This window comes from Typopeltis vanoorti, chromosome 8 (genome assembly GCF_054136105.1).
Source record: "Typopeltis vanoorti isolate ZY-2024b chromosome 8, IOZ_Tvanoo_1.0, whole genome shotgun sequence".
NCBI classification, from domain to species: domain Eukaryota; kingdom Metazoa; phylum Arthropoda; class Arachnida; order Uropygi; family Thelyphonidae; genus Typopeltis; species Typopeltis vanoorti.
In genome coordinates, this window is record NC_143556.1 from 108,528,084 (window position 1) to 108,599,406 (window position 71,323).

General features: G+C 33.4%; 2 protein-coding genes across 8 annotated transcripts; one reads left to right on the top strand and one right to left on the bottom strand.

Annotated features, from left to right (window-relative positions):
* The first annotated feature begins 2,251 nt into the window (after nucleotides 1–2,251).
* Nucleotides 2,252–35,133, top strand: LOC150104267 (acyl-CoA desaturase 1-like). 7 transcript variants are annotated; one of them, XM_090396874.1, is made up of 8 exons: nucleotides 2,252–2,484; nucleotides 7,699–7,788; nucleotides 19,640–19,780; nucleotides 21,369–21,436; nucleotides 26,298–26,493; nucleotides 30,771–30,901; nucleotides 31,431–31,636; nucleotides 34,642–35,133. In XM_090396874.1, exons 5-8 carry the CDS (start codon nucleotides 26,313–26,315, stop codon nucleotides 35,081–35,083), a joined length of 960 nt encoding a protein of 319 aa, XP_090253000.1. In that variant the 5' UTR covers nucleotides 2,252–2,484; nucleotides 7,699–7,788; nucleotides 19,640–19,780; nucleotides 21,369–21,436; nucleotides 26,298–26,312; the 3' UTR covers nucleotides 35,084–35,133. The 7 variants fall into 7 exon arrangements, with proteins under 7 accessions (XP_090253000.1, XP_090252998.1, XP_090252999.1 ...); XM_090396872.1 differs by lacking the exon at nucleotides 19,640–19,780; XM_090396873.1 differs by lacking the exons at nucleotides 19,640–19,780; nucleotides 21,369–21,436.
* A 9,795-nt stretch (nucleotides 35,134–44,928) lies between these two features.
* LOC150104268 (stearoyl-CoA desaturase 5-like) lies at nucleotides 44,929–53,747 on the bottom strand. Its single transcript, XM_090396445.1, has 4 exons — nucleotides 53,564–53,747; nucleotides 50,913–51,043; nucleotides 49,310–49,515; nucleotides 44,929–45,352 (listed from the first exon to the last, which is right to left on the bottom strand). Exons 1-4 carry the CDS (start codon nucleotides 53,745–53,747, stop codon nucleotides 44,929–44,931), a joined length of 945 nt encoding a protein of 314 aa, XP_090252571.1.
* Between the last annotated feature and the right edge of the window lie 17,576 nt (nucleotides 53,748–71,323).

Here is a 71,323-nt window from a genome sequence, read left to right on the forward strand (position 1 = left end):
ATCAAGGCGATAATGACCTATGTCACAATGCTGCAGCTATTACGTATGAAAAGATGGGTGTTAAACGACTGCCCTGGGCAGTGCAGAGTTCTGACCTCAACCCTATCGAACACATGTCGGACGAACCGAAGGGTGATTGAGTTTAAGAGCAACACGTCCTCGATCTGTCGCTGAACTCAGTGCTGCTTTGATAGGGAAATGGTCAAATTCCTCCTGATGTCTGCCACACAAGGGTGCAGGAGGTGTTCAAAGCCAAATATCTTGTAACGAATATGTTGAGTAAATGCTTCCTGATCCTGATATCCCTAAAGATGTTTAAGATTTGTTAATGACATTTATAAATTCCTCTGTTTGTCGATTACAATTTTGAAATTCATCCTTTTTATTACAAGCGTTACAATTTCCTTGTTTCATTTAAGTTTTCAACAAAAAAAAAAAGTTTTCTCTGATACCCAAAATACTTTAAAAGTGCTGGATATCTTGAAAAATGGAAGTTATTTCATTCGCGAATCATACGACAATTTGATTTTTCTCCCTTTTACATGTCTGCTGAAAAGTGGGGAAGACTGTTTTACAGAACACAGAGTAGAAGGTATGAAAGAAGATGGAGCAAAGTTGGTTCAGCATGTGTGGAGCTAAACAGTGAATGGATATTTACAGGTATCAGTTGGACCAGAACCAGTGAAAATACCTGTAGAAGAGACACACAAAGTGGAAACAGTAAATCTAAGGGATTTACTGTCTCCACTGTTTCGTACAATTAATCAAGCAGTTCATTCGTGGAACAGCAGCATCATTCAGATAGCGAACCATAGTAAGACGGCTCGCCACTTGAAAAATGCTGGGGGAGGATATCAAGATGTATAATGTCAAGATGGTAAGGATTTCAAGACATCATTTAACAGACGAATTTAACATTCATCTGTTAAATGATATCTTGCATCTTACACAAATTATGTCATTTTTATACGATATCCATATGCTCCCCCCACGAATTATGGTGATTTTTTTCTTTCTTCTATAATTTATGAAAACCAACATATTTATAATATTTCATTGATATTCTTATAAATATAGACTAAACATTAAAATAATTATTAATAGTATACCTAGAGAATATAGTATAAATTATTACATTTCTAAATGAAGAAAAAAATACGATGGGAAACATTGTCTATGTGTCCAGTTATTTAAACCTAGCTTACACTACCTGTTCGACGAAAGTTCGCATGTCAATTATTAAAAGCTTAAATTTCGATCATAATATGATATAATTGTTATTAATATAACGAAACGAAAGTGTAATAAATAAATAAATAATCATAATTCAGTTACTTTTCAGTTACTTCCGGTATCACAGAATTTATTTAATGTGTTCCATATGCTGAAATGTTTTCAGTGAAAGCAATCGTAACAATTTTATGCGTAACAATAAATGTCTGGTTCAAAGAAAAAAATATTGTACTTCAGATTGAAGGCAATGAAATAAGTCAAAAAAAACAAAGAAAAAAGAAAAAAAAACGAATGAATAATTAAAAAAATCGTAAAGGTAATTCATATATAAACAATGGATGAATGATTGAATGAATGAATAAGTAAATAAATAAATAAATAACAATCATAAACTTAAAATAAAGAGTGGTAATTGAAATAATAGAGGTATGCTGAAAATTATCACTGTTGAAAATATCACTTCAAAACAAGTAAATAGTTGCAAAATCCTAATAGCAAAAAAGAAGAAATAAAAAATAAAGAAGAAAATTGAAGAAACGAACAAAATGGATATTCAGAGAAGATAGGCTTTTATTAATCTTCGAGAGAAGTGAAATATTCACAATCTCTTTGACTGGCAAGTTTTCGTAGAAGGAGCAAATCATTCCCTAGGTAGCTTGGAAAGGTCTGAATGATTTTCAGTTTTCTCTGACGCCAAAAATGTTGAGAAGATTCATGGAGTACGGGATTAATTTAATTGCTAGAGACTTACTGCTTAAACGCCTGAGTAAAGTCTGTTGCTTTTCTACGATCTTCATGAAAAGTAGAACAATGATTTCGATGAGTGATTTTACGAGTTTTGAGTTTTGAATAATGAATTCATACATTCCAGTTTCCTCGAGTAGCAAACAAAAATGTTGGTACTCTTACGTTGTTCGCTTCAAAGATCTCCTCATAATACCAACCAAACAAACAAACTGAATGCCAAAGCACGTACTTCGAAGCTTAAAAACGAACAGCGTGTGGAGCTCATGACCTCGAAAATAAACATAACAACGGTTTCCTTCCTTTCTTAGTAATCAGGATTATGCTTTTCACTAAAGTTTTCCCTGTCTGTCTCTACTAGAATAATTTTTTGGCTCTCTCTCCTAAGAATAATGAAATCGTCGTTATACTATAGTGTGATTTATAGATAACTAGTTTCTTGTAAACAGTTATCTACAACTTGTTTTAAAAATCTCAACAGGGAAAATAGTTCGCTTTAACAACCAGGTAAAATAAGTTTATAATTGCGAGGTATCATAAGATATGACATTTGAGGAAGTATTAAGGAAAAGCTTGAAACATTATTCATGCACACAACTGTGTGCGTTAATAATTATGAATTGTGAATTGTGTGCGTGTAAGTAAGCTTTCACGCACACAACGTTTTGTTGTGTGCATGAAAGCTTACTTTAAATTATATTATTTTTGACGTTTATTATGAAAAGAGGGTTGACAGAAAGAACGGAATCCTCATTGCAGAAACAATTTTTTTGATTACTTTGGAACAATCTAATTTTCGAAAAAATTAATTATAATTAATTAAAAACTTATTAAAGTTCATATTGTTTTCTTTATTGTCAATTAATATCAATGTAACTTCTACGAAGAATAATCATAAGGAAACTATCCGTACTCTAGTACTCGAATTTTGGTTTCATTATAGACCTATTTTCTGTATCCATTTATTTACGTCTTTGGAATAACCCTTACATTATCATTATTTTAAAATAATGTCAAGTGAAACAATGTCTACAAGTGAAGTACTCGGTTTCATAACACGTATTTCCCATTGGGTGGAGATTGAAGGGCATAGTTAGCCAAGTGGATAGCGTGTATATTCTTCCAGGGTCGAATTCCATTGTGGTATGCACATTTGTAGATGTCTTTTTCATAAAGGATGATTTTCATCTCCCAGTGCGTCCTCACTATTTTGTTTGTTAGAAGTCTGAGGAAGGTTGAAAGGAGAAATATCTTATTATTAATCTACCTGCGGTTCTAGTATAGGAAAGGCTTTTAACGGTTCTGGGGTGTGATTATTATTAAAATATCTTAAATATGTATTTCTTTTAATATGCACTTTTTTCTGGAAGAAACTGAACAGTTTGATCTGTTAATTTAGAAAATAAAAAAATATTTAGAAGTATATTTTAAATTTAAATTAGATATTCTTCTCGAAAATACAATTGAAAATGGTATCCATCCAACCATACATTCAATTATAGTTAAAAGGGAACTTTTTTTTTAAATCAAAAAATCATGTTTATTTGTAAGCTTCCTATAATAGTACAAAATGTTGAGCAATCATATGTGTAACCTAAGAGCAACAGCTCATCCAGGGTACGATATGCATAAAGTTACAAAAATTTATGTAATGCATTTGCATTATATACACATATGTACATTCATATAATATAAACTCTTAATTAATTTTGAGAATATCTTTCATGTACAATGCAAGAAAACGTGTGCATATCTGTACAAGTACCTTTTTAACATTAGGTATTACTGTTATCTTTTCATTGTTGTCTCCAGATACATCATTTTATTCTCTCTGCAGAGACTATAAATATTTCGTTGGTGGATGAATACGGTTTGAGCCTATTGTCTAGTCACTAGACAATAGATGTCTAGTCACTAGACTCTAGTGGTAACGAGAAATATATTGATATTTCATTTTAACTAATACTTTGCAATTTATGATATTTAATGTGGTGCTGGGATCCTGGATACATATAAAAAGTTCCAATAACCTCTAAGGATCAATTTATAAAGACTTTAAAATAAATAAAAACATCTTCATATAAGTAAAGTACATTAATTTTGAAGATATGTCATATATGTGTGTAGAGATATGTATAGAGATCTAGTAAAATTCAACATATTATTGAAAATTTTCAGAATATTTGTAGACACTCTGGAAATATAATAAAGGATATTTAATATTATATGAAGAATACTTCTGAAGAATTTTATCATTATATCCAAGGACGAAATATGAGTAATTTCAATTGCCATTTTTCTTGAGCCTCTGCATTCCTTATCTTCATATAGATAAGTTGATTACCTCATTGTATTTAAAAAAAAACTATTTCATCCTATTCGACTTTTTTTTACAGCAGACGTAAAAAAAGAACTGATTCGGCCAAAAATGTAAATACCATAAATAATATCTGGATTTTGACACAAAGTTCAGATTAAGGTTTGCAGAAAAACAGAGTAGGCTAAAATATTAAATGTTGTGTAGCATTTATTATTTTAGCTTGCTAAATGTGATACAAAAATCGACTAAACTGTTTAAATTATAATTGTGGGGGAAAACTTCACTTGATATGAATTACAATTTTCAATGTGAATAGAATTAACATAGTTAATTCTGATAACTTTAATTAAGAAATAGCACATTTAAAAGACAATTTGAAAAATTAATTGAAAGAATTATACTTGTGGTGATGCAGTTGAAGCAAATAAATTATATTTGATAATTGTGTGTGTGTGTGTGTGTGTGTGTGTGTGTGTGTGTGTGTGTGTGTGTGTGTGTGTGTGTGTGTGTGTGTGTGTGTGTTTATCTATTCAGTCTGCCTGTTTTGTGGGAGGAAATACTCGAATTTTAATTTTAAAAATCGTGCCACTCTCTTTATGCACTATTCCAAAATTTTAAGCCAAACTCTAAAAAGAATAAAATTAAAACTTAATGCCATAAAGATGCTAATTTCTGTGTAATTAGCAAACATGATAAACTAAATCCAGCTTCCAGTCAATAATTTTTTTATCAACATGTGCTTACCAGTATGGATAATATAGAGATTTGGCAAATGCAGTAGAAAGTGTTTAAATTTAAAAAAAATTCCCGATGGTATGCGAAATATCTAGTCCTTATCTAGTCCTTATATAAAACGATAAGCCATTTTATGTCGAGTTTGTATGTTACGTCTGTATGTCACATTTTTTGAAACGTTTTGAAACTCAGGGGCTACCCTGAGTGGGTAGCCCCTGAGTTCCTTCCCTAGTTCCTTCCCTAGTCCGGAACTAGGGAAGGAACCCCTTTCTAGTCTTCAAAATTCGTGTCATCGGAATTCAAGGAGAACCGTCCTATCATTCCGGAACTCGGGGGTTGGGTGCCAGGGGCGGGGGGGGACCCTTTCGAGTCTTCAAAATTCGATCATCAGAATTCAAGGAGAACAGGCCTACCAGTCCGGAACTCGGGGGGCGTGACCCCCTTTCGAGTCTTCAAAATTCGAGTCATCGGAATTCAAGGAGAACAGGCCTATCAGTCCGGAACTCGGGGGTTGGGTGCCAGGGGCGGGGGGAACCTTTCGAGTCTTCAAAATTCGAGTCATCAGAATTCAAGTAGAACAGGCCTACCAGTCCGGAACTAGGGGTGGGGAGAACCCTTTTCGAGTCTTCAAAATTCGAGTCATCAGAATTCAAGGAGAACCGTCCTACTAGTCCGGAACTCGGAGAACCGGCCTACCAGTCAGGAACTCGGGGGGCGTGACCCCCTTTCTAGTCTTCAAAATTCGAGTCATCGGAATTCAAGGAGAACCGTCCTATCAGTCCGGAACTCGGGGGTTGGGTGTCAGGGGCGGGGGATTGGCCCTTTCGAGTCTTCAAAATTCGAGTCATCAGAATTCAAGGAGAACAGGCCTACTAGTCCGGAACTGGGGGGGGGGAACCCCTTTCGAGTCTTCAAAATTCGAGTCATCAGAATTCAAGGAAAACCGGCCTACCAGTCTGGAACATGGGGAGGGGGCGTAGGCCCCTCCAGGGTGACGTAGCCCCCACAAGTATATATATATATATATATATATATATATATATATAGAGAGAGAGAGAGAGAGAGAGAGAGAGAGAGAGAAGGTTTTTACCTTGGACGTATTATACGTTAAAGATACCAAGAAATGTATATACTTAGTTTTAATGCTTTTCCCAAGTAAGAAAACAAAGCTTTGTGCGTGAAATATATTCACGTCTAAGGTACTTGTATATAGAGGGTTATGTCTTTACATCATTTGCCTTAGTATATATATCCCATAATGAAAAGCATACCCCCCCCCCCCCCCCATCTAAGGCATGTATAATGCAATGCATAATGGAAAGGGGCACCAGCCAGACCAGTTTTGACCTTTATTGAGGACTCATTAGTGGGAACCAGACCCGGGAGAGATACCAAGTTTGAAGTAATGCAGAATTCGTATATATCTCATATACAAGTAGACAAAAAGTGCTTGACCTTATTAATAAAAATCTTATATACTTGGTTTTAATCATTTTCCAAAGTAAGCAAAATAAAGTCTTGCGCGTGAAATATTCCCGTCTAAGCTACTTGTATACAGAGATTAATGGCTTCTAATATTATTTGCTTTAGTATGGGATACATAATAAGGCAAGTGATATGAAGTCATTAGCCTCTATATACAATGACCTTTTGCTTTCTTTCCTTGCAAAATACCATTACAGTCATCCCTCGACTTACGTCCGTTCAATTTACGTCCTCTCGAAGATACATTCGTGATCCCATAAGGCAGGGATGTCAAATAAGCGGCCCGCGGCCGCATGAGGCCCACCAACAAGTAACATGCGGCCCGCCAAACTTTGTAACCAATATGGTTATTTAACTTTTTACAACGCCGAATTAAATAAACATATTTAAAAATTTAACATTTCCACTTAAGAATATTGTATACGCAAAACTACTCTGCAATTTCTAAAGGACATAATGTTCTCTTTGTCATTTCAAAAAATCTTGTTACACCACTGCATAAATATCGAATGTTATGAATTTTAACGAGCAAATCTAAGTACGCGGCTACATCCGCTGACCACAGCAATCGGAGGCTAGGTGTTAGCAATTTTCAAATCGTAAGAAAGTGTAGTGTTTTCTTTATAATTAATAAAGAATTTATAAAAATAATGTCAAAATCTTCAACCAGTATGAGTAAAAAAACCGTTCAATTGAAGAAGAATGTCGTAGTTTTCAAGAAAAATAGGAATTACAAATTTGTATTCAAGGAAAAAAATTATGCCTGATATGTAGAAACTCTATTGCAGTTTGCAAAAAATATAATATTGAAAGGCATTACGACACAAATCATAAAGGAAACTATGAGAAATATGTTGCGAAACTTTGTGAAGATAAATTGTCAGAATTAAAGCTGACACTTCAAAATCAACAAAGTGTATTTACCAAATATATTGGAGGTAATAGAGCTACGGTAAAAACCGGTTATTTGTTAACACATTTAATTTGCAAGCAAGTCGAAACCATTCACTGAATAGGAATTTATTCGCGAATGTATTATTAAAGCAGTTGAAGTGTTGTGTCCTGATCAATTAAAGAAATTTAAAAATATAAGCTTATCTCGAAATACCATTGCTAGCAGAATTGATGATATAGCCGAGAACATAAGGAGTCAACTAAAATCAATAATTCCAACATTTCAGATCTATTTCCTTGGAATTGACGAAAGCACAGATGTACGGGATGTCGCTCAGCTGACTGTCGTTATTCGTGGATGTGATATGAACTTAAAAGTAAGTGAAAAACTTCTAGAAATTATTCCTATGCACAATACAACCACTGGAGTTAATATGTTTGACGTCCTTATGGAAGTTTTGAATTAATACAATTTAGCGTTAAAAAAAGCTAGTTTGTCTTGAAATTGATGGTGCTCCTGCTATGACTGGGGTTGTTAAAGGAGTTTATTTATTTTTTATAATGTTGAGCCCATACACGGGAGGTTGGTAGATCAACCTATAGTACAACGGTACCGTGTATGGGTTAGATGTTACAAATTTAAAAGAAAAATGCAAAGAAAAAGAACAAAGTAATAGTAATTTTCAACATTAAATAAATAAATCAGCTAACTCCTTTAATTTCCTTATAGGGAGTAGACGAGGCCTTTATACCCTACTAGCTTTTGGAGACAGAGTGGGCAGTTCAATCTCTACCGGTAGTCAATCAGAGATAGCTGTTCCATGTCTATCGCTAATTGTAGCAGCCACGATGAAGAGGCCGGCAAACAAGTGCGGACATCTGTTGGTACCTAACCCTAACAAGATATGCAACTGTATGAAATAATGTGGGTACTACTGTCGATTTTCTTCAGTTTATGGGATAAAACAAAACCGAGTTTCCGGGAGGAAAAACCCGTCTGCCGTGCCAGAAATCGAGTAACTCAGAAATCAGTTGAAGAAAGGCTTAGAAAAAGTTCCTCCGGTCGGCAACTAGACTTGAACTTACTTCGAGCGACTAACGCAGAGGACGCAAGCGCCACTTCCACTGAGCTACACATGCCTCAATTTTCAACTTTTTCATTGCATTGTTCATCAGCAAACACTATGCTCCAAAGTTTTAAATATTGGACATGTCCTAAAAATGTCATTAAAATTGTAAATTATATTTGTGTACGTGGGGTTAATCATCACCAATTTAGTAAATTTCTAGAAGATATAGAAAGTGAATATAGCGATCTATCTTATTATACACAATTAGATGGCTTTCCAGTTTTAAAGCGATTCTTCGAATTTCTGGACGAAATTACCATTTTTTTAGAATCAAAAAATTATGAATATGAAATATTGGAAAAATGATCAATGGATAGAGGAGTTGGCTTTTTTCAGTTGACATTACAAGTCACCTTAGTCAACTTAATCTTACGCGCTACAAGGCAAACATCAAGTAGCTACTATTAATATTGCCAAATGTTAATATTTGACAATATTAACATTTTGAAACAGAAATTATTACTTTGGCAAAAACAAATTCAAAAAGAAAATCTATCCCATTTTGAATGTTGTCAATCATTATTACATAAATCACCGAAATTGAAATTTTCAGAATATGCTAATCAAATTAAGTTATTATAAAATGAATTCGAAAGAAGATTTTTAGATTTTAAGAAATGTGAAAATCAAGTTCACCTATTTACTTCTCCTCTATCGATTGATGTTGAAACTGATGATGACAATTTACAGTTGGAATTAATCGAAATTCAATGTGATTCCGTATTGAAACAAAAATATATATTGATGTTGGAATTCCAAAGTTCTATAATTATTTATCAGTCGATCGATACCCCAATGTGTTATGTGCAATTAGGCGTATTTCATCTATGTTCGGTAGCACATATTTATGAGAACAACTATTTTCAACTTTAAAGAATAATAAAACTGTGGAAAGATCGAAATTAACAGACCAGTATGTTCAAGCAATATTGAAAATAACTACAGCTGAAAAAATTCAACCAAATTTTGAAGATTTCGTTAATGAAAAACGTTGTCAAGTTTCTTCAAAAAAATTATATATATATAATTTTATTTAAATATGTAAACTTTATATTTTTTATGTATTTTTGTAACACGTTGTATTTTGTACTTATATACGCTAACGTTAATATTAAAGAATCTGTTTCCTCTTTATTTCGAGATTTTTTTTTTTTTTGTTACGGCCCGCGGCTTGATATATAATTCTTAATTTGGCCCTTAGAGGTAAACGATTTTGACATGCTTGCCATTAGGGAATAAATAACATTTTCGACCATACTTTCGAACAAGACGCAAGCGAGCGTGAGGTAAAGCATGTAGTGGCAATAGCGCTTTCAGCAGCAACCTCTCTCGGCAGTCGTCACGTGTCTTCAACATATCCTCTGTTGATTTTGTGTTTGAGAAATAGGTTATTTGTGTATTTATCGTTAAATATTTCGCGATGTTTTGTGCAACATGTCCCTACACGCACAATCAAAAAACATACTCAAGAATCACAGTAAAAGAGGCGAACAATTTATCTTGAAACGAACGTGATATGGAAAAGCTACTTACATTATGGATAGAGGACTTGAACCAAAAACGCATACCCCCTTAGCACTTTGACCATAACCGCTAAGGCACTAAGTCTCTTAAACATGTTGAAGGAGAAAGCAGAACCCGATTATGACTACGAATTCAACCCTTCTTCCTGTTGGTTCATGAGATTCAAGCAGAGTTTTGCGCTGCTAATGTGAAAATGTATGGGAATCTGCAAGTGCTGAGAAGGCTGCCAAGGAGTTTGTGGAAAAATGGGATAAAATTATTACGGAGGAAAATTATTTGCCACAGCAAATATTTAATATGGATGCGACGTCCTTGTTTCGAAAAAAAATGCCTGAGCGGATATTTATCCACAAAAAGCTAAAATCTATACCTAGTTTCAAAGCTCTTAATTCCCGCATTTCGATTCTGTTACAGGTAATGTGGCTGGATATAAACTGAAACCATTCGTCATTGGTACAGTGAGAATCCACGAATCTTCAAAAACATTAGGAAGCATACTCCCAGTTCATTATCGGAGCAATAAATAGTGAATGACTCAAAACGTGTTTTAGGATGCCTTAATCAACTCTTATGCGAGGGAAATAAAAGGCTCCTGTGTGAAAGAAAATGTTAGAATTTAAAATTTTATTAATTCTTGATAATGCTCCGAGTCAACTGTCTTATATGTCTTATAGTAGTGATCTTCACCAAGTTTAAGGTCATGTTTCTCCCTCCAAACACTACTTCATTGATCCAACCGACAGATCAGGGATCTTTCAGTGTTAAAGGCTTATTATCTACAGAGACCATTTCGCAAACCATTTCTGCTACTGAATGAAATGACCAGACTCTCATGCTATTCTGGAAGACATTCGATATTTATTATGCTATTAAAAATATTTCTGTGGCTTGGGACGAAGTGACCTCTCAATGTATGAGTGGCATATGGAAAAAGACATTAAAAAGTCTCGAATATCGAAGTGAATGATGACGACATAATTCAACTCATGGAAAGTTCCCCTGACAAATTGACTAACAAAGAATTGGTCGAACAGGTAAATGAACAGGAAAAAGAGAAACAGGAAGAGGTAGTTAAACAATTTATAGTGAACGGGCTTGCAGAAATGTTTTTTGAAGTTAGCGATGTTCTCAAAATGGCTGAAGACATAGACCCCAATGTTGAACCCTACTTAATAATAGAGATGAAAGTACATGATGAGTCTGCTTGCTATGAACAAATTTATGATGAAAAGAAGAAGAGGAATAAGCAAAGCGCATTCGACATTTTCATCAAAAAAATAATGGTTACACCAGAAGAGTCACAGCCATCAAGCTATAGCTCACAGCCTGATCGTTCACACAGAAGGTAATGAAGATGTGATTGTGGAGGAAGATTTGGGTGACTAGTCTTCTGTTTTATAGTGGCAGTAACACAGTACAGTTTTATAATAAGGTTTAAAAATTAAAATGACAGTATACTTATTACGGCTAATTCCCTAACCTTTATAACTCTGTTCATTTAATGTACGACTTACCTCCTACTCGACTTACGTCCTGCCGGATGGAACGGAACCCGGACGTAAGTCGAGGGATGATTGTATATGGATCGTGACATTTCAGGTTTAGAAAAGAATTTTTTATGACAAACAAATGATGTTAAACTGCTTTACTGGGTTTCCGATTCTGGTTTAGTATCAAAAATTTATATCCAATGATATTTTATCAGGGACCCTTCGCCTATGTCTTTTGCTTACAGTGGATTTTTTGGGATGCATATTACTACAATATCCAGTGCGCAACCACTGTAGATATATTGAAAATATAATATGAAGGATGTATACGGAATGGTTCGAAATTTATGCTCATTTCGAAGATTTTCTACTGCCTTCCCCCTCTCCTCTTCTCTCCTGGAACTCAATTACATAACTACTCTAAATTTCTACTCGTTTGAAAACTTTCACAGACAGTATTCAAAATCTATTGCTTTATTTTACCATTTTGACAAAAGAAATAAAGCAATAATGTTGTTGTACCGTGAAGTTCCTAATTCTGTACTGTTTCTTTGCAATCTAAAATCAGCTGTCTGCTGAAATCATTCTAAGTTTTAGAAACAAAATTCTATATTATTTAAATTAAGGGTATATTAAATCCCACATTGTTTTAAAACCGAATAAGAAACTCAAAGATTGGAATCAGAGAGTTTCATGCCGAATATAGTAAACTATAAAAGTATCGACGATCACTAGCGTGAGCTAATGCAAGTAGTCCTAGTACGTAGTACAATACCGGGCAACTCGCAGCAAAGGTGGTAAAGTTCTGATCGCTATTCTTAGGTATTTTCCATAATGTAAAAACACATTTGCTAGGAAATGTATGCTGTTATTACATTATGATGAGAGGTCACTACCCAGACCGGTTTCAGCCTTTTTTGAGGCTTCATCAGCGAGTAGTTAGACCAAATTAATACCAAAGGGTATAGCAAAAAGAACATATATACTCTGCTATACGAGTTGTCAAACAGGTGTACCCATTAAGTTACTTAAACATAAAGAACCAATAGGCTTCGTTTCGGCGATATAAACATTATTTAAATTAAGGGGATATTAAATTCCACATTGTTTTAAAACCGAATATGAAACGTGGGGTTTTAATATCCCCTTAATTTAAATAATGTTTATATCTCCGAAATGAAGCCTATTGGCTCTTTATATTTAAGCAAAATTCTATATTTTCAATGTTTTCAATATGTAAAACTGTTTATACGTATACCACACAAAATAAAGTTCAGTAGTGCTATTTTTATTTCTATTTCTTAAAAAAAGTCTAAATATTATTACTTCTACTGCTGCTGGTTACTATTTCTGAAATAATGTACTCTTAGAAACACCCGAGATAATCCTCTTAGCTGAAGAAGAAACTAAAGGCTTAGATTACTCTCACTGCTATTGTGAAAGAACAGAAAGAACATTTCTCCAAAAGTCACACTAAAGTGCCTCAAGCTGTAGTGCGAGATACATCAAGAATGTCTCTTTTCGTTTTCAATTGTTGATAAGCAGACATACTAAACACAGAAATACTGACATTCCTTTTACAGGCTGATTAAGTATTTATGCCAAAATTATTTCTTAATTTAAAATGATCAGTTTCACTTTTATTATCTAAAAATTATAAATTATTTGATACACTTGTCTTGAAAAAATGATTTGAATTATTTAAAAGGAATAGCGTATGTATTATGTTATAATTTTGTTTTGTTTTGTTTTTCGGGGTGGGATTACAGATCTATTCAATCGGCAGATATTTTATAAAGAATTGATTTTAAAAATCACTTGCAACATTCTCGTGCATTTTAGTGTAAAATAATAGCGAAAGTTCAGTTACTTCAACAATGCCACGTATCTAAACTAGAAGAAAATGTTGTTTATATCTGCTGATGTTAGAACTCTTACATAAATAATTTTTTTCTGGCATTTCTCTATTAGTTATAATGAAATAAAATTTACAGATTTTTGCCCTCTTCTATTCTCCCATCTTAAGTGGAGTGATTTCGTCTTTGTACTAAGAAAACAAAAACCCAGATAATAACAAAAGAAAAATATATGGTATTTGTTTTTTCATCGGGTGAATTTACAATGTTCTTTCTTTGTGTTTTGAAATGATTATTTGCTTACTATTTTTGGCAACAGAACATCCGGTATATTATAAGAGTAACATCTTACGTTTTTCTCCCATGCGAGAAAAAGAAATAAGGCAATAATATTGTCGAATCTGTCGAATTTTGTTGTAGTGGAAATTTTTATTACAAAACTTTTCGGCAAACTGTATTCTTATTTACTAAAAACAATCTTATAATAGGTAAATTTCAAAAACACTTGCATTACTAGTATAAATAGTAGGAGTTTCCTACTATTCAGAATTGTTAGAGAATATAATTAAGGTGTATATATATATATATATATATATATATATATATATATATATATATATATATATATATATATATATATATATATATATATATATATATATCCCACAAAAATTTGGAACTCATATCACATCAATGCCGTGTCTTGGCAAGGAGAAAATGTTCACGTTATCATTGTATTATTTATTATTATATTATATTATATTATTTATTTATTTATTGGTCAAATAATTTACTTTTCAATTGTAACACGTTTTCTCGATTGATAAAAATTGATATTTCATGAAAAACAGAATTTGAGTATTATGAAATAACTTGAGCATCTTTGTTGACGATTACTGTATAGGTATTCGATAAACTAATGTTCTAATAGTAACTGTTTTTCTTTCTTTGCCATTAGAAATAAAAATTTCATAATAACATTAATAGTTAATCTTATTTTATTCGTCCTTCCTGAGTGAATGAGAATAATAGAATATTATATTATTCTTATGTAACTATTATTACTATCACTATGTTGTTATTATAGAATACAGTTTACGTTATGATAACACAATAAGTTTTATCATATGAATTGATACGTACATGAACTAAGTCCCTTTATCCAACATTTAATAAAACATTACTATTACTACTAACAATAATAATGATAATAATAATAATAACGCTATTTGCTATGTTCTGTATTCTGTAAGCAGCCATATTTCTTGTTTCCGTTTAAAATAATGTAAAACTTGAATCCTGGTGTGATCTAGGACGAAAAGTGAAAACTCTTCCAAGTATTACTTTTGTATTTACTTGTTCTGGAAAACTGAGGATTTCATACCTCACCCAGAAAACTTTGCTCTGTAAGAACTGTGACCATGAGATTTCTGAAGCAACAGAAAAATTATCCCAGTTTCATTCCTTTTTAGAAATTAGGGCTCTTTCTCCATGAAAAACAAACAAATTTGCCGGCGAACATCCGTTTCGGAGATATGAGATATGTCGTCTATAGTGTATGCCTCTAACTCAGATGCGAGGAGAGTGCAACAGTTTTCTTCGGTTAAAAAACCTGGGTTTGAAACCTATGTAGTACTATGAGAACGTTCATCAGGACTGTCTAACTGAAAATAAGTTAGACAGTCTCATACTGAGATGATGGTTTCCCTGCCAGGAAGTCATGTTTTTCAGCAAGCAGCCAAACATTGTGTATTTCAATAAACACACAATGTTTGGCATTAACATAACGCACTTGCCTCATAGGTGCTTCTGCCACAATTGCAATGAAAAGAAAATCACGGCCTTATTCTACTCAATCATTTTCCTGGTTGAGACAACTAAGCTTGTGTAGCCAACTGGAGAGGTCGCTGCTTTTTTTAACTAAGTGGCTGCGGATTAGAATTTCAATACTTGCACGAATGCTTATAAAAATATTTAGGTGGATAGATGAATTTGGTTCTGTAAATAGCACAGAGCAAGGCTATCACCCAGTTTATTGGAAGCTTGAGAAAAACATGTTTAGTCTTATCTCTGATGTTAATTACATATAGCATTAACATGTTATAGATTTTAAAACTTTCGTGGTTGTGGACATAAAAAAAAGAAAAGTGTTTGTACCTAGAGGGCATGTGTCCCGATGAACCTCCTTATTTTTTATTTTATTCCTTCAAAGAAAGGTGCTATTAGCCACTTCAAGAGGAACAGTATATTAATCTGTGTGTTATAAAAACAACTTAAACAGATTCCTCTTCAAGAGGAACTGGAATCATTACACTCAGCCATCTCTCTCTCTATCAATAATCGTAATCCGGAAAAGAACTGTCTTGATGGCGCTAAAAGGGAATTTCTGTTTTCATACTGTCCAAAATTTATATATCTTGAACAGTATGGAACGATCTAAAATAAAGATGAACGAACAAAACAGTTTTACATTCTAGACACCAGATTATTGTCTCCTTTCTAATGATTTTTAAGTAGATCTGACATTTGCGTGCAGTGTTTATTTATTTTTTATTTTTGGGGTGGTAAAGGTTCCGAGAAATAGTAAGAGTTAGCAGCGTTCATCTGCAGAAGTCTGGAAGGACTGGCTATTTTCCTGCCTGCTGAAGGACCATAATCTTGTAGCAATGTTTTGGAGATTTCTACTCTATAATCTAGATATGTTATGGTAGACATGTCTTTTCTTGTACAGGAGGAAACTGTTCTAAATAACAAAATCCCATACATGTCCAAACACTTTTTGTAATATATGTATGCTGTTTCATGATTACAGAGTAAAATGATAGCTACTGATCACAACCGTAGACTCCTCCCGTAGTGTCGCATATATGCGCACACATATCAATGGGTTTGCCTTTCTTGAATGCTTCTCAACGGATTCCATTGATGGGTTGTGCAGGGAAGACAGCAGAAAAACATCAGACTTTGGGCCTCTACGTATCTAGAGGTATAGGCTTCATTCATACCAACCATGCAATCCTGCAAACAAGCGTATTAAACGTATTTCACATGTTTTACAAACTCCCATTTAAAGACGTTATAATAAGTAAATTGAGAAGGAGAAGACATGTTTTGATGTCTACAGGTAGCTCGCTCAGATTGCTAAACACCGTCATGTCAGATCACTTCATTATCCAAGGCAAATGCTCAGAATTAACACAATTAAAAACAGAGGCACCCATGAGGGATAATATTCATAAAAAGAAGAAAGACTGCATGTAGTCTTATATCCAATAATTTCCTTTTCAAAAGGTTATCCAAAAGTATTTTATATCATAAAGCCAACATCATGCATTACTTTGGTATGATAAACGCAAAATATAGGGTGGCCATAAATTAACTTTCCCTCTTTGGAGGTATCTGTAACTAAAACTAATGCACGGAATGAGACCATTTTATTTATATTGAGACTTTTGAAGGCATGGGGAGATGAATTCCGCGAAAAAAAGATTTAGTACCAAAAAGTCGCAGATAGGAGAAATTTTAGCGCTGGCGGAGCCGAAAGCAGTCAAATATTTGCAGTAAACGCAGCTAAAAAGGATTATGCATATTTTATTGTGTGTACAGTACGTGGCAGCAGCGCTACCAATTCCACTTAAAAAGGGATTGGAAACGTTCAGGCAATTATTCGAATTACTGACGAATTGTTCTCAATATGCGTACTACCTTGCCTCAGCGTGCTTTACTTGTTAAGTTGTTTTACCTTAAACAGTGCAATGCCGTAGCGGCCCTTCGGGAATTTAGAAGGCTTCATAACCTGCGTACAGGTCCTATGTCAGCTCTAGCACTGAGAACTATGATTAAGATGTTTGAAGAAACTGGATCACTAGGAGTTAGATCCGGCAGAGGACGGAAAGCAGTGCAAGAAGAGACAGTAACAGACGTTGCTACTGCGGTGTTCGACAACACAGAGACCAGTACTGGTCCAAGTGCTCGTGCCATAGCTCGCAAACTTGATATGGCTTATGGTGCAGTCTGGAAAATCTTAGGGAAAATGCTTCACTTCTATCCGTATATGTTCAGTCGTGTGCAAGCACTAACTTGTGCTTTCAATGTGCTGACTTTTCGTCAGCACATTGAAAATCGTGTATGTGGTCGATGGGACCCTGATTCTGTTGAATAAAACATTATTTCCTGTGCGTTCAATCACTACATTAATTTCTGTGTCTCTCGCAAGTTGTTGTTTTAGTTTATTTATTATTATTATTATTATAATCATTGTAATGTGCCGCATATCCAGCTGGAATGAGTGACATAACTGTCGCTTACACTATCGAAATGTTATTATTCCATTTTATCTGCCTGTAATGTGATTATCGCTTGTTTTCAGCTCCGCCAACGCCAAACTTATCCCTATCTGTGACTTTTGGTACTAAATATTTTTTTCGCGGAAATCATTTCCCCATGCCTTCAAAAGTCTCAATATAAAATTTGGTCTCATTCCGTTTATTGGTTTTAGCTACAGATACCTCCAAAGAGGGAAATATATTTTATGGCCGCCCTGTATTTACAATTTTACGGTAGAAATTCTTCATATACATTCTACTTATATTAAAAAGTATAAACTTCAGAAAAACCGTCAAGACAGCTTTCCTATTTCATTTCGAATCACAGTTCCTTTCCAAATATATCAATCATATGCATAAATTGTCTACAAAATCTCCTGTTCCTGTGAAAAGGCCAACATAAGTCAGTGGAGAATTCTAAAATCCAGGAAGATCCAATCAATAAGCAAATAACATGTACTTTTACTCTCATGTACCACCTGAGGGTATCACTAGCATTTTTCCATCTATGGAAGGATATGCATTTATGGCGGCAATGGTTAAAGAATCTTGCTTTTTTCAGCCTATTTTTCAGAATGCGCTGATGTGTATGCTACATAATGCACCGCTGATCTCGGTCTTAAAGATAACATCACTGTGACAGACATAACGTTTGATATGAACGAGACTCTCTTTCTCTTATTTTCTTAGAGTAGAAAACTTCCTCTACTCTAAGAAAATAGAGGAAAACAGTTTTCCTCTACTCTCTTTATCACGAATTAGTGAAAAATATAATCAGAAAGAATGGAAAGTGCGATGTGGTACAAAGAAAGACCTGGATTCCATAATGATATGTGAGTAGTCCATTGAGCTTCTGAAAAATGCTGGTCCTATATTCGTTTCAACATAGTGTCATCCCTATTATTTGCTGCCAATGTTTCTGTTAATACCAATAACATTAATAATGATATGTTAGGTAACTAGAAGTAAAAGAGCAAGATAGATTCATTTTTACGTTATCTATAACTTACAAATGGGAAGAAATACCGGAGTGCAGTACTTACTAAAACTTAAGAACGATTCTATAAATATATTGCCGGAAAACAGAGAAAGATTTTCATTATACTCTGATCGAAGCCATTTCTAGAAGACAAAAACACCTCATCTCTTAGACAACCAATGATTCAGCACGAAACGCACAGGTATATAATGATGCAATTACAATGACTTCAGATGTTGAAACTATCACGTAAATAGAGGAATAGATATTCATGTAGATTTTTTTTAAATTAAATATTAATAGCTACGTTTTGCTATAATAAAACAATCACTCCTTTCTTCAGCTCATATCTTTTAACCTTGAATAGCTTCCTGGTGCCAATTACTGGCGCAATGAATTGTCACGTGTATTTTCATTTATATTAATCAAAGGCTTAAGGAGAATTTATAGTATAAAAGAGTTGCGAAGAGTAAACTCATATTTTGAATGTCTGGCTTACATAGCCTTTTAAAGTTGGAATATATGAAGGTAGGTTTTAAGAGTAATATGTTAAACTTTTTTCATAGGGTTTTGTATATATATATATACATACAAAAATTTTTGAGAATATATATATATATATATTCTCAAAAATTAAAATATTATTTGGGTTTAGCAGATTTTCATTTAAACGCTTTTCTTTTAAAGAGGCTAAATTTCACTTAATAAAACCTTCAAATATTAATTACTATTAAATATATAACTGCGATTCTTAAATAACATATTTATAAGTGTTATTTATATTATTCATATTATTCATATTTGAATAAAATGTTATTCCAATAACATTTGAATAACATTTTATATTATTCAAATGATTGAACTTATGTTATTCATATCTGAATAAAATCTGTTTTACAAGAAAATTGTTCAATTTTTATATAGCTTACTTCAGATTATTGATCCTCACCCGATGTCACTTGCTTACTCTTGATCATCGAAACTATCCCAACCATGCTTAGTATGAGACTACTAACTTTTCCCATTAACTCATCCTCTTGTCTTAATTGAGTTTCCACCTCAGTCGTAAGTCGGGATTTCATCAAATGTCGTATCTAATGAGAGATTCCTTTAATAAATAAAATATAATTTCTTAAATAGAATTAATTAAAAAATATTTCTTCACATTTTATTTCGCATATAATCGGATTTTTATAGAGAAGAAAGATATGATCTATTGACATACGCGCATAGGATAAAAGTATTACTTTGTAATACTTTTCTTTTGTTATTGAAAAGCGATAAGATCTTTTCTGTGATGCTTTTCACGCAATACTTGCTGGCTTGAGACATATGTTGCTTCATTGGTTATATTACTCAACAATTAATAATCTCTGTTTCATTTGAAAATAATCGTCCCGTGGAAACTCAATTGCAATCTTTGTTTAAAGATCATTAGCTATCAATGAAGAAATTTTCTAAAAAAATTACAAATATTCTTCACTATCATGTGAACATGAAGTATTAACAAACGTTCTGGCTTATGATTTTGTTTAAACTTATACAGTAAAGAATGCATTTTATACATTTAAACTAATGCCTTAGTACATTTTTATAAAGTGTATTCATTAGTGAATGAAGACTGCACTACAAATTTCTCTCGAATTTTTTAAGTTGATGCACATTCAATTAAGTGCTTCTTCAGGTATATGACTGGGAACCTAAAACCTCCTCAATCCTAGTATACACACCAAATAATTATTATATCTGTTCAACACTTCCGTAATGCATTCAGAATTACGATGCCGTATGTGCCATTTGTATAGAAAGTCCCCTGGCTTCATCTTCTCTGGAGACAAAGAATGTTTGTATTAATTTAACAACTAAAGGTGACTTAGTTAATCAACACAGGTTAAGTTTTGGTCAACACGGTAGATTAAGCGGAGAGAATAAGTTACACCTGTCATATAATTATGGCATGTAATGGAAAGATGAGTTAAGTATTTTTAAGTGATTTTTTAAAATATGCCATGAACAATAATAAATTACTTGCTCTTATGTGAAGATCGCTGGGTTGTATATGCAAGAGGATAGCTGTTCTATATTTTAAGGAACAAGTTCTGGGCTCGATGTTCACACTAGAATGAAAGTTTATGGTTAGATGCCAGATAATTTTGGTGAATTTGTTACCGTCCTGCTTCTTGGAAAGTTGAAGTTATTCGAAGAAAATACAATGTTTCGTCCAGATCAGTGTATTTGTATTATTTAACCCTTAGCCCATCCACTACATTTCAAAAAAACAGGGTTACAGACTTTTGCAATTTAGAATCGCAGAAAACAGAGAAAACACATATACATACACTCATTTACAAAACACGAGTTTAAAAAATATGTGCCTTAGTACTGTACGCTCACAGATGCGAGACCCTTCGACACTTCTGCGCAGTTCAAAAAAAGGAGAATCCATTCCGCTAATAGGGTAATCAATCCGTATTGTGGAATGAGTTGTTTATTATTACACGTCGAAAAATTAACTTCTCTTTTATGATCATGGTAGTTTTTAAAGTGGTAACTATTTACTTGTATAACAATTGGAAAACTTTACGTATAAAGCACATGATTTCGCGTGTTGGTGACCAATTCGTGCATCGCCTTATTTCTTTCTCCCCTTCAGCATGAACTGACTCTTCTTGGCAGTGTGTCGACGACAGCTCTCCCTTATGTGATCGGACAGTATATCAGGTAAGACCAGTTCAAACTACAAAACAATAAAGCTCAGTGATTCTCAAATTCATTATCTACTACAAGGAAGAATGCGGTTTCTTGAAATACGAAACATTAACTTTTTTCAGATTCTTGAAAGAGATATTGTAGATGAAGTATAGTATATTGTTTACAATATTTCTTTCAAAAATATTTACGTGAAGATTGCTTCACGTAGATATGCTCGGGATAGAGGTTCAAACGTCTGCCTTTTCGACCTAGTTTAGAAAATTTATTTTCAAATTCTGAGAATTCACTGGCACTGGAAGTCGCTATCGTTTCGCGAATCACTCTCGAAAACTAAGGGCAATGATAAGCGTATTTTCCTACCGGAACGCGCGCGCACGCACGCACGCGCACGCACGCACGCGCACGCACGCACGCACACACACGCACGCGCGCACACACACACACACACACACACACATTTACGGACGGACACATGTGTGGGCTAATTAGGTACACAAACTTTTATGGCGAAGAGTTTCTAATACATGTGTGTCGGAAATACAGCCTGACCAGTCGTAACAGACAGCTACTCTGCAACATGCATAGTTGTTGCTATGGGCATCAGGATGCTAAGAATTTCTCAAGGAAACTTCGATCTTACATAAAGCTTTCTTCCTTAAATGTTTATGCTGAATCACGACACTGGGGGTGATTCCTCTTCTCCCCAGATTTCCTGGATAACTTCCACCTATTCTCACCATTGGATAACTCGAAACCAGACTGAAGAATAAAGGCAATTTGCTTCTCCAGTGTACAAGGATCAAATTACTTCTCGTAAATATCAGACGTCTCTGGTCTCAGAAATACCGCATTCGTTTAATATTAAATTTTCAGATCTTCCCATTTCTTAACATTGGATTTGCATAAAGCGAGACAACGTTTGTTCATTACAGACATGGATGAGGAGTTATATGCGCACCACTCTAACGAAAGCCGCTCTGTCCAGTATTCTTCTAGTCTTGGAACACTTTCAGTGCAGCACTCATAAACAGCCTATAGCAGGGGTGGCCACGACGTTGCTCACGAGTCTCATGCGGTTCGCATCCACGCATCACGTGGCTCTTCACGATCTATCAGGAAAAAATAAACAAAAAGAGAAGAAGAGACAACAAAAAAGAGGAACAAAATTAGTGAGAGAGAGAGAGAGAGAGAGAGTATGAAGCGCCTGTGGCAAGTGTCTAATTTGCACCCCCCTAACCCAAAAATGACAAAAATTTAGAAAAATTTAAATGTAACAAGTTAAATTTTACTAAATGCAATATGTTAAATACTTACTATTAACCCCATCAAAATGAGTTGCAGTGTGTCCAAAGCGATGTATTGCCGAAATTTAAAAATGCAATAGCGGACTTTTATATCTATTCATCTATTTTAATTTTTTACGTTTTGCGCCCCAAATCTTGGTGCGCCCATGGTGAGCCCTCTTTCGCCACGCCCTCGCTACGGCACTGGAAAGTGTTAATAAAAATTACTGCAATTAAAAAGTTTAATTCGAAACATATTAAATGAAGTTTACTTTGAAAAATTAGAATTTTAAAGTCGAAACACGATAATTTTAGTCACTTACTAGTAGAGACCCTCCTTTGACACATTTTCTTAGTAAGCTCCTTAAAATTAGATGTGTAATTAGTCAAAGCAGTTCTTACGAGCTCGTTACAACCTTGCCATGCGCATGGTAGTAACCAGCCTAAACGCCAATGACACACGATTATAAAGGCAGAATATTCTACTACTACTACCTTATTTTAAAATTCCAATGTTTGGTACTCAGCACTGGTGCATTTAAATTTGTTATCCATTGATATCGTCAACAATTTTCTGATATGTACCCCTAAGGGTTGTTCAGTTTACTATGACAACATTGCATGATTAAGTTTACATTACTATTAATCACCTATCAACAATTTCTTATTTCTCACAATCTCTTATTTGTAAGCATTCCGATATTGTCATATCTAACATTTCGTGCCTTTAAGGCACTTCTGACCGAATCAATCAACCTAGACCTTGGCCTTCCTTTGGGTCTCTTTCCTGCCATCTTGGTATCAAACGCCTATTTTGCTATTAATATGTTGATATCGATATCGATCTTATCCGTATACAATTTTATAGAAAGTCCTGGAAAACTGTACTGTTGAACACAAGTAATATATTGCTTATTAACATATAGAATTTTTCCATCTACTTTATTTTTGTCACTTACTTTAATACCTATATCAAACGATTATAAGAATTTGTTCTAAGCACACCTTCGGGATTTTATATGCAATTTTAGCCGTTAATGCTTTCAAAAATAATACTTTTTTAAGTTATTTCTAACATCAGGATTCTGCTGGTATGTTTATTTTAATATTATATTTTCTTAAATCTACCAAAATGGCAGATCTCAGAATAGTCACCAATGTTGACATTTCTGATAGGAATCCCTTGCTGTCATGCAATTTACTTCAACAATCATTTTAGTTCCATCTAGCTTTGCTGTTCAGCACTGCAGAGCTTGAGTAGACTTCTAATATTAATGAACTTTTCTCTCTCTCCTCCTTCTGTCGTTGATTCTTTAAATGATGTAAGATTTTACATTTGATTTCCAGTATACCAGTCATTTCAAACCACCGATTCGTGGGTGACTTTTGTGAGTGCTTTATTTTCTTCTCCCATACTGTGCAGCAGAGAATATAATCAAGGAATCTAGAATTGATCATTTCTTTTTAGATCTTTACTTTTTTGAGGTGGTACATATCTTTCTTTCCTATGATAGTTTTCTATACTATAAATACAGTTGAGTGGCTTCAAATACGTTTTAATAGTTGGAGTAGCAGAGCGTTTGCCATTTTGTAGAGCGAATGCTTCTCCCCCTTCGATAGAAAGCAATATTCATCAGAGGATTGTTTTATACAAAAGATAATTAATTATTGCTTATTTCCAATCTCATGAATGAAATTTTTCAAATGAACAACTACAATTCCTTCACGACATATTTAAATATTAAATGTGCTTTTCGTCGATCATAATACACCATTTACTTTCATGAGTTACACTAATTATGATATGGCAGAGAATTCATGCAATACCTGATTTAAAATTCTCTACTTCACTTTTGGCTTAGGATTCATGTACAGCAAAACGTGTCCTTTACGTAACCCTTTTACAATTATATCCGCGAATAAAGTCTGGATCATCTGGATTTCAACAACATATTTGACTAGCTCCTAAATGACATGACTTAAAACCTATATGATGAGTGACAGGAAAAGCAGCCACCAGCTTTAATCTCCTCTTCTGGGAACAGTTATTGTATTTTTCCATCTTACCATATTAGAGTTTACAGGAAAGAAATCCAAAAGAAGGGGTATATACAGGAAGGATCCATTACCCTAAACGTAAACTAAGTATTATCGTAAACGAAAACTAAGTATTATCAAAACCTTATATATTAGAACTTTAAATATACTAAAATGATGAAATTAAAACGAAAGAACTTCTAATCCTGTTTAATGAGTTCCTCCAAAATGGCTGTTCAGAAAAAAGTGCCAAAGAAACTTTTATTTTCTTATGAACCTAACCCCTGATAACCCAGAAATTAATTACAAAGGCACGATATACTTAACATACGTTGGCATTGCTTCAAGAAAAATATTCCAAATATTAAAATCAGTCAACATTATAACAACTTTGAAACCAGTTAAAACCTTTCAAAGTTTCCTGCATTCCCCTAATGGAAAAGTTTCCTTTTATAAGTGTACATTTTTCATGTTCTTGTGGGAAGGTCTATGGACGTCAAACTGGAATATTTCCGAAATCCATAAAAAAAGAAAAAACATTTGAAAATCAATAATTACCATATGTGACAGTGAAGACCTCTCATAAGCCAGCGATATCGCAGACCGAATCTAAAAAAAAAATCTAAATTGAAACTGCACATAAAGCGCCCGATATATCTGATTAAACTATCATCCCAGCGTTTCTCAATTTATGAAAACAATGGCTGTTGTGAAACGTTTAGTTATTTTGTCTTTTTTCTTATGTTAAATAACTTCCTGAAGATGCTGTCAGCCATATAGACAGAAAAAGATGTCTAATATTTAATGTTAACAAAAAACGTCTGTGAATTAAATCCTGGTTGTTTATTAAGTTAACATAATTCTACTTATAGTGAATTACCTAAAATGGTATTATTTAGTTCATTCAAAAAAAAAGTTGGTCTTTTTTATATTATTTTTGATTGATTTTTTGGATTTAAATCTAGTCACCGACTAGAGGAACATTTTCTAAGCATTTTCTCGACCGGTTCCCGAGTTAGTCGTTCTCTGGCAATGGCAAGCGAGATTTTTCTCCCGGAAACTGGGTTTTTTCGTCCCCTAAACGTCAAGAAAATCGGCCGTCGAACATACTATTTTCAGACATTAAAAATTTTGTGTTAGGGTTAGGAACCACGAGATGGCGGCGCTTACTAGCAGCCTTCTTCACTGCGTACTGATTAATTAGTGATAACTAATTGGCTGCCAATGGAAATTGAACTGCTCACTCAGTCTCCAAAAGCAAGATTGGACTAAAACAGCCTCGCCGACTCCCTTTACAGGAAAAAAAAAGCGTTAGCTGATTTTTTATTCATTTATTTTTTAATGCTTATTTATGTATGCTACAGTTGAGCTAACGATATTTTTCTGTTACTGGAGTGACGCAAAAGTGTTTGGCTTTCATATTTCACTCTTGTTTTATATAATGAAATAGATTAATATTAATGTTGACTGACAATGACTGCGTTTCATTTATTTTCACTATTAAGTTAAATATTCATTTTACTCATCTTTTTTATTTTTATCTTTTTTAGTAACTGCAGTACATAATGTCTCTTCGTAAGTCATTCATTGAGCAAGAAGCAAAAAATGATTCTAAGGTTGAAGAAATTCCTCAGAGGATTCTCTGGATTCACGTCATAAAGTTTTTAGTCCTCCATCTTGTGGTACTTTATACTGTTTATGGGTTTTTATTCTGTAATTTTATCATGTGGAAGACATCTATATTCAGTAAATATATTTAGTTTTGTTTTTATAAAGAAATTAAGTTTGATTATTGTTTATATTGCTTATGTATAATATAAAAATGATATACCTAAATGACATAAAAAATATATATATCTTTTTTAAGTAAATAAAGTAAATATAAACATTATATAAATTTTGGATGTCATATATTAATGCTATCATTTTATCGGGAACATGATATTTTTACTAATAAGAAGATTTTCACCTTCAAATAAAGAAGGAAAAAAAAACGAATTAAAGGGGAAAATAGTACTGGAACGATCGCAACGAGCTAAAGCTTGTATTGTGAGCATTTTTGTTCTTGTAAGCTTTTAGGCTAACGAATTCTTTTCACTTAATGATTCTAAAAATGATTTTAATGAATGTACAGTAATTTATAAGGAGATTGTTCCTTTGGTTTAATTTATTTTTAATAAAAGCGCTAATAGTAAAATAATAACTATCGAATCGTAACCTCCTTGTAGTAGTCATTTACTGAGTTAACGCTGTTCAGTAAAGTCTCTGGCACTTTTTCAATATATCCACACTAACAAAGTAGAATAATTTCACTATATCCTTTGGAAATGCTTCTGAAATTAGATGTAGCGTATCTTCAAGTGGAATATTAGTGATAAGAGAGACTGTGTATCCAAGGTAACCATTTTTCTTTATCTAGAAAATCGGAAGAAATTTTATGGAATTTTTTATGAAAATTTTTATGAGCGGGAGTTTGCAATCTGAACTTTCGATATGAAGGTTAAAGATACTGTTCGATAAGTAGGTGAATCTATGCAGTCAAACATTGGACGAATAGGACAGTCTTTCTTATGGAAATTATAGAATCTACAGTTTCTAGCAAAATAAGTTTTTCTATTGTCCTCATCGAGGCTTTCAACATCATGTAGGATTGAGTTGTTTTCTGAGTTGTCTGTTAGTGTGATTGTAAACCGATTCTTGGCACTACGATCGATTCCGTGATAAAAGCGCGACTTGTCATTAATAGTTTGCAGTACACATAAAAAGTGTAACCTTCCCCTTGTCAGATTTAGTAATAATTAGATGACTTGCATATTAAGGATTGTAAAACTTTTATATCAGCTAAAGTGATGTTTGTAGGTGGAAGCTTGGATTTCAGTAGGACGGATGACATTTCCAAACGAAGTTTATTAGCATCCCCATTAGACAGAGTGAATAAGGTTCCGTTCAATGTAGAAAACGAAATCTAATTAAGGTATCCTTTTAGAAATTATGGAGAAATCATATCCTTGTGAAAGAATGAGGATTTCAATTTTAGAAAAAGGGCATCCTGTGATGTTAACTATCTATTTTCCGCGAAAAGAATGATGTGCACTTTGCTTAGCAACAAGGGCATTGAATTTAGGATCTAAATGTCGGTTGTGTTTAGCAAATGAGCCTACGTACCGAGTAGCCAAATTTTGAGCACTACTATTGAAAGCTGAGATTGGCAACTACCGCTTATTAATAAAATTAATAAAAAATCCTTTCTGTTTTACAGATAAAATTCAAAATACTTCCATACAACCCACTGATATAGAATAATATTCTATTCTATATTCAAAGATGCATATTTGTTTCTCAGTCGTTTACCCACCGAACTGGCCTTTAGACCTGTGTACAGGTGAATAATGATGTGCATGCAAAATGCCCATTTAACTAACATAACGTTTGGATACTATAGCAATATTATGGATATAATGCTTATCTTTTTTATATATTTTATCCGTGTGCCGTTTGGATGGTCAATATGTTCATTCCACTAAACATTTCTCCCGATCTGTTTTATTTATTGATGTGTATATTCTTCGGATAATTCTTTTTCCTATGACAATACACCATGCCATAGGTCTACGTTGCCAATGTATGAAGTAAGTACCAGGATAGTATTTTTACAACTTAAAAAAAACCCACTTAACTAGCTACCTAACACAGGTTTTACTTCCATCTGGTACATATTTATATTGTATATCGGATTTATCTGTATCTATTCCAAATTTTGCTATGATTATTTAGTGCATTTTTTCAGGTCACCCTTCTCATAATAAACTTTAGTCATTCCAGATGCTGTGTGATTAAAAGCTATTATTTGTATTTGTAACTTTTCATTTTTTCATTCAGGCCACCGTTTAGAAACTTCCACGAACAACCTTGATGCAGTCCTGCAACCTTGATTATAGTATAGGGACACTATACTTTACATTCAGCTTCCAACCATGCTATCAGTGGAATTCGGGTAGATTTTGTGACATTCGAACTCTGTTTTCTCAAACCATGTTGCTACAACCTTAACAGTATGACGTCTTGCGATTTCTTGATATTAAATAGGTTTGTTTCCCCAAAGTGTATTTGACACACAATTGCTCAGAATATCGAAAAATAGTCCACTTCACCGGAAATTACAAAACGGAAGACCTACTTCAGTATTCTTAGCAAATGGATGATGGTTTATAAGGAATAATATTCTCCCTCAATATGCATGGCTTCTACGTGATTTTGAAAACCATGTGCCATAATTCTTTTTTTCGTATAACAGATTTACAATGGTCTCAAGTAGTCGAATTACAGAAATCTCTACCTATACCCATTAATCATTCATTAGGGTAATGAATGGTATTGTACACAGCAAAAATTTCATATACAATACGGCTATGTGTGTACAGAATGTGATTTCTATGTTAGGGAGAAAAACTACACGCATACACACGTATGGAAACATCTCGACATTGTTGCTAAGAGTTCCACTGCGCTGCTGATTGGATGAATTCACTGTCGTTTTAAGATCTTTCCTTCAGTTTTTGTTGGTTTGTTTGTCTGACTATTTCTTGGACTTCTTTTCGTTATCTTATTTCTACCCTTTTCATGTCTTCAACCACAATAAATTTGGAGTTGGTTAAGTACGTGCCGTGATCAATTTCTGTTAGTTGCATGACCACAGCAGTTTAATGCTAGGTCTTTTGTATTTGTGCTGTACTGTTCCAGCCCGGCTTCGAAAGCCAGATAGTTTTAATAACTAGTTATGAATGGTCAGGCTATTATTATTATTATTATTATTATTATTATTATTATTATTATTATTATTATTATTATTATTATTATTATTATTATATCCTCAGGTTATAGTTTTCGATGAGCACACCACTGCATGTTGCATTCAATCAAGGAACGATATTTTCTTTGATCAGTTAGTAGTGGACAATAGATGTTGTTCAGAGTTTCGAATGCTGTTCGGAGATTAGAGTTCCGACATTAAACAAGGTTTCGTTATAACGAGAAATTGTTACTATAACAACTGGGATTGTTCATTTCATCCGAAAGCAAAGCTGAGAAATTGTCTATAATTGCTGACCGCTTGCGAATTTGAAATATAGTTTATGCTATGAACTCATTGGCTAAAAGATTAATACCTCGGAAAGGCGAATTTAAACAGAACCAATGCACAAGCTTACAACGTAACCAGGATTACAGAATAAGCTTGGTTACACTGAAAGCCAGTGTAAACATTAGTATGAGGAGTGGCTAATGGTTAGCTATTCCGAAAACTCCACTTTTATATACCAATGACTGAACATTTTCAAGTCATTTAATCCGCTAATCTACTACCTTAAGACATTCGCAATAACTCATCCCAGAGGAAGAAGCACCTGTTTTTATAACTGTAATTTTGGTCATAGATCGAAAATAAACCTAAGGATGAGGCAAGTATTAGCTTATTAAAGAACCTTGTATTGGGCAACATACTTTTTTTAATGGAAAGCTCATCCACGAGAGGTTGATCAACCTATAGTACATTAGTACCGTGGATGGGGAATAAGAAACTTATTCACATTAGATTTGAAAAGCTGTGGGTTGTATTCCTTGGGAAACATATGTGGTGGAAGATTGTTCCAGAGGGAAGAAATAGAATTATAAATGAAAAAAAGAGGAGAAATGTGTTCTGTGGGTTTGGATTTGAATTATGAGAGGCTGCTGGTTAGCTGTTGCATGCCTGAATAAGAACATGGCTTGAATCCTCTTACCGTCTAAAATTCACCTAGCCAGTAAATATTTTTTTTCTTATTTAATAATATCCTGTGCGTGGTTAGAATTAAATTCTTTATTGAATACCAGGTATCTTAATAATCGATTCATCTGGTAAGTTCCTGCTATTAATAAAAGACATCCAGGCCGATGAAATAGATTCTCATGAAGATTTAATTCCTTGAAAATTTAATTAAAACCTACTGATATAGAAGGACAGCATCCTTAATTTATATTTCTTTTAGATTCAATCTATGGTATCTGTACAGGCGTGTCAGTAACGGGTGGAAGTCATCGATTGTGGAGCCACCGTACCTACAAAGCAAGATGGCCACTTCGTCTATTCTTCGTATGCATGCAAAGTGGAGCATTGCAAGTAAGATCCAGCTGCCCTCATAATAGAAATTTAAACCGTTTTCTTTATGATTTTTTTATAAATTATGAAATACATTTTTTCCCAAAGTGAATTATTATATTATTCATTATTCTGAATATCTGAATAATTGATTATTAAATGAATTACTCATATATTTAATATATCTGAATAATTTAATATATCTGAATAATAACTTTTAATGTTCCTGCTACAGAGACAATTGATTTATTAATTTATTATTGTGCCAGTTCCATTACATAAATAATCAAAGTAAATATCAGCCAATCGATTTTTACTACTGATAAATTTATTTCGGCGAAACGTTTGATATCATTTTTTCTGAATTTTTTTTCAGAGAAGGCTTTTCTCCTTCTGTTTTTTATTTTTTTATTTTATAACTTATATCTTTTTACTCTGCTAACTGAAATACGAAATTTTTCTCAAGAGAGAGAAATATTTCACGTACTGTTCATATGAACACACATTAAGTTTGTAGTCTGAATTTGCTTTTTTTGTTTCTGATTTGTAGAGAGATATTTATGACTGGTGCAGAGATCATCGTGTTCATCACAAATACACTGAGACAGATGCTGATCCACACAACATTAACCGCGGATTCTTTTATGCTCACATTGGCTGGCTAATGATGAATAAACATCCGGAAGTGAAAAGCAAAGGCCAGAAGATTGATCTGAGTGATCTTCTAAATGACCCACTTATAAGATTTCAAAGAAGGTGAATAAATAGAATCATGACATCCTTGTTCTATTATTATTTTTATTTTTATAAATTTAAATTGATTTTAAGAAGTTTAAATAGTTATTATCGTCATATGTTTGTCATCAGTGCCACTTGTATATATAATATCAAATTCACTGTTCATATGTTATAGCGCGTTACTCAAAATTTGTAGTTAATAAACTGTAGAACAAATTTTGGATATTTTAAACATTAATGTTTGAGAGATAATAAATTACCTTAAATCTAGAAAAATTTGTTTTATGGTAAATAATATTAAGGAACCCCATAATGTCATTTTCATTGTATTTATTTCTCGTTCTTACGTATCAGATTAAGGAGGATTCAAAGACTTATGAATGCTGTTGTATAAATTGTCACTTATTTTTATGATTTTTTCATTTAAGACACACGCGCGTGTGTGCTTATCGCTCGATGCCAGTTACCATGACTGATTCTGATAGCGAGGTTTCACTAATGCCAACAGTCTTAGTCCAAACCGTATTCAATAAAGCAATGAACTCAATCCCTTCAGTTTATAATGGGACCATTGTCCCATTATAACATTGGATTGATGTTCCGATTATAACAGGCTACACAGCTGGAAATTATGGCCAACTTAGGAGATTACAACTTTTTTTGTCGTTTGTATTTTTATTTCAATATTGTATATGCATTCTGTATTTAATTTAATACATATATTTTGCAACATATAATTTGATAGTAATAATAAGTTGATATCAAAATCAAAGTTTGTTAGTATTCGGCGTATCTACATGTATACTATTAAAACATTCTTGTTACATTTTTATCACAACAAAAATTTAGTATACAAATTACTGAGTACATTCGTTTTTAATAAACTTATTTGTGTTTGGGTGGAATTTCTGCTGTCTTCCTCGAAGCTTCTGCTGAGCTTACCTGAGGAAGATAATAGATTGCGATCGTTTCGTGGTTTTGTTTCAGCACTTATCACGAGCGTGCCAATGGACAACCACTGCATGAGCACGGTTTTCTGAAGGGGGATTTGGATATGGCATGTTTGTGTCCTTGTGTTGGAATTTATTATAGTTTTTTTTTTTTGGGGGGGGGGGAGGTGCCTGCATAATTTCCTCTAATATATGTTATAGCAGTCTCGGTATAACATCTATATAGCAGCTGTTTCAGCTCTTTGCAGTTCCCTAGATTTCTCTCGTCGAATGACAATTTCTTGACCATGTCATGTACGTAGAAGATTCTGGTAGCTTTTCCGTAGTGATTATTATACTTATATATTATGTAGTTTGTTGACTGTTTTTTTCTGATATGTTCTGGTTACTCTGTAACCAGAACATATCAGAAATAGGTTAGATAGTAGGTAGTGGGCACTTACATACTCTTCTACACGCTCTGTCTTTATATATATCTGTGCGCATGCTTATGAATAGTTAAATCGGCAGCTAACTTGATGCGGGTACTGAAACAAAACCACAGCCATCTAATATCTTCTTTAGATGATCTCAACATAAGTTCTCGAGGGAGATAGCAGAAACCCTGCCTGAACAAACAAACTAAAAAAAGTTCTGAGTAAGAGTGACAAAAACAATCATGAGCATTTATCAAAATTGAACGTTCTTAGTTTTTCTTAGTTTCTTAGTTATAATATATATATGTGTGTGAAATTTTTTTTATTTACTTTTTGCCTTGGGGATAATATATATTACGGATACCAAGTAATTTTATAAACTTTTTTTTTTTTTTTACTCCTTCTCCCAAGTAAGCAAAACAGTTAAGTTTGCGCGCCTGAACGTAGTTCAAGTCTAAAGGTAGTGCAACACCAGGCAACTCGTTGTAAAGGTTAAAAAAAAGTTGAAACCGGTCTGGATACTGACCCCCCCACCCATAATGTATAACAGTATACATCTCTTAGTGAGATGTGTTTTACATTATGGGAAATACTAAGAATAGTGATCAGAGCTTTACCCTACTTTACAACGAGTTTCCCTGGTGTTACACTATCTTTAGACTTGAGCTACAGTCAGGCGCAAACTTAACTGTTTTGCCTACTTGGGAGAAGGAGTCAAAAAAAAATTACTTGGTATCCATAATATATATATATATATATATATATATATATATATATATATATATATATATATATATATATTATATATTTATATAGTTATAATATACGAAAGAATGATCATTAACTTGGTTGACATACATATTTTTTAAAAAGAATTGACTAGTTTCGGCTTGTAACCTTCATCAGGTGACATTATAAAAGAAAGAAAAAAGAAAAGACACTAAATATATATATATTATATATAATATATATATATATTATTATATAATATATATATATATATATATATATATTAGGATAACCAAGCAATTTTATATGCTTGGTTATTTATTCCCATATATATATATATATATATATGGATAACCAAGTTATTTTATCAACTTGGTTATTTTAACTCCTAATTCCAAGTATGCAAACAATTATGTTTGCGCCTGAAACAAAGTTCAAGTCTAATGATGGTACAACACCAGGGCAACTCATTGTAAAGGTGGTTAAAGCTCTGATCACTATTCTTAGTATTTTCCCATAATGTAAAGCACATCTCACTAGAAGATGTATACTGCAATGCATTATGGGTGGGGTCACTACCCAGACCGGTTTCAACCTTTTTTGAGGTCTCCTTAAGTGAGTAGCTAGACCCTAAATACCAAGGATATAGTAATACGGAGCCTTATCAACTTTACCTATAGAAGTTGCAACAAGGTGTTTTTATTTTTAATAAAAATCTCTGGAGGAGATATAGATGTAATAAGTTTTTTAACTTGGGGATATTGTATATTTGGATAACCAAGTTATCCTAATGTAATTAAAATAACCAATTACGTATAATATAATAATATTATTATTATGTAATACATGAAAATATAATGTGATAATAAAAAAATTATTATTTTTAAAATATTATTATTGCAAACTATAGATATTATTTTCATTGCAGGTATTATATTCCTTTGGCATTGCTATTCGGTATAATCGTGCCAGTTTTTATTCCTTATTGGTTCTGGGAAGAAAATATTGTGCACGCTGTTCTAATGAATGTGGGAAGAGTGGCAGCTATTTTGCATATGACCTGGCTTGTAAACAGTGCTGCTCATATGTTTGGATGGCAACCTTACGACAACAGTAACAACACCAAAGATGGAGCCATAGTAGCTTTTTGTTCCATTGGTGAAGGATTTCATAACTACCACCATACGTTTCCTTACGACTACGCTACCAGCGAATATGGCATGAAAATTAACTTGACAACAGCATTCATCAATCTCATGGCTCTTATAGGACTTGCGTATGACAGGAAGACAGCCTCTTCAGAAACAGTGGAAAGTGCGAAATGCAAAATGAAAAAAATAAATGGAGTACATAAGTCAAACTTCTTGTAATGCTTTCAATGAAATTCAGATTTTAGAAATAAATATGTTATTGTTACAAATTTGTTGGTATTAAATTAGGTGTCTAATAATAATCTATTATTTTGAATCACCATGGCTATCATTTACATATTAATTTTTAATAAATTATAATATTGGTTTGTAAAAACTACTTTATTAATACTTCAGTATTATCGTTATCATTCAGTTGTGACAAATTTACACATCCTGTGCAAAATGAAAGCATACCCATTTCAACCGAAGAATACAAAATACATATAAAAATATCCTTTTATGCTACTTTTTTTATTCATCCTGATGGATGAATGAAATTTAGATCACTGAAGTAGTATAGCTACTCTCAACAGCCTACTCTGTCTTAAGTAATTAATTAGTAGCTACTTCTTTGGATTCTTTATCTTCTTCTCTATAAGGTTAACAACTATATATTTAAAATTAAAAGAAACACACGTAATAACCACAGTGAAAATTATTTAATTGTAAATATTTCATCCTAAGTATCTTAGGACATCATCAGTACAGTAGTTTAAAACATTAATAGGAATAACATACAGTTAGGGCGCATGATTACAATAGAATCTTATTAAACGTGCGCAACGTGCTACAGAAGTAAAAATAAAAAATAAAAATAAAAATAAAAATAAAAATAAAAAAATATTTAACACAATTTTGTATGACAATTTCCCATATTTTAGGAATAGTAAGAACGTCGTTTCGGTTTAAGTTTGGTCTGTGTAGTAGGGCTTCAGAACTTTCTTTATATAAACGTTCATGTTTATATAAAGATCTATGTAAAATTTTAGACTTTTCCCAATGGATCCTATGGTTTGGATTTTCAATTCCGTTTTGAGAGAGGCCAGATTTCTGCGGTTTAAAAAGACGAATGTGGTCTTGATGTTCCGAGATGCGTTTCTGAACAGACCTACCTGTCTGTCCAAAGTAAGACGATTTGCATGAGCATGGAATCTCATAAACGCCAGGCAACATCAAAGGTGAGAGTTTGTCCTTAGGAGAAGGTAACAAGTTGTAAATTTGGTGATAGGTTTGTAAGTAGTGGCAAAATTGTATTTCTTCATAATTTTAGAAAGACGTTCAGAGATGCCTTTAATGTAAGGTATGGGAATCCTATGGACTTCTTCCTGTCTGGTTTGATGTGTGGAGAAGTGACTGATGATTTTTTGAGTTGTTTTAGGATTATATCCATTTAGGATGTCTATATTTTTGATTATTTCTAATTCCTGATTTAAAGATTCTTCAGAGAAGCAGAATTTGTGTGCTCTGGAAACTAGTGATTTAATAATGCCAGATTTCTGAGATGGATGATGAACGGAAGAATTATGAATGTAGCGACCTGAGAATGTAGGCTTGCGAAAGACAGACGTGGCAATGGAACCGTCTTCGTTTCTTTGGATGTGTCAATCCAAAAAGGAGATACCCTGTGGAGATTCTTTTTCTAATGTAAAGTTGATGCGATGATGAAGAATGTTAATTTTATCTAGAAACAGTTGTAATTCATGTTCGGGATGATCCCAGACTGCAAATACGTCGTCGACATATCTTAACCAAATTTTTGGTTTGGGTTCAATTCTCCACAGGGTATCTCCTTTTTGGATTTACACATCCAAAGAAAAGAAGACGGTTCCATCACCACGTCTGTCTTTCGCAAGCCTACATTCTCAGGTCGCTACATTCACAATTCTTCCGTTCATCATCCATCTTAGAAATCTGGCATTATTAAATCACTAGTTTCCAGAGCACACAAATTCTGCTCCTCTGAAGAATCTTTAAACCAGGAATTAGAAATAATCAAAAATATAGACATCCTAAATGGATATAATCCTAAAACAACTCAAAAAATCATCAGTCACTTCTCCACACATCAAACCAGACAGGAAGAAGTCCATAGGATTCCCATACCTTACGTTAAAGGCATCGCTGAACGTCTTTCTAAAATTATGAAGAAATACAATTTTGCCACTACTTACAAACGTATCAACCAAATTTACAACTTGTTACCTTCTCCTAAGGACAAACTCTCACCTTTGATGTTGCCTGGCGTTTATGAGATTCCATGCTCATGCAAATCGTCTTACTTTGGACAGACAGGTAGGTCTGTTCAGAAACGCATCTCGGAACATCAAGACCACATTCGTCTTTTTAAACCGCAGAAATCTGGCCTCTCTCAAAACGGAATTGAAAATCCAAACCATAGGATCCATTGGGAAAAGTCTAAAATTTTACATAGATCTTTATATAAACATGAACGTTTATATAAAGAAAGTTCTGAAGCCCTACTACACAGACCAAACTTAAACCGAAACGATGTTCTTACTATTCCTAAAGTATGGGAAATTGTCATACAAAATTGTGTTAAATATTTTTTTTACTTCTGTAGCACGTTGCGCACGTTTAATGAGATGCTATTGTAATCATGCGCCCTAAGTGTTATGTTATTCCTATTAATGTTTTAAACTACTGTACTGATGATGTCCTAAGATACTTAGGATGAAATATTTACAATTAAATAATTTTCACTGTGGTTATTACATGTTTCTTTTAAATATGATCGCACCGCAGGTTTCGTTATATATATTAAAAAAAACTATATATTTTTATACATCTTTTTCCTACACTTAAAAGATACTTCAGTGAGTAATTTTAACCATGGTTATGCTTATGATGCTGTACTACACTAAATTCTCCTACTCATTCGAGAATCTTACAATGTCAATCATTCCAATGTTGAAGATTTTCTACAAGTGTCTTAAAAACAGACTTTCATGCTATTTTTCGATGGGGATGAGAATACTCTGTGCACCTTTAGTGCTTGTAAAACACATTATTCTCTTCTTTCTCAAAGAAGAGAAGAATTTATTTATGACAAATAAATCTTGAGATGTATTTGTCATCAAATAAATTTCAAGACAAGATCAAATAGATTTTCTTCGCTTCCCAGAAACAAAAAAAGCATCAATGCCGTTATTATATCACTAGGGCTACTTTTCACCCAGCTACCAAACCTCCAAAAATACGAAACAAATCGGATATTCTCCCATGTAACCACTAAATACCTCCCGAAAATGTTTCATGCATAAAGAGGAGGAAATATGTTCGGAAAATCGATTATCTCTTTTTAACTCACTCACTTTTATATCTTTTTTTCAGGAACTCATATCAGCGCTGTTTAGCTGAATTTACATCCTCCATTTCTCTTCAACTACTAATAACATACATAAATGTATTATGTATTATATTATATATCTAATACATAAATGATAGTCAAAATGCTATTTTGACTATCATTTACGTATTAATTTTTATTAAATTATCATATTGGTTTGTAAAAACTACTTCATTAATACTTCAGTATTATTCAATTAAATTAAGCAGAATATATAAAGCATCCTTATAAACAGAAAACAATTACTTCACGATTGTAACATGTTTCTTGGATAAATAACCAGATTAATTTTGATTTACGAGACGTGACACAATTTTACCTTAAGGTAAAGGTTTCTCCGCAAATCAGTACAAATGGTGGTGGAGCTTCTTTCAGTTCTGGGACGCTACACATTACACTTTCATATTGTTTAATAACATGGTGAATTTCATGGATGAACTGAAACAATTTTTTTTCAATAACTTCTAAATTAAACTTTACGAAGAGGTTAATAAACAATTTACACGTCATATTTCTGAAGTGCAGAAATTCGGCTATCTTTGCATAGCATTCGTCGTTACTCGTGCTTAGTCGGTCAAATAAAGTACTTAATGGTGCAACGCAATAATTATCTTTTGGTGATTTCCAGATTTCAATCGAGTGATGATATCCTTGTCTCAAAGTCATACAAACTGGTCATAAGTTCTTAGACAATTAATAGATATAATACGCTGACCTTATAGCTTGAGTTGTTTCGGGGGCAAAACAAAACACTACAAAACAACCAAGTAGTCAAGGTCATTATTATTTTCTCTGTGAGACAGGTAACAAGTTAAATTTCCCTGTGTTACTTGCATTAGAATCGATGCTTCCGCATGGGCATTTGCTATTAACAAGTTATTATTAACAGTCATTGATGTCATGTATTGATAAGTGACATAAGGAATGTTTGTACTTAGCTTAAATGGTATGTGTTAACATATATCACGAATGCTTTAGCAGGAAAATGGATAATCACAATAGTACGACAATTTTCTTACATTTTAATTTTTTAACAGTTTCTTTCGGAGACTCTACTTATTTTTTTAATCCTGTCAGCTGAAAAACATCGATTTGAGTACTTACTTAAAAGTTTTCAACACACTGAAAAATGTTATGTAAAGACGTCAGACAATATGGATGCATAATAAAATAATAACATCCATTCGCATAGCACAATATTTTCGTAACTTCATTTAACAATCTGATATCATTACAATTTCAAGTTTATAGAAATCATACCATAAGTGTCATAAATCCAAGAAGTTCGGATGCTTTCGTTGGAAATGGAAAGCAAAGTAATGAGAGTTTTCGTTCATGTAAATTTTGAAAGAAAATTCTAAAATGCAATTTTCATCTAGGAAAACTGATTAAAAATGTGAAATAATATTTTAAACTGTCTGTGAACCATTTCCGAAATTCCTCATGATAATTTCAACTCTAATTATCATGGAAAACGCTTTATAAACTGTTTCGAAATTAAGCTGAAAATACATTAATAATTACAAAAATACAATACAATCATATATATATATATACATACATACATACAAACACACACACAGTGTTGATCTAATTATTGGCTCATCGCCTGTTTTGAATGAAAGATAGATACATTTGTATTTACGAGAAATACATACTGACGTCTATACTGAGTGAGCTACGTTAGGCTCGTAGGAGCTTCCATAGCTCAGTCAGTATAGATGGAGCCCTTTAGTCGGGAAAAGCTGAGTTCGATCCCCGTCAGTGACGTGAGGAACCTCTATCTGGTCTCTTTCGACGAAAGGTAAGTTAGCCGGTCTCATACGTAGTTTGATTTTTTTTCACCTTCTGGGGGACAAAAAACTCGTGTTTTTCGTCCCCCAGAATAAACAAACCGGCCCCGTCAACACACAAACGGATTATATTCACGAATACGTCCTAGCCATATACCGGTCCCGAGCCAGGAGAAAATTGGGTGTGGTGAAGCAATGGTGAATTACCCTGTAAAACATCTCACCAGAAATACGTTCTGGGCAAAGCCAACAAAATTACCTACAGTCAGAAACGACTGAAAAACGTAAAATGAGTCATTTAGATAGTACTAAATTATGCAAACAAATATTACCCTAATGATGCAAGGAAAAAAAGTTCTGGAATTCGAAGGTTATGTTAGCAGAATGTGATATGATTAAACAATGTGTTCTTGACATTCACAAACAACTGTATTTCCCACAGTTAATCTTTCGCCGTTATCAAACGAATAAAAAAATCGAACCTGTCCCTGAATCAAAGACGCACTACAGAACCCATTAGGAGATCATAAAATCTTCAGGCATTCACTTCACTTGTAGCCTACTACATAAAAAACATCACATTATCTGTGTTTTCTGGAAATCACCTGCGGATGAGCGAGTTCATGCTTGTGGAACGTATTGAATCGAAGTGCATTATCCTTTTTCCGAACTATAGTGGTCAACGTGTAATAGCCGTGCCCTGTCTCTTCGTATGGACGTGGATTATAGTGTCGGAAAGAATGAAAGTTGCGGATTATGCAACGCTTCTAGATAATGAGATGATTCCAAGATTGGTGCATCTTTATGGAACAGGCCTCTATCTCTTTCGACACAAGGATACCGTATCGATATCATGTCATACCTTCTTTATATTCTTTATAAGATATAAAGAAGAAAAAATGCTTACCTCAGAAAGCCACAATTGTAGAGATTAACTCTTTTGCAGAGTACGAAGAAAGAAAAAGCAGTTAAAATGACCATTTATGAATACTGAGTTACAAGTGGAAACTCTAGACAATACTTCTTCAAGGCTGATCCTTGGTGAATAGTGTTTATCGAGGACGATCATCTAGGATGTAATGATTTTCCTTATCACGTTTAATGAAAATCCATCGGTAATGACAAGTCTTGTTCAAAAGGGAAAAAAAAATAGATGTTCAATGAATTTAAGAATAATTTTTATCTATAACGAAACGATATATTCAAATGATTCTTAAAAATATTAGATTTGTTAACTGTGGTTGCAATATTTTCTTCCTTTTTTGTGTGTTCGAAGTATAACGGAAAGGAGTCACATTAAAAACTTTCGTACTTCCAGAAATTAATCTGACATTAATGGAATGTATTAATGAAATTGATCTGAAATTTGCAAAGTGTGAACCTCATTCAGACCATAAAAAAATTAGACGTCGTGATTTCTAACTATAATAGAAACAACAAATCTTGTTGGAATAGACCATAGTACAAACAAAGGTGAGCAAATCGGTGATATAATTCGCAAGTGCATTAATTTGTAGTAGCCTAATTAATACAAATTCAAAAATTGGTATTCTGATGGGAAGATGAAATTTTTGCTTCAGATCACGGAGCAAAATCTTAGCATCCCATCCAGTTTGCAAGAAGATAAGACCATTTGAGTTGTAGATATTGTAGTTTCTACGCAAAACAGTCTCATTATTAAGGTATCCCTGCAGAAGATTACAAACTTCTGTGACAATTAATCAAACAACTCCCTAGTTTTATCAGAATTTCGTAAAAGCTCTAAGTTCACAAATGAATTAACCGAATGGGGACAAGAAAAATTTAAACCCAATCAAAAAGAAAGGATTATGAATTTAGCACTCTCTTTTTCATGCGATTCCCACTCAAGAAAAGTTAAAACCATTAGTACAACAGTGCCGTTAGTGGACTATGGATTTTCTCTTCTATTTTTATTCATTTTGTGTATTTTGTATATTTTCAGTGGTCCTGCCTTTGAGACCGAATATGGGACATTTGCAACCACTTCAGTTGTCTGAAGTGGTCACAACACTCTTTTAAAGAGTGTTACATACCAGATATAAGCACTCGGCTAATCAGACAATGGGATATTGCCTCGATACAAGTACCATAGTAGAGACCGAAATCATTATATACAAAATAAAAAAGAAGTTGAGATTAATTTTGATATTTTCATGCAGTCGAAGTGAAATTACAACTGTGCTACATTCTTTGAAAAGCATGAAAAGAAGATTATTGTCAAAATAACTCATGGAGGAAGGTCTCACATATAACACAAATGCAACTGATGTCCTTCAACTAAAAACGATGGACATAATTTTAACCTCCACTTAGGTTTCCTAGAAGAAAGATAGGCTCATAGGAAATAGGAAATTATGATGTAATCTAAACATAATTGTTTTAATACCAGATAAAGGAATGATAGGTCAGTTGTAATGAAAATAGCGGCCCAAGACGCCAAAATTACTGCACATTTTCATATTTCCACTCACCTTCTCAAAATTTTAAAGGGATTATTTAATCGTCTTACGAGAAGACAAGGCAGAAATTATTATATCCCATATATATATATATATATATATATATATATATATATATGTTTGTATGAATATTTATAGATATAATTTTAAATATTCATACAAGCAACATACTCACCGCAACAATTCATACAATTTTTACCACACTTTTTCTTCTAGATTATATAGTTCAGTAAAATTTCATAAAGACGGTGTATCTTTAAGAGATATTGGACTGCACATGATTAGCAGGTTGCATATGAATCATTGCATTTCATATGATTCCTTTCGAAGTCTTAAAAAACTAAACATTGAAAAAATCTCCGACTTGAAAAACACCGTTCTTAGCTTTTTGCTAGTCCAGATTCCTTAAGGTTATTTACATATATACCAGTAAAGTCCACTTCTTATTTTGAACTGTTTACACTAGGCATAAAATATTTAAAAATATTTAAGCAACGCCTTTACTCCTCTTGCTTAAAATAGAACTACAAGATCTAAATATCATAACAAGTCTGAATAACGATTCTACTTTGTTAGGAACAGTCGCAAGAGCATACATATGGAAAATATTGCAAAATCCTCATTACACTTTATCAGAAATGAAATAAGGTGTTCTTTTCTGGTACAACTTGAAGATGATATCAGACATTGGGTCTCCACGTATACAGAGGCATACCAAAGATACAATCATATAGACGAGTGTATTAAACGTATTTCACATATCCTACAAACTCCCATTTAAAAACGTTGTAATCTGTAAAAAAAATCAAAAACATCCTTCGATGTCTACAAGTAGCTCGCTCAAATTATTAAACAACCTCATGTCAGATCATTGTCTAAGACGAACGCTCAGAATTAGCACAATTAAAAAAGTGTCAAACATACGTACTATGAGGGATTGTACCTATTACTATATTTCTATTCATAAAAAAGAAAAACGAGTGTAGCTGTACATTCAAGTTCTTTTAAAAGAGTTTTCCAAAAGTGTAAAGTATTTTATACCAAGAGGCCACCACCATACATCACTGTGGTAAGATGTTTAGTAGCAACCTGTTTATAATATAACGGTTGAAATTCCCCAAATACTTGCTACTGTATATAAACCTCAAAAAAAACCGTCAATCCAACTATCTTATTTCATTTCAAAAACACTGTTCCTTTCCAAAAATATCCTGGTGTCTACAGAATTTCTTGTTCCTGTGGAAAGGCTAACATAAGTCAGAGTGGAGAATTCTGAAATCCAGGAAGATCAAATATAAAAATATAATAATATAAAAATGATAATACCTACATGACAGAAAATATAACATATATAAATCATTCTATGTAAATATAAATATGATATTCTATTTTTATTTTTTCCATCAGTGGTCTTAACAGGCACTTAAGCGCCCACGACCTTTTCAAGTATTCTTGGACTTCGCAACCGTAACTCGAGGATAAGGTGGTTAGCTCTATGTCTCCCGGTGTGTCCTATGTCTGTATATTCGTGCGATCGGGGAGAGAGAGAGAGAGAAAGAGTGCGATGTGAAGATCATTTACGGATTTCGAAGTATTCCAAAAAAAAAAATCCTAAAAGGTTTCTGCCTAGATCCTCTGTGATGTAAATACATGTTGCAATAAGGAACAGAATTCTTTATATATACATTCTTGATTGTTTGCTACTGAGTCATGTTTGTGAGTTAAAATACAAATCACCCATGTTCTATTGACCAATTTGACCAATTGCAATGTTGTTTACTGTGTGATTGGATTAGATCTTTCAATACATAAATTAAGAAAGAATTGGGATACATATGACATTTTGTCCAATTAAAATTCAGTAAAGAAAGAAATAAACAACTATTTTATTTCTCCATTAATACAAACATTTATTCATTTATTTTATTATACCTTTTTTCAGTCAGAAATACCAGAATATGTGGGACCCATAATAAGATAATACAAAACACTTTTTTTATATATACCTTTTCCTAATTATAGATTTAAATTATTAAATTCAAAAAGATTATAAACAATGATTAAGCAATTTTCATTTGAAAAATATCTGGCTAATATCACAATATTGCAGTACTTTATTTGTCAACACCAAAAATACACCTATTTGAATAATAAGATGATTATTATACTATACTTGTGTTATTAAATACAGATTACTTTAATGATATATATCAGGATAGTATTGTAATTTTCGAATAGTCAAGATTCCTGATTCCTGTAAAGTTTTCTAGAATCAGGAATCTGACTCCTTGTATGACATTAAACAGGAATCTGTTAAATATTCTTCAAGGACATTTAACACTAATCAAATCGAGCTTAGGAAAATATTTAAGCAAATCTTTCTTAGTCAGCATACATTTCATTGTGTGACTTACGATTCTTGATGACATCTTCGGACGCTCTCTTCCTGTCGTATGCTAAACCCAGAAAGGCCATCAAATCTATGAAAGCTGTTGTCAGATTGAATTTCATTCCAAATTCGCTGGCCGCATAGTCATAAGGAAAAGTGTGATGATAGTTATGAAATCCCTCTCCTATTACTCCAAGCGTTAAAAGAATGTTGTCTGCTGGACGGATACGATTGTCGTATGGTCGGCTACCCCAGGAATGTGCAATACTATTTGTACTCCATGTGGCATGAAAAGTGCAGCAGTAGCGAAGAATGGTGCTTACGAAGAAGGCATTGGTAAATGTTTCGTCCCAAAAAACAACAGGAATCAGGGTAGGAATCACAATACAGAAAAGTACGCCAAGCCAGTTGTGGTAACTATAAAAAACAATAAAGAAATAAAATAAAAGATATTTAGGATGAGATATTTGGGGACTAATGAAACTTAAAAACAGCAGTTGGAATTTCTTTAATATACTCATATACAACCAGTATAGATAGTATAGAAAAACACGATATGACAAAAACGCACAAAGTCAATTTTACTCATGTGTTGAACGATACATGCAGATTAGATGCAGTGTGTGAATTGAAAAAAAAATCACTTCAAGAAAGGATTTCTATTCTTTAGCTTCTTACAACACTCAGCACTGATAATATTTTCTTCAAAAAACATTATCAGTGCAGGGACATTGGAAGAATATTTCACGCCTATAAATTTCAATTTAAGCGTATGTGTGTTTATTTGTTCATATTCCATTAATGTGCGGTGTTCTGGTAAACAACACACTCCCAGATACTAAAGAAATATTGACAATGGACATTGGACAATTTCGAGGTGAGATTAATCTTCGTTAATTAATAAATCACATTTGCCTTCTGATAATGTAGTTTTTTTCATCTCATAATATTTTGATTTAGATAAATTATATACCCTATTTCAGTAAACATAATATATTTCATTTTAGATTACAAAAATGTAACGGAAAATTACTCCGCATTTTATTATAATCATAAAATATAAATTTAAATAAAGGATATCCTTCGACTTTCCCAATGACTAGTGTTTAGAAAAAATAATTCAGAAGAGTCATTTATTTCATTTTCATTTGTACAATTTTTAAAGTATTACAACATAACATCATGGCATCAAAGTAGTATGTTTTCTTTGAAAAGTATATAAAGTTGCGTATCGATATAAATAAATAAATGACCTTGCATGTCAATATAAATAAATCGTTCACGCAGAAGAAATGATATCAAACAACAAATGTGCTTTATTTCGTTTTAAAAGCCTCAGTTAGATATTCCATATAAGAATTTTCCACGAACAGTAATATGAAATTTCCCTTGAATACATATCCAGGTTTCATTTGAACTCCTGTGCAGTAAGGATCTAACAATCCCTGAGGTGCATATTCCGTGCGCAACACGGCATACATGATACTGTGGAATAACTATAGTATATTGAGCGGTAGTCGCGCGGTTAGTCTAGTGGCTTTACGCTTCGCAACCATATGCCTGAGGAAGGAGTGTCTTAGGTTCGATTCTCGTCGATGACGTGAGGAGCCCAAGGATCTTCCTCGGCCATAGCCAAGTTAGTCGGTCTTGGGCGTGGACAGTAGGGTTTTTCCCCCAGTTTATCTGGGGGTTTTCATCTCGCAAGCAGACAAACCTGCCCCGTGAACTCACACGGATTACAGTCGCGAACATCGCACTTAGGAGATGTAGCAGAAGAGTTGCGAACCAGCTGCATTAATGCGCCAGTAACTCCTCATTAGGAGTGGATTCAACCCGTCCTAGGACGAAGGAGAAAGATAGGATAGGATAGGATACCGAGCTATATTGAAAGCTTTCACTATCGTTTGTAGTGGATTCGTATTATTTACTTAGTCGTGACTTCTTTTCCGTATCCACTTGGTAATTGCTTTCTTTTATCCTGAAGTCAGATGTGCATAGGTTCTGTATTAAGGAACATCAGAGATGTTCAGTTATTAAAGAAAATTCCAATTCCCAGTAATTAAACACTTAAATAATTTTATTGCAGTTTGAATAGCACATTTTGGAACTCGGCGACACAAATGCAGTGTAGTAAGCCTAGCAAGTGAAATGCTTATTTTCCCTAACTCTGGGCAAAATATGGTTGTTTCTTTAACGTTTTTGCATACTTCGTGATTTTATTCATTTGGTTTACTTACGGAGTACTGCATAAGTGAACATGGCCTTATGCATGTTTATTATTGCAAGAGTCTTTGTCTAAGTAGGACATTTATCTTTTGTTTTATTACGGAAAGAAAAGATAATATTTACAAAAACTATTAGTCTTGGATTTGATGACCAACGATTTTGGTTTTTAAGGAAATACATCACAGGGAAGATGTTTCCTAGAAAGAAACAGAGAAATGAGGAAATATTTAGATATATTCGTTCTCTATACTCTATATAGTAAAGAATTGTTCAATTGGTCCCACACGTCGGTTATAAAATTAGGATATATATATTCTTACATATTTATATATGCATATATAAATATACATATAGACATCTACGTATATATGAATTAAAGTGAAAATATAAGGTGAATGAAATCGGAAGAAAAGAATATCACTGTATCCCAAAATTTCTATTCTGTTAAAAGCATCTTCGGAAGAATAAGAAATCCGCCAACAAGCAAATGATTTATAAATCAGAACTAAGGATTATAACAAATTCAGAAAATGATTTTTGGAATACAGGTTAGTCAGGAAATTTTGGAATACAATAAAAATTGACATAATCGCAATACCAGTGGATACATCCATCAGAGAGAAAGCTAGCATCGCTGGACATAAAATGTTGGAGATTTAAGAATAACTACTTCCTTTTCTTGAAGCTCTTCTGTTACATTAATCCAAAGGTGAGTGAAATAAGTACACCATCTCCTGTTTCTCAATAACACCAGTATCCACGGAAACAATTCTTCATAAATCGTGAGGTTACAATATGGAGCGAATTACTATACACGGATTTCTCTGCTACAACAAAAAGAAATAAAAGAGCGTGAAATAAAACTATGATTTGATAAAAACTATTTTGCCTTGCTTAGGCAAGAGGAGATATTTTGGACGATAAATATTAGGGGATAATAAGAATATCAGAAAGCAACTTTCCTGTACTGCTCTTCAGAAGTATTGCAGAAATAACATCCTACCTAGAAGTACCATCCTGCTCTTTTAATTAGTATCCTCATCAGATATAATCATGGTCAGACAAGATCAATATTGTCGTAACTTTAAGGAGGCATGGATTGTGGTGAATTTCCAGATATAAGACGACATGTACCCAGTCTATAAATCATTTTTGAAATGTATGAATCCAAGAGACTGACTCTTTTTCTTTTGGGATGGAGCTGTAGAATCGTATGAGTGCAGAAGAAGTGGATGCAAGAATTGAAAAAAAGTCATGGTCATTTGCCTGTACGAACAAAGAGAAAGAAACTCAGTTATGTTTAAACATGACTAATTTTGCTGTTTTTCAAAGTTTGCCTTTGTTAGTAATTTATTTAGAATTTATTAAGTTCTGACATAAGCAGAAATTAAAGGATTAGATTTCGCAAAGAACTGTTTGCAATATGCTTGATTCTAGTTTTAAAAACCTTGGTTTTTAAACCTAGAATCATTATGGAACTTTATAGAATCATTATAGACGCATTATGGAACTAAAGGTACTTTAATTTCTCGCTACAGAGCGAGAAATTAAAGCAAATGAAAGAATGCATAATACTTTTCAGTGTACATTCAATGCAAATTTTTTATTAAAAATGCATAAAATGTGACAGAACACCATTCTGTAAATAAAGAACATCAACATGCTTGTTTAGACTTCTTTATTAACAAGATCAACTATTTTCATAACTCTAGTCAACGTCATGATGAGATTGTTGTATTTAATATGATTGATAGTCTTGGCCAAGAATATCTGATTGGCTAAGAATGGAGACTGATTGCCTTTCAGATTCCAAAATAAGTTAGGGCTAAAATGGTCTCGCCTGCTCCCTTTGGGAAATAAAATGCGTTATCATCATTATTTTTACTATTACATATTTTTCAACGAGGAACAAGCTGATCATGTTTCATGATCTTTCATGAAACTACATGTTTCAGGGTTGTATAATATTACCTCTAGAATTATAAAAGAGTTTTCCTTTTGAATGGAGTTTTTAATAACATAAATACTGTATATGATAAGAAAATAAGTCATTTATCATGGTTTTATAGAGGAATTGACCGTTGAATGGATTAAACGTTTCCTTTTTCCAAGATATTTTAACAAATAACATATATCATGATATCTTACCGCCGTTCAAATCTTACTATAGAATCTGCCATTAAATCAGACATATCTATATTCTTTCCGTTCTTGATTACATCCGGGTGTTTACGAATAAGGGTCCAACCCATATGGGAGAAGAAAAATCCACTTCTTTGATTGTAAGGATCAGATGTAGTATCAGAATACTTGTGGTGTACTCTGTGATCTCGTGCCCATTCGTAGATGCTATTCTGAAAAGTAAAAGAGTGAATGCAAACTAAAATCCAGTAAATTACAGTAAATCTCATATTTTTATAAATTTGCATATTAATAATCGCGATAAACTTCCACTTTTATATTGTGTATATTAACATATTATAAAAGTGAATCATCTTACTATTTGCAATATAAGACGCAATCATTAGTAAAAAAACATCGACATTTGAGGTGTTTTTAAATTAGGTAAATCCGATCGGTCTTTTTTTTATCTTTTGATTTGTTCAATTGACAACGAAATGCTTAAAATGGTATTGTGTAAAGTTAAAGAGCGAGTGTAAACTAAAATGCAGCGATGACAGTAAACCTCATAAATTGATAATCCATTATTAATAATAGTGAATTCCACTTTTCTAATTATCCCACTGTACATTGCATATACTCATATCGTAAGAGTGAATCATCTTACTATTTGCAATATGAAAAGCAATCATGAGAATAAGGCATGTAATATAACATTGACACATTGACATCTGAGGTATTTTAAAATAAGAAAATTCGATCGTCCTTGTCGTTTTTATCTTTTGGTTGTTTGATTGACAGTGAAATGCATTCAGAATAAAAAGTTGTCTCCATTCTTTTTATTTTTATTTTCAAGAAAATTATTTTGCGTACCATTGGATTTGCATTTGTCCGAAATAATATGGTACTCTTGGGTTATCTCAAGGTATTTAAGAAAGTTTGGAAAAAAATACTAGGATTATGTAATTTCTCTTTTTTATATACAGCAACTGCATATACAAAAGGGTAGTTATTTCAGATTAATAGCATCCCTAATCCGGTGGATCTAAAAAGAACAACACAGATTAACAACCTTTCCCAAGTTATCATTATGGTACTGGTTGTTTGAATGTTGGATATCTATCACAAGAAGATATTTATAACTGGAATAATCATTTCACTAAAAGGATAAATCTTTTTTCCGAACATTTTGAAATGAGACCTCGGATTCCGTTTATGTTAAAGATGGATGAGATTGCTTAAGTCAAATATTTAAATCGACTTCAGGATGGTTACTGAAATAGCAATGTTTTCTTCTTTGCATGTCTAAGAAATGAGATATATTTCTTAGAAGTTCATTACATAATATCCGTCTCCTGCTGTTGTGTAAAATTGGAATATACGAACATGTGTTCGTGTATTCCAGTTTTAGGAAAGTGAGGACGTTTGTCACAGGTGCATGAGTGTTCGTGTATTTAAACCGGTGGAGGTTTTTCTCTATGCAAGTGCATATAGTTTTTTTTATTAATTATTCAGTATATGAAGAAAGTATATCCTATTTTTCAGTTATGTGAGAATAAAAGTGTTATATCAATTTCTACAACTATAACTGATCGTCATGTACAATGATATTTCGCTACTATACACATACCTGGAAGATTATTGAATACAAAATTGCCAAAACTACTTGCATTGACCATTTGGCTTTAAAACTGCGATGAGACCAATATCTGTGTGCACCAGCAGTTAATCCCATAACGGCTAATACAAAAACAACGTAAGCTGGAAAAAACACAATATATAATAAGGGAAATCACTGTGCATTTTTCTAATTCACAATTATGTAAAAGTGTACAGCAAAATACTACAATAATACATAAAAATAAAAGTATTATTTATTAACTGAATAGTTAGTTAATAATCAAGAACAACAAAAACACCAACATCATCATCAACAACAATACACACGTATGCGTAATAGTTCAATTATCTGAAGTATTATATTTTGGTGGAATTTCGTTTCTCTCTCAATAATCCCTATGACTTGATTCCTGAAAACGTTCGAGTTTGAGAGAAGTGTATTACTTTAATGATTTCCAAATTTGTATTTTGCGATCCATAAATGGCCGCAACCATTAAAGCTTTATGTTTTAATGGTTACGGTTAGAAAGAAACGAGTATCTACATGCTGAAGACAAAAATTCGCATTTTATACTTAAGATATAGTCAATCAATTGTTTTTGTTAAATTGAGTATAAGAAAACATTAAAGAAATAGGATGAAATTTCAAGACGCATATTTTAGATTACACACTCCCTAAAGACATCATACGCAAACAAGGATATTACCGTAGTAGATTTTGGTAAAAACAGCATGTAAAATGGTATGCAGAGTTATCCGTTTTCTCAAACAGGCCGGATAATATTATAAACAATTTATATTTTGTGACTAAAGTGGATATATTAAATAGATTACGAATATCGATCGTCAGTCAGCGACATTTAGCCCAAATTCTCTTGCAATCACAATACTCATATTACTTATCTCATCAAGTCAAAATATCTATTGAATGTAACTATTCTTCTGAGCTGAAAAATTATCTCACCGCTGCTTCTGTTGTTATGATATCAACGGGGAGCGAGCAAACTCCAAACATTATGCGTTAAAACTAATTTAATTAAAATGAAGAGGAAGAGGAATGATAAAGATTAGGTAGAATATAGCAAATAACGGTACCCTCCCACCCAAAAAAGCATATATTTCTTCTTCTGCGTGTTCTTTTCTTCTACATCACCTTCCGTTCCTGTACTGGCAGCTCAGCTCTGCAAGTCTCATCCTAAACCGACCATCAACAAATTAGAAATATAATTATTTCGGATTTTTTTTTTGATTCTCTGCAAGTTGAATTGATTCTGAATTAAATGAAGGGAGATTACTGTGAGCACCTTGGTTATAAACAACTCTACAGATCGCACAGCTGAAACTTTATGATCACATTTGGAATATGGCTGTTTTATATTTTTTAAATGTCAAGATTTCGGCAGAGTTGGACCAAAATGAAAAGTTGAGCTATAATGCAGGAAGAAGAAATAAAAATTCCACAGACCACTATAGGTATTACATCAATTAACCAGTTTCGACAAATTATTTCATATAAAATATCTTAGATTAAATTATATAGTGAGCCAATTATTTCAAAGTGGATGTGTTTAACTTAGAAGCGTGTTTTAATGTGGAGAGGAAATCCAACTCTGAATTTCAAATCAATCCCATAACAAAACGAGTAAGAAAATAAACCAACCCTTGCAAAAAATAAGAACCAATTTCTTGTCACCTTGCAACTTGAATAGTTGCGTTATACATGATATTATTTGTTGATTTATTTTTCTATAATAAATATGAATGTTATTTCTGGTAAAAATCCCATGTTACTCCTCTTAACAAACCAACCAACACACACACACACACACACACACACACACACACACACACACACACACACACACACACACACACACACACACACACACACACACACACACACACACACACACACACACACACACACACACACACACACACACACACACACACACACACACACACACACACACACACACACACACACACACAGTTGTTTGGACAACGCGAAAGAAGACGAGCCACAACACTCAGAAAAAGGTAGGTGCAAATTTCTTGTCCGCTATGCAATATATATTTATTGATAAATATACATCTACAATGCCCTAAGAATCCGTGAAAAAAAGAGCCAATGGCATTTAAACTGGGGCACTCCTAAACAGAAGCAGGCAAATAGCCGTAAATATAATAATATAATAAATATGATTATAAATATCTTAAGAGCAGGTCTACACAGGTCTATTATTCTAATTTGGTAAAAATGCTCAGAAAATAATTCCGTAAAACAGGATAGGAATTTTCTAGCACTTTTTAAGTAGTTTTCATTATCTACTTAAAAGTAATGATTGGGGTAAATTATCATGGGACTTTATAAAAATAGTATGCTCAAATGATGTTCACTATTAGATCCTAGTCAAATAAACACTTTTTAGAAACCTCTGAATTACTTTAATATTTCTGAATTCATCATTTTATGACAGTACATTGTTAAGAAATTTACACCTAAATTCACGATTACTGTGGCTAAATTGAAGAAAAGTTTCTCTCTCTCTCTCTCTCTTGCTGTTCTATTAATAATGTTAACTGCTAATTTTCTATATTACTTTTTCAGAACAGGTGGAATGAAGGGAGAATCATATTACAGATTGAGTGTCCACTCACCGTAAACAATCGTCTTGTACTGTGCAGAAGTGAATGCCAGATACAGCCCATACAGGGCACCGAGATGAAGAATAATGTGGAAAACCACGCTACTCCATACGATGATAATTCGATTTGGCTGATCATTTTTGTCTGTAATAGTTCTCTGTGTTGTATTAGATGGAAATTCTGAATGAGGACTCATATTGAACGGAAAGCAACGAACTCGCTACTACTATCTATTGCGTTTTAATAGAATGAGCCTAGAATGGAAACGAAAGTGATTTCATGGTAAAAGCCGATCAGTTATACACGCCACTATATTCTAAAAGAGTTCTAATTATAAACAAAATCAGAAAGTTAAATATTGCAGAACTTTTATATAATACGATGGTGTCAGTTATTTTTATGATGGAACTATATTTTAGAAAAGCGCAATGACATTTCCTGTAATAATATCTTCAAAATCGCACTAAAGTTCTATCTACAGCCATTATTTGCATTATTTTACTACGTTTTAAGGAAATACTTTTCGAATATAAGTCAAGTAAATGTAGAAAAGTATTTGCGTGGAAGTCTTATGCCATTGATTTATAGATATCCTGCAAATGAATAACAAGGAAAACATGTTTTTATTAAAAGGAAAATTTCCTGTTCATTGAAATATCACTCTTTAAAAATTGAAATAGTGAAGAATATTCGAAAATGGAAAATGTAAACAGGCATAAAATGAATGCGAATTTGAAACTGAAAGAAGGATTTATTTCGAGTCAATTTCTGTCATATTTTTACACAGAACAGTAGAAAGAAGAGGGTTTTCTAAGCATACGTCATCATCGTAACCGAATAAGTTACGGAAATCGTTTGATTGATCACAGAATCTTTATAACGTGTCAAAGTTATTTGAAAATTATAAAAATACAAAGTCACAGCATGCATTACTTGGCGTAGCACCGCTTAAAAGGTACGAATTCATCAAAGACCAGTATATGTGATTTTTTGCTAGTGCCTTTCATTTAAACATTCTTTGGCTTTCGTTGTTTCTAACTACTGATTCTCACCACCACATACGAGTCGAAAATCCAATACAATTCAAAACGCACAACTAAGACACATGTATTTTTCACATACAAGATATTTTCTTGCACACTCATGCTTACCTTAACATACTTGAACAACTTTACAGCACACACTTGCAAGACTTCGCGGATCTAAGAAACCCTGCATTAGATTAACAAAATAGTATTAATACTCTTTATTGATCTAACAAAACAATTTGACACGATATGGCACAAACCGCAGAAATCTATAAACAAATTAACACAAAATCTTAGTAAACAAACTAACACACATCGGAATCAGATATGGTTCAATTGTTGCATATTAAACGGATTAGTACTTCCATCAAATAGGATCAGTGCACATCAGAGAGTCATTGGTAACCTTTGGAGTACCACAAGAAGCTGTACTTTCATCGATCTTGTTTGAATATACACACAAAACATTAACCAACTTTTCCTAAAATGCAATATCTTCCAACGCACAGATTGCACATCGAGAGTGTTTATTCACTGCGACTCAAAAACAGCTTACACAAATGTGCAACACCACTGCAATCTGATTGGCGACTGGCTACCTGTGATCTGATTTTCCCTTTCAATCGTTTCCAACCGTAGGTAACTTTGTAATCACTGCCCACAAACTATTCCTGGTGAGATTTTTACACGGTTGTTCACCATTGCTTACCCCCCCCCCCCCCAATTTTATCCGGGCTCGGGACCAGCATGGGTGTTCACTGGCCTGGTTTGCCTGTTCTGGGGCACGAAAAACCAGGTGAAAAAATCCCCTACCTCCGTATGAGACCGGTTAACTCACCTCTAGTCGAAAGAGACCACATAAATGTTCCTCACGACACTGACGAGAATCGAACCCAGGTCTTCCCGACCAACTGGCTTCGTCTATACTGACTAAGCTACAGATACTCGGCTAACTGTAAAACGGCATATATATAAACCATGAATAAATAAAGTTAATGATATTCGAATACCCCGAGAACCAAACCACAGAAATTAGATATCTCGCTATCCGACATCCATCCTCCTATACATGAAGTGCTGATCCTAAAACCACAACCATCACACGGGTGAAAACAACACGTTACTTCTGACTTCACTTCGATGTAGATCGAACTTGGATAGCTACATAAATTATCTTCACAAAAATCTCCGGATAACAACAAATAGCCGGGTACGAAACTCGGGTCGAAATCCATCGACATCTATAGAGTTTCAATGCCGAAAAAACTATCGGCGGAACCAAGTGTAAATGATCACTTCGGTAGTACAACACCAGGGCAATTCCATGCAAAGGTGGAGCAAGATCCGTCACTAACTTTAATATTCCCTCATAATGTAAAACCCTCATAAAAAACCATCATAACGGTTTTACATTATGAGAGAATATTAAAGTTAGTGACGGAGCTTTCTCCATCTTTGCATAGAGTTGCCCTGGTGTTGTACTACCCAAGTGATCATTTACACTTGGTTCCGCCGATTGTTTTTTCGGCATTGAAACTCTATAGATGTCGATTGATTTCGACCCGAGTTTCGTACCGGGCTATAAAATAAAACGGGATTTACCATCTCCTGCTCAATTAATTCTCATTAGAATGTTGTGCTGTGCAGAAGCATAGTTTAGGGCCAGACTAAGCACAGTTATTTAATATTCTTGGTTTGAAAAACCGCGGATCTACTCCCATAATGGACGAAAATGAACAAATATTAGAATTTTCTAATCTATAGACGACTTTTCTGGATTTATATTGTAAGGGTATTTCGCAGGAAACATTATTTCAGTCCTTAATGCTTCTCCAAAACTTAGCATTGAGATGCGAGTTAATTACGATTGTTGCCGAATGACTTTGGACAACTTTTCCAACTATATATATCTGGCAAGCTTGATGACTTTGCTTGGATAAGTTGCAAGAAAAAGTTTCTTGCAAACTTTATCTTGCAACAATTCACGGCGGTTTTCAACTTGAGAAATGATCTGATGGGATTTCTGTGGGAAACGTCCGGTATCTCATCTGAGATGGTCAGATTTTGATTTCTGTAAAAACATGCAAATTTGCAGAAAACACAGTAACTTCACATACCTAAAATGTAAGGAAATGGAGGTTACATTTACCCATTACTTAGCAGATATCTTCGCGAATGTAGATGTAAACCTGATAAATTCTAAATACATAAAATATTGTATACTTTTAATAGATTAATTATAAGACATGATCTCCATCACACGTCCAACATGTTTTATTATAAACTGGTTATTTTATTTGTTTTCTAATACAGATTTTGTCATGCCATCAAAATTTATCAATAATTAACAAAAATATATTAAAATTGCGCATTTATTTAAACCAAATTCCATTTCGGTGTTCTGACTTAAATTACGAACTGTGTTCAGTGAAGAGTGTGTTTGCTGTACCGATCCAACGGATGGGAAATTTTAATATTATATTAGGAATTTCATATTCCAAATTTTATTTTCTTCAAAATCATAGACAAAGGTATCAAAGAAATGTTGAAGAGCAACGGTGATAAGGAACACCTTGGAAAATTCCACGTTTAATGCTGATATCTCCGAATCGTTCATTATTCACTATTAAAGTTGTTTTCCATGATTTCTTAGCAGCAGCGGCCAGAAACGAATATATGTTTTTGCTAATTCCCAATATCTCTAGTGATTTTAGGATCCATGAGTGTGGGAGGGAATCAAATGCTTTCTTATAGTCTATCCATGCCATATTTAAGTTAGTTTTTCATCTTTTTGCATTTTCGAGAATCATTTTATTAATAAGGATCTGGTTTTTTTGTTCCTCTAGATTTTTGAATGCCTTTTTGTTCAATCAGATAAATCTGATTATCTGATAAGTAGAGGAATATGGAATTTGCTATGATTGCAGTACAGCTTAAGCATAGTTGGTTGGAAGGCATGTTATTGGACGATAGTTACTTGGGTTCGCACTCCGCACTCTCATCCTTATCTTTCAGAAGAGAAAAGTACAGATATCACCCTGTCTTCCACTGAGCCTGACTGGAACAAATAATTATTGGTCTGCCATTCAATCATGTAAACTGGTTAGATGCTTTAAGCAAAAATCCATCCATGTAATTCGTCTTTGCCAGGTGCACTCTAATTTTTTTAAATTTGTAGCTTTTGCAATTTCTTTAGTGATAAAGACATTTTACGTTTGTTTTTATTTCATTTCTGATTCTATTTCCTTAATCCATGAGGCATCTTTATTATGTTCAATAGGATTATCCTAGATTGACTTTCAAAATTTCAGTATTACTTCTTTTTCTGGTGAATGATTATTTGCATTTGTATTTCTTGGACAGAAATTGTATGTTTTGTAAATATCGGTTTATTCTTGCTTATCTTGTAATTTTCTGTGCCGTCGTTATAATTCTTTGTTTTAGCTCTTCTCTTCGGTGACCTTTGTTGGCCAAATTATATGTGTTAATCAGTTTGTTTTTTATGTTATTATTTTTTAACCGTCCTTCTTTAAAACTCTTTAAGTTGCTCAAATCAGCTCGAAGTTTGTTGACTTTTCGTTCGAACCGAATTTTCCATGGAGCGGGTTGCTTCATCCTCGGCTTTTGCTCTTGGGGATTGCAACCAAGTATGTAATGATATAGGCTGTGCTGAATAGGAGCTGATTTGTTTCCTTTATAGTGTTGATTGTGATAATTTTTATCATTGCATTTGCATCTAAGAGGAGCTTTACATAAATTTTAGATTTATTTAAAGCTATTAATGGTGGTAGTCTTATACGGGCATTTATGGAGTCCACCCTGTACTTCCGTCAAAACATTCTGAGATATGTCGTCAGCTTGATACTTACTGAGTTGACTTCCAAAGTTAGATATAGCTACCTGTTGATTTGCTATTACTGGAGTTGTTCGTTTATCATGTAATTCTTGCAGCTCAAGTTCATTTATAGTTCATTCAAGTAATTTATAATGTTCAATTGGATAAGGTTACATTTTTTAAAAGCATTTATAGTATAACAGTAAGTTATATATATTTTACAATTTTTGCTTTTTAATGTTTTTAGCAGCTGTAACTACAGCACTTCAATGTAATAAATATATATTTTTCCCTTTCTGTTGATCTCAGCTGAGATGTAATGTCTCAGCTTGCATCCTCGAAGCTTTTTAATGGGCTTATCTGAGGATGACACCAGTTAGACATATGTATATTTTTTTCTATTGATTTGATTGCTGTGTTGGAAGTAGGCTGATGTTTGGGAGATCAAATGAATGATCTGACAGGTCTGATTGAAGTGAAATTGCCGGTATGTTCTGGTGTTATTGCATCTGTCTTGGTGGTTCACATTCATATTTTAATGTGGTCTTCATTTTGAACTAATTAGAAGACCTTTTTTTTTTTTACTGTGGCAGCCTTTCTATGTCTTCTGAGTTTTTAATTTACATCGGTTTTAAAGTATGTGACTTCCTCAAGAATATCTTGGCATCTCTGATCCACAAAAAGTGGTAATTGTTTCTATTTTTGCTTTTATGCTTGGTATAACAGATTCTGGTTGAATGGTGTTAAATATTCAGATAGGAAGATTGGTGTATTGTCTTGCAATGCGTTCAAGTAATTGGCAAATGGTTTTTTCTGTCTGCTGGCTTTTATGAGATTGTCTCTTGCGGACTTGCTTGTAAGACGAACAATGACTGGTGCAGATCGTGACAAGCCTTGTTTTTTGCCCTTCCTAGGAATCCGATTTACGGTCTGAATGTCGTTAAGCTGTAGTGGGATGTTAATTGCATGGCCTAATTTTATGACTACGTCTCTAAGGTTTTCTGTAGGTGCAGTTTCTGGAAGACCGTTTATAAGATCTTGTTTATGTTGTTGCTGATTTAAACATTAGTATTGTAGTTTTAGAGAATGAAGTTCTTGATAGAGTTCGGATGTTTCTTTCATCAAATTGTATTGCCTGTCATTTAGTGCGTTAATGCTCCTTTATGTATTTTATCGTTTGCAATACTTCTATCACTGCTAAGTTATTATGTTTGATCAAATCTTCATATTCGCTAGATTGTTTTGTTATTTGTTAGTTCTGTTTTTCGAAGAGTTCTTGCACAAGATCTACTAAGCAGACTTTTATAGTCTGTAGACCGTTTTCTATTCGTATATTTAAAGAGTTGAAATTGCAGAACTCACCTGCATTTTTTTGTCTGTTCAGTTCATCATCTGATTTTTCCTTCGATATAATCGTCTGCGTCGTATGTGGCTGCCTTAGGTGCGTTTCTTTGTTCCTTCAGCAGATTACCCAATTCCATTCCTCGCATGTTGCATCGTATTTACGTTGCCAGGTTGTTTCTGAAAAACTGGCACATTTTAAGTGTAGAATTCTATTTTTAGAATTCTACACTTAAAATTAATAGAAGTGTAGAATTCTATTTTATTATTATGATGGATATTTTCGTTAAGGAGAATAATAATAAGAGTAGAATAATAAGTTTAATACGAATATATTTCCATAATGGACTGAACTACAATTAATTACAATTAAGAAACAATCCCGTGCAAATTCGTAAAACAGTAATAGTTTAGTTTTGCTCAGTACAAATAATCTTTATGTAAAATAAGGTATGAATTGATACATATCTGTTTTGCATTATTTGCAGTGTCCATATCATCTTTTGTATATCCTGAAAAACGAAGTGAAACTCTTGTATTGAAGTAGTGTAAAGCGAAGTGTTGTAAAATTCTGTATGTTATGTTAAGCGTGAGTGTGCATGAAAACAGATGAACTTCTTATATCACGTTTCTGAAAAGTTATGAGTGAGTTTTGAGATGTTTTGGATTTTAGACTGCGTCTGTGGTGTTGAGAGCCAGCAGTTTCGAAACAGCGAAGGACAATGAAAAGACACTAATAAAAATCATAAAATGATTTTTTTAAGAAGCGCTATGACAAGTATTGCATGGTGTAACTTTGTAGTTTTATAAGTTTCCAATCATTTTGAAAAGTTTTAGAGTTTCAGCGATCAATCAAATCTATAGCTTGTTCGGCTACAATGATGATCATCTTTGCTTGGAAAAAGCTCTTCATGCTAATGTTTTGTGTAAAAATATAACGAACCGACATCTATTTTGAAATAAACCCCTTCTATCAGTTTCAAACTCGCCGTCATTTTATGGCTGTATACATTTTCCTTGTTCGAATTTAAATTCAAACACCATTTAAATTTTTAAAGAACGATATTTATATAAACATGTAACTTTTCTTTTAATAAAATCGTGTTCCTTGTTAGTCATAGACACTCCATCTTTAAATGAATAGCATATGGATTCTATGAAAAAAGATTCTACTTTTATTTGACTTATATTTAAAAATTATTTCCTTAAAAAGTAGTAACATAATGCAAATAATTGCTGTAGGTAGAAATTTATTGCGATTTTGAAGACATGTTGAGAATAAATGTGATTATACTTTTCTGAAATATAGTTCCATCATAAAAATAACTAAACCCATTGTATTATTTAACAGTTTTGTAATATTTTATCTTTCTGATTTCACTGAAAATGAGAACTCTTTTAGAAAACAGTCGCGTATATATCTTCCCTGTTTAACCCCCAAAAAAAGCATTTTCGTTTCCAATAGGCCTTTCAGTCGGTGTATTGGCATGGATTTCTCCGGTCATTGATAGGTCCACACGTTTATAGCATATCAAACCTTTTCCAGGGACTTCGTTGGCATCTGGCGATTCTGATTTCGTGAGGTTCCTTACCGAGGCACTGAGCTTTTTCCATGGATATACTTTCTTCCATCACAAGGTTTGGGGCACGTAACCTTTTCAACTGATACGCGCCATTTCCGACTGTTACTTACGGGAGTCCACACTGACCCTTCGTCTAGACGTTCCTGAAAAGAGACTCTCATTTGCAAAAACCCATAAGAAAGCGTTGCGGGGGGGTTTCTTAACCCTTTTATACGATCTCCCTACCGACATTCTCTGTAACCTTCGTTATGTTCACCCGTCGCGTAGAATTCTCCCACGTGGGTCTCGCTTCGTAGTGTTTTAATTTCGTTTTGACCGCTTGCCACTCCACGTGCCGTTTACAACTGATACCGCCTGTGGCAACCTTTTATTCCGTTGACGTGCCCTTGTATTTTGATCTTTTGTTCCCATTATCTTACATGGAAGTCATATAGCAATTCATAGTATTATCTATTTTTAAAATTATATATATTTACAAAGTATCACTGACACGGGGGGGTTTCTTAACCCTTTTATACGATCTCCCTACCGACATTCTCTGTAACCTTCGTTATGTTCACCCGTCGCGTAGAATTCTCCCACGTGGGTCTCGCTTCGTAGTGTTTTAATTTCGTTTTGACCGCTTGCCACTCCACGTGCCGTTTACAACTGATACCGCCTGTGGCAACCTTTTATTCCGTTGACGTGCCCTTGTATTTTGATCTTTTGTTCCCATTATCTTACATGGAAGTCATATAGCAATTCATAGTATTATCTATTTTTAAAATTATATATATTTACAAAGTATCACTGACATTAGGCAATCTAGTAAGAATCTTTTCGTTTAATTATTCACAATTTCCGTTTTTTGTAATAATGTGTTCTATATTTATCTAGGTACATATAACACATACTTGGATGTAAGTTTATTCTTTTCAGGGTTTTGCTTGTTAAATGATGATAATTGAAATTCTTAAGAGTTTCAATTAATCAAAATTTAATAGTATGCAATGGTATTATTCATAATTACGTTTTATAAGCTACAAAAGTTCTTATCGTCTTTTACAGATGTTGAAAAACTTTTCCTAACGTAAACGCCTGTGTAATATTTAATCCCCTATGATAAATCTTAAAAAAGAAAGATGCCAATTATAGTCACTGACAATAGGAACATTATTTTCTGAGCATTTCTCAGCCGACTGGAATCCAGGGTGAGAGTTATATGCGAGTAAGTACGGTATTTCAATTATGGATAAGTACATTGGTACCTTCTTTAAACGGAAAAATATCTCAGATGACAGTGATAATAAAAAAAGAGTTTATAATGACAGTTTGTATGTAGTTTCTGAAGAGAAAGAGGTCTGTAACGAATCCACAGAAACACAGAATTCCCATCAGTTGCAACGCGATAATATTAATACGCTTAACGAAAGGAAAGATTTGCTGACTTGCTGGACACTCGACCAGTGGATCGCATTCAAAGGTAAATACAATTGGTTATTTTGTAGGAACATTTTTCTGTTTTGGGACTTTTCTCCTTTTACGGTAATTATGTCTACATTATTGTGTTATTATTCAACAACTGTTCACAGTTTTGAATGTGTATATCAACAGTAGCCTGATTACGAAAGCGTAATGAAAGGGGCGGGGAGGTTTGGAGCTTCCCCGGATAGTATTCAAAAGGTAAATACAATTGGTTATTTTGTATAGGCCCCGAAACTTATTAGTTTAGAATTTAACCACTGGGAAAGGTGTCCACCTCAAAACTCTGAAACAGAATTTGGAAACATATTTTCCAAATAACTTTTATAAGAAATTTCTGTGGGTTCACGATGCATTTCAGGCTTGCGGTCACGAGAACGATCTTTCGTTATCGAAAAAAGAGCAGCTAATTGAGCTTTCAAGTGATGACAGTGGGCTTAAAATGCAATTCCGTGATCGTGGTTTGGCTCGATTCTGGATGTCGCCTTCAGTGAGAAGTGAATTTCCCGAATTATTTAAAGAAATCGAAAATCGTCATGCAGTTTTCTACAATCTATCTTTGCGAGAAACGATTTTCATCGCTCCTTGAAATAAAAACAAAATACAGAATTCGTCTTGGTGTGTGTGCCGATCTTCGACTGAAGTTAACCAATATTGAGTCAGATATCCAGCAACTCTGCAAGGTCGAGAAGCTCATCCATCTTATTAAAAGTAAATAGTAACATAATTCTATCATATTATTTATTGGTTTAGTAAAAATTAAAACTTTGTTTTAATTTTTATTAAACTTTTGTGGATAAAAATTTTGTAGATAAAAATAAAAACTTTATTTTAATTTTTATCCACAAAATGTAATTTTTTATCTATATATCCAGCATGGTTGGCCAACTCTCCAGCCAGAAGGCTGCGAGCTCGAATCCATCGTGGGCATGGACGTTTGTGATTGTCTTTGAAAATACTAGTGATAGTGGTCGGCGGTAGACAGCGTTGGTGTAGATCAGTGGTCTCTAAACGTTTCACCGTGAGGGCCACATTGGGTACTTTAGTACTGTTAGGCGAGCCGTAGTAAAAAAAAAAAAAAAAAACACTAGAATTAGATCTATGAGTCTATTGAAAGCAGACAAAAACTGATTACAGAGTATGCGAGATTAAATTATCGTATATTAATGACAACGAACACTATCAGCAAATTCTCATATTTTTATCACAAATTATAATAAAACCATTAATGTGAATGATGTAACTGTGTTTGTGTTTTTAAAATCTTATTAAACTCAGGTTCAAATTTTGAAGTACTAATTACAAGTAGTGATTTCAGATGTTCATCAGATAAATTTGCCCTGTATTTTGACTTGATATATTTCATTCGGGAAAAAGTTTGTTCGCAAAGATACGTTTTTCTAAAAATAGAGATAAATTTACAAGCAAATTCCTTAAAATTTGCTTGTAAAATTTTGTAAAATTCAAATTTGTTTTCTTCGTTAGTCCATTTTAACCGACCTTTTACAGTCAGAAAGACCGTAACTTGGATTACAGTTACTTTTTGCTATTCGGGAATATATTTTGAACATAATTTTAATTAATGCATTTCAAAGCTATCAACACACCGTGTTTTTTTTGCGGATTCTTATTGAAAATTAGTCCAATTTGCGGGCCGGATAAAATCACATCGCGGGTCGCATCTGACCCGCGGGCCGTAGTTTGGAGACCCCTGGTGTAGATGATGATGATGATTGTAGTTGTGGTTGGTGAAGATGGAGAGTTGTAGAGTAGGTGCCCTTCCTCGATATGTCTTTGGACTACCTGGAAATGTTATGTAATAATAATATCGACAAGCTTTATATGTTCATTGTGCATAACATAGTTTGAATTTGAAAATACTATATCTGTGACAAATAAGAAATTGCATTGGCATAATTGAAAAGGTACGCAATTTCTTCAATACCTCTAAAAGACAGGACGTCCTTGTTGTTTATAATATTATAATATTAATATCTTTTAAGATTTATAATATCTTTATTTCGTTTGCAAAAAATATTTGCGTGCATCTTACCATTGTCTAAAATAATGCAAAAATCTGACAGTGACCTCTTGATTGCCCTAAATTTTGTTGATGATGATGTGGCTCAATTAAATACCGTTCGTGAAACACCAGATGCTTCATTTAAAGATATTTACGATGAAGTATGTATAAAAGCCAATAATTTTAATATTGACATTAAAAAGCCAAGTACTTCATCAAAACAAACATTAAGGTCCAATGTTCCAGCCGATTCTGTAGAAGAGTATTTCAGGAAGGAGAAGAGAACTGTTCTTCTTCCTGAAATACATTTATTGACCAAATATTGACTCAACGTCATGAACGTTTCACTCGGCACAGCAACATTTTGAAATATATTTTTTTCTCTTCTACCAAATGGAAAAGATGCTCCAATCGCAAGTGCAATAAAAGATTTTCGTCAATTGTGTGAATTTTATGCTGGTGATTTGCCTTATACAAATCCAGCAATTTTGAACGCCGAATTCAAGTTGTGGTATTATAAATTAGAAAAATCGTTTGCAATAGCTCCATGTAAAAATGCCGTTAATGCAGTTTCAAAGTGTGACAAAATGATATATCCTAACATCTAGAACTTATTAAAAATATTTGCAACGCTTCCGGTAACAACATGCGTCAGTGAAACTTACGCTAACTTACGCCTTTTAAAAACCTGTTTAAGATCTACCATGACACAATCACGATTGATCGGACTGGCTTTGCTCTCTCTCTCTCTCTCTCTCTCTCTCTCTCTCTCTCTATATATATATATATATATATATATATATATATATATATATATATATATATATATATATATATATATATATATATATATATATATATATATATATATATATATATATATATATATATATATATATATATATATATATATATATATATATATATATATATATATATACACACACACACAGAGAGATTAATGTAACCACGACTGAAATAATTCAAGAGCTTTGTAAAAAGAAAACTGGATTTTATTCTTTAAATAAATTTTTATAATTACCTAAATGAATTTTATTTAATGAATTTTATTGAATGAATGAAATTTAACGAATTTTATTTGAACGGATAAAAATATTTTAAATGCAAATTCATTGTATCAAAAATATTTTTATCCGGCTTCCCTCAAGATTAAAACCTGGGTTCGCCACTGCCCTATGGAAACAAGAGTAATAAGTTATATTCAGCTTATTACAAGAGTAATAAGCTGAATATAACAGAAAACAGAATTAGCCTACAACACTGATGAAAACCGCAAAAAAGAAACTATTATAGAAACAAACTAACAGCTCAGTACGACCAGAAAAACACTTGGCATTTGATCAACGAAATGCCAGATGATGCCCCATATAAAGCCCCGCCTCTGAAACTTTATATGGGACATGATAGGCAAACTTATTGAACATTTGGCAAACAACATTAACCAGCAGTTTGTGAACTCCTTCCAAAATCTGCAGGATATATTCTCCCTCAACAAAGCAATACGGTACACTACGTGCACGAGCAACCCAGTCAATGTAGTTCTACAGTGATAAAGGAAAAACTGTCACTTGTTATTCATCAGATTAACCATAACAAAAGAACTGATATAGACCAAATCACTCCACAAGACATCAAAAGTTACTTAACTAGACTTGCCCTGAAATAACAAAGCTGTTAAAAAAATCTTCGAAACAGAAAACAACCTACTGAAATACGAACATTATAAATGACTATAGACCCATCGCAAATTGTAAACATATATATATATATATATATATATATATATATATATATATATATATATATATATATATATATATATATATATATATATATATATATATATATATATATATATTCATTTTTCTAAATGAACTGACTTAAACCCGAGAATTATAACACAATGACATTTATTTGAAAAAAACGCAACATGTTTCTTCAAGAATGACTTCTTCAGGCGATAAGAACATAGAAAAGATAATAAAAGACACTTAAATTAACATTGACACACTCCAAAGCTATACAATTACAAAGCCATAATATTCGACTGTAAATTACAGTTATCATGAGCTTGAACTACAGTCCGAGTTAATGTTCTATTGTTGTGCACCTGTGCGTCTGTGGAATCACACGATCTCCAGTATCTAATAATAGAGTTGAAAGAGTCAGCCAAATTATAGCTAAGATTATTATTCAAATGCAAAGGGTCTAAGGTGATTTCCCTTGACTCGACAATGCGGCGCTCTATTTCATCATGGCAGATGTGTAGGTTTGAAGTCAATGTCCAATTTATTTCATGTTGGTGGCCTTCGTTGTTCGTGTTTATTGAAAGCAGGACATGGCCCGACAGAGCAGTTGCTCTGGTTCTCTTATAAGCAATGTCTCTCTGATGCTCTTCGAGACGTAGTAAGATAGATTTCTCTGTCTGCCCATAGTAAGGCTTTCCGCATTCACAAGTGACCTTGTATACACCTGGGAATTGTAGAAGGTTGTGAGGTTGTTTATAGTTGTTGAAGCGTGATATTATTTTTGGCAGAGTCGAGAAGCACGTTTTTATGTTAAACTTCTTTAGAATTCTGCTCAGCTTTTTGGATAGTGTGCTGATATATGGCAAGACGATATGACCTTTGGAGTCGTCCTGTGTCTCTACGTTGTTACGTTGACGACGGGATAATTGGTTGTTAATACTTTTTAGAGAGTAGCCATTGTTTTTAAAGGTCCATTTAAGATGTTGTAGTTCCTTTTTCAGTTCTTCTTCATCTGACAGTACAGATCTTGCGCGATTCGCTAGAGTTGATATAATACCCAACTTTTGCGCTGGATGGTGATGGGAGGACGCATGCAAATATCTGTCTGTGTGTGTTGGCTTTCTAAAAATAGAGACTTTAATTGATTCAGGCATCTTGGTGAGTTTAACATCTAGGAAGCAGATGGAACTATTTTCTTCAATCTCCATAGTCAATTTTATATCTTGATGGCGGTTGTTTAAGTGGTCGAGAAACTTGTGAAGATTCTCAGTACCATGCTCCCATATGAGGAATATATCGTCCACATATCTAAGCCAAATTTTTGGTTTTAAAGTAAAAGAGGAGATCGCCTTTTCTTCAAAGTCCTCGAAAAAAATGTTGGCTAACACAGGAGAGAGAGGGCTTCCCATAGCTAATCCTTTGACCTGTTTGTATAGTTTTCCTTCGAATTCAAAATATAGAATTCGAATTCCCCCCCTAGTATATATATATATATATACTAGGGGGGAAGTGGTCCCCGGCACTTACGCCCTCCCCCCCCCAGTTCCGGGATGGTAGGCCTGTTCTTTATGAACCTCACTTTAACTTTAATTATTCAAAATTACGAAATGAAAACAAAATATTTACTATATAATCAGTCATGACATGCGCGTTATACTAATTTCAGTAATGAATACTAACACGTACTGTTCTAATAGTCGACAATGAGTTTGATTTTTGTAATCGTGAAACGATAAAATTGTTGCCTCATGAAGGCAAGTACACTGTTGGGCGTTTCAAAATAATGAAGACGTGATATAAAAACGTGACAAATTTCGTTTCAAATTTCAGCTTATCTTTAATAATTCGGCTTATCGGCTTAACAAATTGTTGTCTCATGAAGACAAACATTGTAGGACGTTTCAAAACGTGACATAAAAATGTTCTAAATTTCAAATATATATATGTATATATATATATATATATATATATATATATTACTGCTGTAAGGTATCAAGCTGTAAGGTAATATAATTTTATTTTTTTAAATCTTGTTCATGTACAGAAGATTTCGGTGACACATCAGGAATTTTGCTAATCCTCTTTTGTTCGTGGCTATTGGAGCAGAAATATGCCCAAGTTAGGGCAATTCTTCACTTCATTATTGGGCTGCGCGCTCTGTGTTTTCATGAGTTCTGCCATATTGCGAAGGACTCTTGTTGTTGCTCCTTGATGTTACCACTTCACAATAACATCACACACAGTTGATCGGAGCAGCTACAGTAAGGTAGAAATTTCCCGAACAGAATTCTTGAAAAAGTAGCATCCTACAATAGTGCCACGTCGAAAGGCACTGAGCTCTTCAGTCTATATATTTTAATCAATAGGGGACTCAGGAAGTCTCTTTTGAGGGATGGATTCCCCTCTCATGGGATTTAAGCAATGTAATACAGTCGATTCACTATTCCTCTGCTGCATACCTCTAGGGGTATTTATGTCTCTAAGATGTGGGTCCGGGTTCATCGTGTTCACCGACATATGGCTGGGGCGTATTCATGACTGTAATACATGTGTGTTAACGGGGCCGGTTTGCCTTTCTAGAGGACGAAACAAACCCGAATTTCCGGGTGAAGAACTCCCCCCTACCTCAGTATGAGGCCGGTAACGCACCTTTAGTCGAAAGAGACGAGATAAAGATTCCTCATGTCTTGGACGGGAATCGAACCCAAGTCTTTCCGACCAAAGGGCTTCGTCTATACTGGCTGAGCTACGGAGGCTCTTGTATTGGACAAAAAGTTAATAATAACAATGTTCTAATTATACTATAAGTACTCCGTATGATAATAAACGTTTTCATTGTAAAATATTATTATTATTATAAGAGACCTCTAGGGTGACAGGGAATGAATGAGGGAGGCAAACTATCTCACACCATGTCGCACTTTCGGGTAAATTCAATTACGCTTCTAGCATTCATCATCTCCAATGGTAATCCCCTTAAGTCACACCATTCTATGAGAGAAAAATCTAGCACTCATTCCTTTCTGCACTACATTCATTTTCGTGTTACATGGGTGCCATATTGTCCCACTACCAACTTTCATCAAATAAAAAATTCCATCTACTGCTATTCTGTATGACCCTTTCAAAATTATATTGGTCGTTATTCCCCCCCCTTTTTTTTCTGTCTCCATCTCTCTTCTGTTTGTTACTGCCTGCCGTCCACCATACATTCTTAATCTCTTCTCATATTTTACACCCACAGTCCCAATGTCATCTTTAATGGTCATCCTTTGCATCCTCTCTACTGTATCTCTGTCCTTCGAAACCAAGAGGAGAGATTTGTCCTTATCTCTACAATATTCCAGATAAGGTTGTATCAAAGTCATATAAAGAGGCAAAATGATTTCCTTATTCTTACATGTCAGCATTGCAATCATCCAATTGAACAGTTGTTTCAGCAATTTTTCCTCTATGACATATGAATTTAACTTTCAATCTAAAACACCAACATCCGTAGGATGCTCAGTCTTTTCTACCGTAACACTGCCAATATAATATGCCACTAGATATCTATTTTACCAAAGGTGTATAACTTTTACATTTACTATCACTGAACTGAGAATATTTTCTCATGCCTACAGTTTCATATTATTAAAATTATTCTGTAAATACTCTGTGCCAGTTTCATTCTTGATTTCCCTGCCTCTCTCTCTATAATAATAATAATAATAATAATAATAATAATAATAATAATAATAATAATAATAATAATAATAATAATAATAATCAAATAACTGCGTGTCACCTGTTAAACTGTTTCCGATATCATTTGTATAAAGACTCTATTTGTATAAAGATAAATTAACAGGCTAAGGAGTGATCCCTGGAGTACACCACTGCTTACCTTAAATGTGTAAATTCACATCCCCAATACACCACTTTTTTGATATTTGTCTATCAGCTAGCTACACTTTTGCCCAAACTAATACTTTATAATTCAACCTATTATCCTCAACTTATGCAACATCGTTTATTCTGAATTCTGTCCTTTTCGCAAAGTATAAACGTATCGGTGTATATCGATTCCCATTCTAACTCAACCGTGTCAATATTATGAAATCTGAGCAGGCTACTCAGACATCACCTTCGCTTAATAAATCCATGCTGTTGAATGAATGCGAAGTATAGATTCTCTGTCAAATAATTCTTTCTGTGAGCGCTTTACAGATTTTTAGTCTTCGCCATCAATCTAGAAATACCGATAAGTCTACAGCGCAATCTTTAATCTATCCCTCAGAATGGGATTATCATACATTTTTCCACAATTGTGGAAAAATGTATGATATAAATGTATGATATAAAAATATTCTGAGACTCAACATATACAGTCAGACCAAAGGAACAGCCAGTTCTACTGAACAGTATTTTAGTATCCGTGCTGATATCCCATCAGTTCATGTCGTTGAATTCATGTTCAGTTTATGCCACAGCCAGGGGGGCGCCAGTAGTGTCGGGCGCCTATGTGCAAAACTTTAGTTGGCGCCCCTATACCCCCCAATAAAAATCACTTTATAAAAACGCATCAATGAGTTAAAATGAAATACGAATTATATTAATTATAAGTTTACTGAACAAAAAGCAGAAATTACAAACAAAAAAAATGTATAAAACACAATAAAAATACAAGAAGGGTACAAAGACAAAAAAAAAACTAATTTGAAAAAAAAAAAATAAAGTAAATAAATAATAG

Coding starts and splice junctions, on each gene's coding strand:
- LOC150104268 (XM_090396445.1), bottom strand. CDS start 53,747: ATGAGTCCTCATTCAGAATTTCCATCTAATACAACACAGAGAACTATT. Junction 49,516..50,912: donor TGTATTCAATAATCTTCCAG/GTATGTGTATAG, acceptor TTTACTTTTCAG/AATAGCATCTACGAATGGGC. Junction 45,353..49,309: donor ATAGTAAGATTTGAACGGCG/GTAAGATATCAT, acceptor TGTTTTTTATAG/TTACCACAACTGGCTTGGCG.
- LOC150104267 (XM_090396874.1), top strand. CDS start 26,313: ATGTCTCTTCGTAAGTCATTCATTGAGCAAGAAGCAAAAAATGATTCT. Junction 26,494..30,770: donor GTGGAAGACATCTATATTCA/GTAAATATATTT, acceptor TATTTCTTTTAG/ATTCAATCTATGGTATCTGT. Junction 30,902..31,430: donor TGCAAAGTGGAGCATTGCAA/GTAAGATCCAGC, acceptor TCTGATTTGTAG/AGAGATATTTATGACTGGTG.